The 72,089-nt window shown below is 37.2% G+C and overlaps 1 long non-coding RNA gene and 1 pseudogene across 1 annotated transcript; both read right to left on the bottom strand.

Annotated features, from left to right (window-relative positions):
* Window positions 1–7,049: 7,049 nt before the first annotated feature.
* On the bottom strand, window positions 7,050–54,787 carry LOC138804740 (uncharacterized). The gene is made up of 2 exons (XR_011365333.1): window positions 54,502–54,787; window positions 7,050–7,192 (listed from the first exon to the last, which is right to left on the bottom strand). It is a non-coding gene; the product is annotated as an uncharacterized lncRNA (long non-coding RNA).
* LOC138804747 (U6 spliceosomal RNA) lies at window positions 37,035–37,134 on the bottom strand (annotated as a pseudogene).
* Window positions 54,788–72,089: the final 17,302 nt, after the last annotated feature.

The raw sequence follows: 72,089 nt of genomic DNA on the forward strand, positions 1-72,089 counted from the left end.
TCAAGCCTGAAAAAAACCATAGCATACTGCATACAAAACTTGGGTTAAATACAGGTCTGCCCTACACTGTTAACAGAACCCCAAACTAGACTAAGGCATCTAATAGCTATCTAATTTTTGTTGTCTTTTGTCAATACTGCTTTCTTATCATATTGATTAGTATGAATTCTGTGACCATTATAAAATCACATTTGTAATAAAAGTTCCTAGGTGGGAACTTCAAGGATGAGGTGGTGTGGGGTTTCTGGTGGAGCCGTGTCTGGTTCAAGGGAGGAGTTGGTATTGGCACAGCCTCTGTGGTAAAGCAGGGCGGGGCTTTGAGGGTGAAAGCCAGTCTGTGTAAGGCTTTGAGACAGCAGGGAGGGGACAGGAAAGACTAGACTTGTTAGGAGCAGGGTCTCTTGTGGAGTAGGTGGGACTTTAGGATGGAGACTGGCAGGTGGATGGGTTTTCAGTGGAAGAAGGCATGGTCACTGGGGAAGAGGCTGTTTGAGGCAGAGCTTTGAAAAGGAAGAACAAGGCTACAGAGGAAGAGGTTACTTAGAGGAGGGGTTGTGGTGTAGCACTGTGAGCCCTGGTGGGATATGTAGGGTGAGGTTTCCCATAAGACAGGGAAGATAATGAAGGCAAGAGGCTGACAAAAGGTGGGGATTCTGGTGCAGGAATGCAGAGCTATGAGGGAGAGGCTTTTCAAGGTCTGTGAGAGGGCAGAGTGGTGCTAGAAAGAAGTGGGCTAGTAGGGGGCGGGCCTTTGGGAAGTGTGTTAGGGTGGAGGTGGGGTTTCTGGCAGAGCAGGATGTAGTAACAATGTATGGAGGAATTTTTCAGGACCAGAGCTTTGTGAGAGCAGAGATAGGATCCAGTGGACTAGATTAGTTAGGACAGGGTTTCTGGTGTAGCCAGTTACCACTTCGAAAAGAGCAGTGAGTTTGGGTGGGGATTTCAGTGTTGCAAGGCAGGACATTAGACTTGGACAGGGTTTCCAGTGGGGCAAGGTAAACTTCAAAAAGGGATTATGAAGGGACAGGGATTTACAGTTGAGCCTGGTGAGGCTTCCAGAGGGAGGCCAACAGATGCAGTAGTTTGCAGTGGAGCAATGTGGGTGTCGAGAGATGGGATAGTGTGGTGGGGGTTTTCTAGAGCAGGTCAGGGCTTGGAGCCATGGGGTTAATTGGAAGAGGGACTTTGAGAAGGAGTGGAAGGTCTACAAAGGTGTAGAGTAATTATGGGCAGGGTTGAGTAGGATGTGGATCTGTGGGAGGAGCCAATAAGGGGAGGATTCATCACGGGAACAATGAAGCCATTGAGAGAGTAGATATGGGAGGTAGAGAGGCCCATGGTGGAGCAGGGCTGGCTTTCTAAGCAGGAGATGGGCTGTGTGAGAAGCTTCTGGTCAACTAAGGGGGGGCTACAAGGGCAGTTATAGAGAGGTGGAGGGTTTTTGGTGTAGCATGAAGGGAATTGTGGGAAGAGGTAGGTTCAGGGCTGTGCTTGAAAAGTTCGACTACTTAGACTAGTTATGGATCGAGTTTCTGATGAAACCAGGAGGGGTCGAGGGAGAAGTTTGGTTGGGAGTGGGGTATGAAAGGGACGGGAGGAGCTTGGAAGTAATAGAATATGGGAGTAATGGGACTCTGAGGGAATAGAGTAGTTAGGGACAGGGTATCTGGTGGATGAAGTTAGGAGTAGAGGGAGGAGCCCAATGTAGGCGGGGTTCTTGGTGCAGCAAGGTGGATCTTAGGAGGAGATATGGATGTGGCTTGGTTTCTGGTGGTGCAGAGCAGGGATTCCAGGAAGTGGTGGAGTGGAAGAAGGATTTCCCTGTAGCAGAGGAGGACTTTCAGGAAGGATTCTGGTTGCAGTCAGGCCTTTGAAAATTTATAGCAGGACTATCAGGGGGTAGGTTAGTTAAGGTTTGGCTTTTTAAGTACCAGGCTGACTGGAAGTGGGTTTCCAGTGGTTCCAGTCAAGTTTTATGGGAAGGGGAGATAGGAAAGGGACAAGACTTAGTGAAGAGTGGGGCTACAAAAAATAAACAATTACTCTAATAGGAACACCATTTTCAGTCAGTGTAGAATTATATTACTTTTATGTATGCGAGAGATATTGGAGAAAGTAAGCAAGTAATAATTCTTTCCTATTAAATTTTTTTTTAAATTCCTGTTGAGTGAAAATAAAACCACAGGTCACATCAGGCTCAGAGGCCCACAGTAGACCAAGAAATATGAAGCACTGGGCTGTATTCCCCAGCACAACCTTTAAGGACTACAAAAAAATTTAAAATATCTCACTTGGTCATAATGGATATTCTATTATCTTAAAATTGTGAATGAAGGGCTGAGAAGGTGGCTCAGTGGTAGAGCGCTTGCCTTGCATGCTCGAGGCCCTGGGTTCAATTCCTCAGCACCACATAAGCAAAAAGAAAAAAAAAGCCGGAAGTGTTGCTGTGGCTCAAGTGATAGAGCGCTAGCCTTGAGCTGAAGAGCTGAGGGACAACGCCCAGGCCCAGAGTTCAGGCCCCACGACCGGACCCCAAAAAAAAAAATTGTGAATGAATAGAACTTTTACTCTGACCGTTTTAGAAATCCTAAAACTAAGTAAGTGATAATGTTTTAACTTTATATAATATGGGAAGTATATTAAAATAATTAGGAAAATATAAAATTGTACACAGAATATTTGTTGTCCAGCATCAATTTTAATCTAAAAGAATTTAAAACCAGAAAATTGCCATATAGTGAGATTGCAGCATGGTTTCTTTTCAGTCATCAAAATGGTGACTTAAGGAATGTGTCTTCATCATTGGATGCATCGATGTTAAAACATATTTAAAAATGTGAAGCACTATACAGACCCTGAAGAAACTCAGAGGGATCTGTGAAATGAGGTTGGAATAAAATTTATGAATAGTTACAGTAAGAATTGATCTTCACTAGGCACATAAATATTTTCCAGAAGAAAAGACTACATTGAAAAATAAACAAAACAGTGAAAAGGAAGCAGGCAGGCAGACCTTGAAATACACATTATCCAATGAAGAATATCTAGTGAAGCATGATTGCAATAATCTTTTACCTAAGTTACAGTACTGATCTATGTTCTTCCCTAATGCCAAGTAACAAAGCCATGAAAATGCAGTAATAATTTTAAGACATTAGACTTTACAGAAGGAATTCAATGAATGTATTTCTAGAAAGTAAAGATAGATGTCTGAGATAAAGAGTAAAGCAAACATCCCCAATTCTTAGCCCTTCGAGGTCAGAGGGGTACAAGCCGAAGCACAAGGAGAATGGACAGAAGTATAGTAATGCATACCAGTAGTTCCCAAGATGCAATGATGAATATAATAGGGGAGAAAATCAACATGACCATCACAAGACTTAGCACTGGAGAATAGAGAAAAGAACAGTGAAAATCCATGGAGAATCAGAAAGAATGCCCTTGCATATTTGACAGAAGTGTGCATTGTATGGAATTGAGGTCTAAAATATGTGTAGGTATTATAGGAAACTATTTGTGCTCATATGGTGCCTCAAGTAGTGATAAACTTATGATTTACTGGACATTGAGTAATAATAAAGGTCCTGTTTCAGTAGTTTAGAGTTAAACCTTGATAAATTCTGTTTTTAAACACCTAACACCCTATAAAACCAAGACAAGAAGAGTTCAAAAAATCAAATCACATAATGTGTATGCAAAAGGATTACATTATTAAGGTAATCTTTAAACAACACACAATTTTATGTGACTAGTCCTGATTATAAATGATTTGTTTTCCATACAGATTTTGGATGCACAAAAACAAAAAACAAAACAAAACAAAACGAAGAAATGACACTTGGCAATAGAGCTAGATGCCAGTATCTCATCTCATGAGGCTGAGATTGTAAGACCATGGTTCACAGATGGCTGGGGTAGCAATCCACGAGACATTTATGTTCAATTGTTCAATCAAACACATAGTGAAACCTTGGTTAAAATAGTACAGATTCAGTCAGACATGAGTGAAAAAAACCAAGCAAGATTTTGAGGCTCTGAGTCAGTTTCATTACTGCACACACGTGCACACACGTGCACACACACACGTGCACACACACACACACACACACAAACACACACAGCGAATATTAAGAGTGTAAAAAATGAACCTATCTTACAGGACTATCCTAAGCATATATTAATTAATAAAAATGAGGGAAACCATAGAGCCTATGTTTCTTTGAGTCTGGCTTCCTTCACATAATGATTTTTTTCCAAGTCTTTCCATTTTCTTAAGAAAGGAGCTATGTCATTCTTTCTCATACAAGCATGAAATTCCATTGTTTATATATCACATTTTCCTGATCCATTCATCTACTGAGGGGCATCTGGACTGGTTCCATATCTTAGATATGGTAATAATGCTGCCAAAAACATACTTGTGCTGGTAGTTTTAGTGTTTTATTTTTTGGAGTCCGGTCGTGGGTCTTGAACTATGGACATGGACGCTGTCCTTCAGCTCTTCAGCTCAAGTTTAGCACTCTACCACTTGAGCCACAGCGCCACTTCCGGGTTTTTTCTTTTTGCTTATGTGGTACTGAAGAATTGAACCAGGGACTCTTGCATGCCAACACTACCACTGAGCCACCTTCCCTGCCTGAGAGAAGATATTTTAACTTATTTTCTACACGTAAATTAATATTAAGCAAAGCTAATTAAAATAATTACTTTTTTACTCTTTAGAGGATGAGTATATTACTCTTGGATATCTTTGAGGAAAAGACTTTAGACTCATTTCAACTGATGCTTTGCATTGAAATTACAGGCTAAACTGTCTTCTTCATTAAACAAAAGCTTCAGTTCTTTCATATTAGAATTATAAAATCATAATACCTGAATGGTGATTTGTTTTCCTTTGCTATTTTCAATTCTATTTTTCATCCATTAGCTATCTAGAGATAATTTCGACAAATGCCCATGAATGGGAATGCTGGCTCTAGAGCTATGTACATTTGACCATACAAAATGATGCTAATTGAAATGGACTCCAAGACATGGAAACAACAATTACTTTTTTTTTTCAGATATCAACCTTGATGTCGGTAAAGAAGTGTAACTAGATGTTATTTTATTTCATTTGTCTTTGATTTATCTCTGGACATCTCTGTCTTGATTCTGGTACCTTCTATCTTGTATATACATTATCTGATTTGGAGAAGGAAAGGGAAATAACATAATGATGAAAGAAGTGACCCATTGCAACAATGATATTCACAAGACAATATACCGGCAATGAACTTTACAACTTTGGGGTGGGGGGTATGGTTGAGGTGGGAAAGGATAGGAGAACAACAATGGAGTGGGTAACAATATACATCAAGGAATGTACCTTACTCATGTAACTGTAACCACTCTGTACAGTACCTTTAAATAAAATAAAATTTAAAAAAGTGAACCTACCCTAGAAAAAAATATCCCTTTCAAAATAACCCATCTGTAATAGTACTTGTGAGGGATTCTAGAGTCAAACTGTTATACCTGGAAAGGGATATATTGGGAAGCCATCTCAAACAGTAATCAAAAGGCTGAGAGCTGTGCTCTGGAAAGGTCAAACAGTTAAGGGAAGACAGGGGTATGGGTTATTACCTCAAAAGTATTTAAGTTAGAGCTGTTGGACACTAAAAGTTTAAGACTTTGGAAACAAGATGGATGTCTGTGCTATGGTTGTAATGATTATTGCTCCCTTCTGCTCCTTAATAATAAGGGATTCAATTATCACTATGTATACAAACAATACCTCAGTTAATAATTGTAACCACCAACTAGATTGATGCCTCAGTTTGCGGACATACCTGTAGTCACTCATTACCCCACCCCTGTAGTAGAATGAATATAAAGCATTTAAAACAGGATTTGGGGATCCAGAAGCTGGCAATGAGGCTTTGGGTCCTCTGGTATCTTCTTTCCTATCACTTCCTGTGATTTCTCAGTTCTTTGGCCAGGTATCCCATCATCTTTGCTGTTTCATGGCTGTGGTTAGTGACAGTACTGATATTCGGAACACCTCAAAACAAACTATGGAAAACACTTCCTCAGAGAAGATTCACAAATGTATAGGAGCACCTGGAAAGAAACCTAAAATCAGCAGTCATTCTGTGATCCTCTAACAAGAAAGTATAATTCTGGTGTACCTTTACTTCGGATATATATAAGAGATGGACAATTGTCCCTTTTGTACATTTGGTATTTGGTATTGCATAAATTTTCAGAAACACATATACATTGTGAAATAATGTTATTTATTTCATAGGTCACAAACCTGGTCACTGGAGTGATGACCCAAATGTCTTATCTCAGTTGCCTGATTCAGACTTAGATGAGTGTGAATTGCATAATTGTGAACATTTTTCCATGAAACTTAACAACACAGGTCACTCCATACCTCTAAAGATTTTACATATATTATAGTAATACACACCTAAACTGGTCAGCACTCACAGCACATCGGTGTGTTATAATTGTCTTCAGATCAGAAATATTCTAGAGTTTAAAGTAGAATGATGGGCTGTACATTTTCAATGGAAGAGTGATGATCACCCCCTGCAATTATTCTCAGTGGAAAATCCTTCCTATACATTTTACTGACTTAGCTTCTACTCTGTGCTTTACCATTATCAGGGAGGGTCACATTGTATAGAGCTACAATACTGCAGCAACCTTAGCTGTCTTTGAATTTTACCTCTAATCTTAATACCAAGGTCAACTCCGAAACTCTAATCACATCATTAGTGGACACCTGAACTTTCCAAGCTTGGTGAAAAATTCAGATATCATTGCTCATTGCCAGTGTTAAAGATCTCACTCTATAAGATTTATTGTGTTTCTTCTTGTATTTCCAACACTGCCTTAGATGTTGGTTTTTGATATAGAGCTTTTAGTTTGCATTTGATTTATGGAAGTGTTAGTAATGCCAGTTGAACTGCATATATTATAATGTAAGTAATTTGATGTTTTGACATATGAATTTAATTTTGGCAATTGAGGAAGTCAATGCACATCACTCACAAAAGTTTCTTTATATGTACTGGTATTGCTTTATTGTGAACTTCCTAAAAGCCAGTCATAGGAGCACATGTCCTAATCCCATCACTTCTGTCACTGAGATGAGTCTTGAAATGTCCAGACAACTTGGCACTTCATAGTGAGAAAGTTTCTACAATGAAGGGTGAGAGAATAGAAAAAAGAACAAATGAATCTTCCAACTGTTTTGTTACATGTTCTTTACACTTAGCCATTAAGACACCATAATAGTATTTTTATAACTTCTTACCTACTTTTTTCCTGTTCTGAGATGTTTTATTTATGGATCTCTAAGAAATCATATAAGAATCATAAAATAAATCTATAAATCATATAAGAAATGTTAAAAAATAGTTTGTTAGGGATATATAACCTAAAAGGAATAATTTCAGGAAAGTATTAAGCACATAAAATGTAATGCACACCTAAAATTGTCTCTTTATTTAAAACTTCAGCAGTTTTAGTTTATTTATTCTAATAACAAAGATTATAAATTGTTACAATAGTATTCCAAATGGAACACAGAACTAGAAAAATGAAGGGTAGCACTAAAGAATGCTACTGCTACTACTAATCGTGTAAGAATAAAATTTAGGCAAAACTCCTTCAGACTAAAAGCCACAGGACAGCCCCAACATTACTTTGTTTCATATGAAGACAAGACCTTTTTTTGTAAAGATAAGTTTTCACAGATATTAACAGCAGTTGGGTATATATTTCTTAAGGCCTTCAGGAAGGATTCTCTGACAATGTTGATGGAAGCTGACTTCTTTGGGACCTACTACACAGTGTGCAGTCACCATTCCAAGCACTGCACCTGCATTAGGGTAATTTTCGTGCTCAAGATAGTTCTTCCAGTTAGGAAATGAATTAACTATTTTATTAAAAACAGAAGTAGGCAACAAGGCCAAACAAATTTCCCAAGTACCAAATACGGATCAGCTGCAGAACCATAATTCAAATCCAGGTTTCCACCAGGCATATCTGAGGATATTCTGTAGGTTTCACATTCATTACCTTTCAAGATGTATGGAGCAGATGAACCCACAATATCTTCCTAATTATGGTTATAATGGCAATAACATTGCTACAGAATATACACATTTTTAAATTAAAAGGGTGTGGGTAATGACATTGTAGGTGATCTTTATACCAAATAAAGACTGAACCAAAAAGAAAAGTAAGGGGCTGGGAAGGTGGCTCAGTGATAGAGCGCTTGCCTTGAATGCATGAGGTCCTGGGATCAATTCCTCAGCACCACATAAGCAAAAAGAACAAAGTTGAAAGTGGTGCTGTGGCTCAAGTGGTAGAGCACTATCCTGGAGCTGAAGAGCTGAGGGAGAGCACCCATGCCCAGAGTTCAGGCCCCACGACCGGACCCCCCCCAAACAAAATAAAAATAAAAGAACCTAGGCCGCAAATTTTAGTCATAGTACTAGCACTCATATAACATATATATATATATATGTGTGTGTGTGTGTGTGTGTGTGTGTGTGTGTGTGTGTTTGTGTGTGTGTGTGTGTGTGTGTGTGTGTGTGTGTGTGTGTGTGTGTGTGTATACACATATATATGCTTCCTAAAATATACAGTGAGTTAATTTGTCGAACCTGGTCATAGATTAAACATGAGGTGTGAAAAAGTATGTAAGTCTGAAATGACTCCAAGGTATTTTGAGAAGACAGCTGGAAGAGTTATCACTTAATCAAATAGTAATGAGGGATTGGTTTGTAGATAGAGATCAAAGCTCACTTTGGGATATTTTGAGTTTGTTAAAATCAGTTGTTAGGAGTTGTCAGTAGACAGGATGCTATTAAGGACTTGAATTAAAGTAAACAGAGATGGAGAAAAACTACAGAAATAATTACTGTACTCAGTGGTAAAAAAAAAACATGAGAAGGAATATTACAGAGCTAAGCCCAGGGATACCCAAATATGTAAAACATGACAAATGAAGAAAAACAGTAATAAGTATGTAATGCAGACTTATATGGGTAGGTATTTTTAATGTTTAAGGGCTATGAAGTGATTGTGTGATGACCTAAAATTTAAGAAATTCGTAAGTTCAACTATCCTTTGGGCCAACCATAGCTGATAGTTTAAGTAAAACGGAGCCACAATAGTGTGTCTTGATTTACCAAAGTGAAAATAGGTCAATATTTGGAAAGCCAATTTTTGGACATGTCGTTGGAGTGGCAATTACTGCAGTTTGTTCAACTGTCAGTAGAAAGCTACAGGTTTAGCACAATGATAGAAATCTTTCAGAGATCTGGTAGATTTTCCCTCTGACTTCAATTTCCCTTTTTTTCTGAGAGCTAAAATATCACTACTGGAAACCTGTCCAAATTGTGCCTTTGGCAAGTTAACAGATAGTCAGTCTATCACATGCCCAAATAAAAGAGAATTGAAACAGGTTTACATTGAGCACTCACAGTAGACGGGTCTCTGGACTTTCTCAGGAAAAGCCTTCTGCCATTGTGGGATGGATAGGGCTGGATAACATGCAAAATAGACACCATAGATTGAAAGTATTCTGCTAAGTTACCACGTGAGATAACGGAAGGTTTAACTGCATTGTATTGACTTTTATGAATCAGTTAATCAGATTCTTCATGCCATATGATTTTACTAGACTGTAAAATGCATGCTTATTGCATTTCCTTTGTATAACATCTAGTATGTTTTGAAATTTGGTATAAAACATTTGTCTTTTCATTTATTTATTTTTAATATGTATTACTCTAGTTTTCAAGAGTAGGGAAATGTCCTGGAACTTTGTAATTTGATGTCATATGTAATTTATTTTTTTTAATTCTTATTTATTGTCTATTGTAGCCCCCGGCTAAATGTAATTTAAACTGTAGTTTTCTTCAAGTGTATCATCCTATGCTGAAGTTTTTTTTCTTACAAGCTTTCTAATAAATATGTAGTCTATTCAATTTTGAAAAGTACTGCTGTACCTCCCGCTTATTTGTGGCATTTCTGAAATCCAAGTTCCTCTGTGTGTCAGGGTGGATACTTTTGCTTGTAACAGTTTTGTTATTGAATACATAGCATCTGACTACTTAGGGAACAAAAGATGTGAAGTTACAGTATCCCAATAAAGAACTTCCAGGACAATTCAAGGGCAACTCATGTACTCTCTATGTAGGTGAATAAGAGCAAAGAAAAAAAGTCTTATACATGAAAGTGACTGGGAGTGTGTGCACATAGTTATTCACTTATTTATCTGTTGTTATAGTTTTATATATTCAATATTATTCATTTATATATATATATATATATATATATATATATATATATATATATATATATATATATATATACATATGATCACAATTTCCAAAATCCAGAGAACCACATCCATGGGCATAGCTTTCCTATGTTGCTCTTTGGGTAATAAGAATGAAACCTGGGGGGAAGATGGCAGAGGAGAAGCTGGAATCTGAAGAAGCTCTAGCATAGAAAGCAGTTTTAGAGTTCCAGTGAACAGTCTTAAGCCAGAGAATCACACCAAGTGTGCCATCACAGGACAGAGAGTTAGACAAGAGAGGGGAAGCCAAGGCAAAAAGACACATCTGAGCGCCTGCCAGCCACCGCGGCGGCGGCGGCGGCAGGGTCGCGGCACAGCTGGGGCCATAACTGAGCGCTCACACAGAGAGTCCAGGACAAAGGAGCCAGACACAGCAGGCGAGCGGATTCTACTCAAGACCAGCAAGAAATGACAAGGAGTGGACAACTTCATCCTGCAGTTCCCAGACCAGAGACGACCCAGGATCCAAGACTCGACGTGAGTAGAAGCCCGACATCCTCACTCCTTCTCAGGGAGCGGAGGAGGGAAGGCCACCCCTCCCCCCCCAGCACCGGAGATCTCCATCTTGGATACCGACAAAGCTCGGAGGAGCTGCCAGCTCCAACCCAGGCCTTGGAATAAAACGAGTCATTTAGCAGATCACAAGAACTTAACGGCGGCGAAGTGACCTGCCAGACTCGGCTCCATCCAGGGAAAAGTCACCCAGCTCAGGCACCAGCCATTGGAGTGGCATTCCTCACTGGCTAACCAGAGCCAGAGGCTGCCTCTCCCTCTAGCAGCCTCAACAATCAATTGAAAAACAGAAACCCTGAGAACGGCTCCAGGCTGGGCTCTGTTAGTTTTTTTTTTTTTTTTTTTTTCACAAAATATCCCCAGGAAAAAGCTACTGATTGTTGAAAGACCTCAACTCTACCCAGAACCTAGCCTTACCACTACATCCCCCTCTTTTGTGATTCTCAAAGCAGATCACCCTTCCATTAAACTAATCGGGGAGGGGGATCTCAAAATCTTGGGTAAAGCAGAGCATTTTTCTGCCTGTTCGAACAAACTGACTTAAGAAACCAGTCAAGCCACATGACTTCAAGCTGACCAGAGACTCAAACAAGAGGCTGTTTACAGACAAAGGGGAGATACAGGATTCTTCCCACCCCTCCGAAAAAATCAAAAAAAAAATCAAAGAACTTTTTTTTTCTTCTCTTCCTCTTCTTTTCTTTTCTTTTTTTTTCTCTTTTTTTTCTTTTTTTTGGTACCTTTTATATATATAATTTTTTTTCCTTTTCTAAAAATTTTATTAATCTTTAATTTTTGCCTTTTTTTGAAAAAATAATTGTTTTCTGGTAACTTTTTTTTCCTCTTATAATTTTTATTTTAGGAATACATGAATGTGCGTTTTCCTTTCTTTTCTTGTCTTCTTTCTCTTTTTCTTTCTTTCTTAACTATCTTTTTGTTTGTTTGGCTAGCTCTACTGAACTTCTGATCTTTTTCTCTCCCTTTCTAATCCTTTTCACCTTTTCCTCTCTTTTGATCTTCTGTATGTGACTTAACTATTTTCCTGCACATCCTCAGATAAACCCATAGTTGACTATTACACCCTATCCCCCATTGTGTACACACTTAATCCACAAATTTATTACTCAATTCAAAACCTCTGAGACTTAAATTCCTTAATAGCAGTTCTACCTCTTTATACCTCTATAATATTTTAAGCATTTTCTTAAGTTTTGCACTTCTCCTCTATGTCCCTACCCTTCTATTAATATACTCACATTCCTCTCTAAATAGATGGTCTTTTAATCTCCATAATAATATTAATTTTTACGTTTCTATTTTTTTCTGGTCTCTTTTCATTTCCCTTTCACTTTCTTCCTTTTCTCTCTCTCTCTACTTCCATCCTACCCAACCTATTTCCTGCATTGAAATTAGGACATAGTTAACTCTCCCTGTGCCTCCCCACACCAATCTATTCCTATTTTTTACCCACATCTCTCGCTAACCCTAAAAATTTTTGGTTTTCCAAATTCTTCTCTGCAGTTTGAAACCCATTAACATATAGTTGTTTGATGTTGAATAGATGTATCTGTTGAACTAGAATGTATCTGTAGACTATTGACTGTATAAATGCAAACGTTGGTTGATGGTTGCCTTAAGATAGTGTTCTAGAACAAAACTGGTGCTATTTTCATCTCAAATGGGCAGAGTAAGCCAGAAAAACAAGAAAAATGGCAAATCCCGGTATCTCAATTCCCAATTTTGATAATCAGGGGTCAGAACAGATAATGAACAACCCAGAGGAGAGTTCAAAAATAGCGCCACAAACACTGGTGGCAAACATGATAAATGAGAATTTTGACAACTTACAAAGGACCTTGTATGAGCGTGAAAAGGGAGAGAGAGGAGGCATCCCAAAAGTTTATACAGGAATATCATAAGCGTGAGGAAGCTACTCAAAAACTGATACAGGATTTGCGTAAACAACTTGAGAATACTCAAAGAGAAAGGGAGGAATGGCGTGAGCAGGCTGAGAACACTCAAAGAGAACTGCAGGAATCCCCCGAATGGGAAGAAAGAGAACTGCAGGAATCCCACAGACGGGAGGAAGCTAATCAAAGAGTAATTCAGGAATTGAGAGACCAGGTAGAGAATACACAAATATCACTAAAGACATTCATGGAATCCATTAACAAAGAGCTGAAGGAAGTCAGGGAGACCACAAAGGGAATGCTGAATGGAACCCAAGAGAAGGAATGGGAGTCCAAAGAAACCATAACCAATCAACTAAGTGATTTGAGAACAAACACTGAACACCAAATTAAGGAAGTAATGAAATTCCTACAAGACCTAAAACAGAGCTTCAACAAAGAACTTGAAGCCATCAAAGCTGACCAATTAGAAGGAAAAGAGATAAAAAACAAAGTAGAGAGTCTTGACAGCAGGTTAGACCATGCAGAAGATCGAATCTCAGGGATTGAAGACAGCCTAGATATTATAGAGAAAGAAAATACAACCATCCAAGACAAGTCCAAGAAATATAGATCTATCCAACACCTGGAAGACACCATCAGAAGGCCTAATCTAAGGATAATGTGTGTAGAGGAGCACCTAGAAACAGAAGTTAATTGTCTAGGAAATTTATTTAACAGGATCCTAGCAGAAAACTTCCCAAACATACAAAAATATAGCCCTATTCAGATACAAGAAGTTTTTAGAACCCCAAATAGACCAGACCAGAATAGGACATCACACAGTCACATTATAATCCACACAGGGTCAACTCAGACCAAGGAAAAGATCCTTAAAGCTGTCAAGGAGAAAAGGGTAATCACCTATAAAGGGAAACCAATTAGAATCACCTCAGATTTCTCAGCAGAGACAATCAAAGCAAGAAGAGCCTGGAATGACATATGCCATGCCCTAAAAACAAACAACTATCAACCAAGAATACTGTACCCAGCTAAACTCTCCTTCATAACTGAAGGCCAAATAAGAGCCTTACATAGCAAAGAAAAATTGAAACAATACATCTCCACCAAACCAGCCCTACAAAAGATTCTTAAAGATGTCCTACACATAGAAAACCAACAAGACCGCAACAAAGGCCAAGAAACTGCACCCAAACTGAGAATCCAAGAACATTAGGAAGAACCCAGTTTTCGCAGCCCCCAAGAAGGTGGATAACATGGCAGACACTCCCAAATAGCTCTCAGTCCTATCTCTTAACGTTAACGGACTGAACTCTCCAATTAAGCGACATAGACTGTCTAGTTGGATTAAAAAACAAGACCCTTCTATCTGCTGCCTGCAGGAGTCACATCTTGCCCGTAAAAACAAACACATTTTCAAAGTTAAAGGCTGAAACAAAATCTACCAAGCAAACGGCCCCCATTAACAGGCGGTAGTTGCAATCCTAATATCAGATAAAATAGACTTCAAATTAAAATTCGTGAGAAGAGATAAAGAAGGTCACTACATACTAATTAAAGGATCTCTCCTTCAGGAGGATATTACAATTCTAAATATCTATTCGCCAAACAATGGAGCACCCAAATTTATCAAAGAAACACTAGTTTCCCTCAAATCCCATATAGATCCAAAGACATTAATTGTTGGGGATTTTAACACACCATTCTCCCCACTAGATAGATCAACTCGGCAAAAACTCAACAGAGAAACCGCAGATCTAAACAGCTGCATAGATCAAATAGACTTAACAGACATCTACCGAACATTTCACCCAGCAGCATCAGAATACACGTTTTTCTCAGCAGCACATGGAACGTTTTCCAAAATACACCACAATTTAGGCCACAAACCAATCTTGTCTAAATTCAGAAACATTGAAGTTATACCTTGCATTCTCTCTGACCACAAGGGAATAAAATTAGAACTCAACACCAAAAGCCACCAAAGAAAGTCCGGTATAACATAGAGGCTGAACAACACCTTGCTGAATCAAGAGTGGGTCTTGGAAGAGATTAGAAAGGAAATTCAAATGTTTATGCTTTTCAACAAAAATGAACACACAAATTACCAGCTCCTCTGGGACATAGCAAAGGCAGTACTCAGAGGTAAGTTTATACCTCTGAGCTCCTACATCAACAAATTGGATAGATCTGAAACTAGCAATTTAATGACACAACTAAACCTCCTTGAACAAGAGCAGCAAGATAAACCTCAATCCAGTAGACAGAAAGAAATAATCAAAATTAAATCAGAATTAAATGAATTAGAATCCAAAAAAACTATAGAAACAATCAACAAAGAGTTCGTTCTTCGAAAAAATTAATAAAATTGACAGATCCTTAGCAAATCTTATCAGAAAAAGGAGAGAACACACTCAAATTATTAAACTCAGAGATGAGAATGGAAACATCACCACGGAAACAACCAAGTTTTAGAACATTATAAGGGAATACTTCTCAAAACTTTATGTTAATAAGTATGGGAACTTTACAGAAATGGAACTTTTCCTAGCAAATATTGACATGCCAAAACTAAACCAAGATGAGTTATACCAGCTCAACAGGCCCATATCAAGCATTGAAATAGAAACAGCAATAAGAGACCTCCCAGCTAAGAAAAGTCCAGGACCAGATGTTTTTATAGTGGAATTTTACAAGGCCTTCAAAGCAGAGCTCACACCAATACTCCTCCAACTCTTCAATGAAATTCAAAGAGAAAGCTCAATACCGAACACATTCTATGAAGCCATCATAACACTCATCCTAAAACCAGGCAGGGAATCATCAAAAAAAGAGAACTATAGACCCATTTCTTTGATGAACATTGATGCAAAACTTCTCAACAAAATTTTGTCCAATCGACTTCAACAATTCATCCAAAAAATCATACACCATGATCAAACAGGATTCATTTCAGGGATACAAAGCAGGTTCAATATACGCAAATCAATTAATATTATTCATCACATCAACAGGAGCAAGAATAAGAACCACATGGTTATTTCAATAGATGCAGAAAAAGCATTCGACAAGATCCAACACACCTTTATGATGAAGGTTTTGGAAAAATTAGGAATCCCTGGAACATTACTCAACACAATAAAGGCTCTATATGACAAACCTACAGCCAGCATTATACTCAATGGTGAAAAATTAAAGCCATTTCTTCTTAACTCAGGAACAAGACAAGGATGCCCACTCTCTCCACTTCTCTTCAATCTAATATTAGAATATCTAGCTACAGCAATAAGACAAGATGCAGACATAAAGGGGATCCAAATAGGGAAAGAAGAAATAAAACTCTCACTCTTTGCAGATGACATTATCTTGTATTTAAGAATCCCATAGACTCCACTCCCAAATTATTCAAGCTGATTCAAAACTTTGGCAAAGTAGCAGGTTATAAAATTAACCCCCCAAAATCAATGGCTTTTCTGTATGCCAACAATGAGAAAAGTGTGGCTGAATTTAGGAAAACATCCACATTCATAATAGCCCCACAAAAAATAAAATATCTAGCAATTAACTTAACTAAAGAAGTGAAGGACCTCTATGATGAAAACTTTAAAATCTTAAAAAAGGAAATCAACACAGAACTTAAAAAATGGCAAAATCTCCCATGCCCCTGGATTGGAAAGATTAACATTGTGAAAATGGCAATTCTTCCCAAGGGTATCTACAAATTCAACGTGTGACCTATCAAAATTCCACCCTCATTCTTCAAGGAAATAGAAGAGGCAATCCAAAAATTCATATGGAAAAATAAAAGACCCCGAATAGCCAAAACGCTCCTCAACGGAAAAACACTGCTGGAGGAATATCAATACCAAATTTCAAACTCTACTATAAAGCCATAGTAATCAAAACAGCTTGGTATTGGCATAAGAACAGACCTCAGGACCAATGGAATAGAATTGAAAACCCAGAAATGAACCTACAGACCTACAGCAATCTAATCTTCGATAAGGGAGCTAAAATAATAGAATGGAAGAAAGACAACCTCTTCAGTAAATGGTGCTGGCAAAATTGGTTAACTACATGTAGAAAACTTAAGCTAGATCCTTATATATCACCCTGCACCAGAATCAACTCCAAATGGATCAAAGACCTTGAAGTCATAGCAGACACTCTGAAAACATTACAGGATGGAATAGGAGAAACCCTAGGTCTCCTTGGCTCAGGCCGAAATTTTCTAAATAGAGACCCGGAAACACAACAAATCAAAGAAAGGTTGGACAAATGGGATTGCATAAGATTGCAGAGCTTCTGCAGGGCAAATGACATAGCTGGCAAGATCAATAGAAAACCCACGGATTGGGAGAAGATCTTTACTAGCCATACAACGGACAAGGGTCTCATATCTAAAATATACTTGGAATTCAAAATATTAAACCCCCAACAACAAATCCTCAAAGAAACAACTGCCCAATAAATAAGTGGGAGAAAGACTTGAAGAGAAACTTCTCTGAAGAAGAAAGAAGGATGGGCAATAGACACATGAAGAAATGTTCAACATTGCTAGCCATAAAAGAAATGCAAATCAAAACAACATTGAGATATCACCTCACTCCAGTTAGAAAGGCAAAAATCAAGAACTCTAACAACAACAGATGCTGGAGGGTATGTGGACAGAAAGGAACTTTACTTCATTGTTGGTGGGAATGTAAACTTGTTCAACCACTTTGGAAAGCAGGATGGAGGTTCCTCAAAAGACTTCACGTAGAACTCCCCTATGACCCAGCAATCCCACTTTTGGGCATTTACCGAAATGTTTACAAAGAAGACCACACTAAAGCTACCAGCACAAATATGTTTATTGCAGCTTTATTTAACATAGCTATGGTATGGAACCAACCCAGATGCCCCTCAGTAGATGAATGGATCAAGAAAATGTGGTATATATACACAATGGAATTCTATGCCTCCGTCAGAAAGAATGACATTGCACCATTTGTTAGGAAATGGAAAAAATTGGAAAACATTATATTAAGTGAAGTAAGCCAGGCCCAAAGAAACATTGGTCCCATGGTTTCCCTTATTTGTAATATCTAGTATATGTATGAGTCAAGCAGAAAAGGTCAGATAATGTGATGTCAGGAAAATGAACACTTAGATGTGTATTTTAATGTTTTTTTTCTTTTATGCATGTGTTTCTAATGCATTTATAAGATTATCTCTTTGCTATATTTGATGTCAGTATAACTTGTGGAGGAGATGGGGAAAAACCAGTTGTTTAAGCATGCAGGTGGACCTGTTGCAACAATGAGAAGTACAAGTTGTCATGTCCAAAATGAGCTTTACAAGGTTGGTGCAGGAGGGGAGGAGGGGGGAAAGCAGAAGGCTGGGAATTGGCGGGGAGGGGGGAGGCTGGGAAGTGATGTGAAGGGTAAACAAAGGAGGATGCTGCAGTGCTTGGTAAGAAATGTACGCATTATCCTGCCCATGCAATTGTAACCCCTCTGTACCGTATGTTCACAAATAAAATAAAATTAAATTAAAAAAAAAAAGAATGAAACCTGGTATTGTTCTCTGGTAGAGAAATAACTCGGAGATTAGAACATTTTTCTTTTAATATGTTGCCTGTTCCTACATCTAAAATGAGGAAGTCTGTTAATACATAATACATGTTATAATCTATTTAATATATTTTACAATGTATAATATATTCTATATTATAATATATATTATATATAATAACTGAGTATTATATATTAATAAGGAAAAATACAACAAAAGTATCTATGTCCACACTTTCCCAGCCATGATTAGGTTCAGTAGAGTTAGGTGCATTACATCTCAACAGGAAAGTTCTATTGAAGTTTTGATGACCTTGAGCTAGATAAGGAGAATTTCTGTAAAAACAGCCTCTCTTCAATTATGAGAAAAGATAAGTTTATAAGTTTTTTTGTTTTATTTTTTTGTTTTTATTTAGACCAGACAAGGAGCCTGAACTCTAGGCCTGAGTACTCTCTGTCACCTCTTCAATTCAAGGCTAGTTCCCTACCACGAAAGCCATAACAGCACTTCTGGCTTTTTTTGGCTTATGTGGCACTGAAGAATCGAACCCTAGGCATTGTCCCTGAGCTCAAGGCTCGTGCTCTACCACTTAAACCACAGCACCACTTCTGGCTTTTTCTGCCTGGGATTGCTTTGAATCATAATACTCAGATCTCAGCCTCCCGGGTAGCTAGGATTACAGTTGTGAGCCACCAGCGCCCAGCAATTCCCTCTCTTTTAGATATTATTCTAAAAGCCTCCTATCCAAGGTCACTCCTAAGATAATAAATGGACATATGCCAATAGTTCCTTCATACTCTTATCTCCTGTTATGGCTATTGTGTGTCTTTTCATTGTATTCTGAACCTACTTCACAGTTCTCTTCCTAATCCATGATTCTAGATGTATTACTAATAATTACCTAAATTTTGTGGCTATAAACCCTAAATTACTCAACTATTAATTTCATTTAATTTTTTTCAGTATGATCGTGGTTCTGTACAAATCTGAGATTATATTCACCTCTTGCATCTACCTCTTGGCATGAGCAGAGCCTGGGCCTAATCTACTTTAAATGCAAGAGGTTAGCCAAAGAACAGCCTACAGTATTCCTGCCTAGGAGTCAGTACAGGTAGTTGAGTGCCTGAAAGAAGCAATGCATTCCTGACATCAGAAGGGGTGAGAGAGACAACAGCCTACAGAGCAAACAGGCAGTCACAACATTTAACAACTTCTGCTTTGGGGAAACTGACTTCCTGCAAAATGGCAATGAGATAACATTAATTTTCTTATATGAAGGAAGTTGTCATGTCTCACTACATAACTCCCTTGTAATCAAAGAGAGGGTCATCCTTTTGTTTCCACCTTAGGCCCAGTCTAAGTTTATGTCAGACTTTGCTCAGACTCTATTCCTACTAGAAGGTCCCTGATGAGGAGGAAAGTGTGATCTCTTGGCTTCTGACTGGCCCTTTGGGACCTGAGGCCACTTTTAGTTTTCAACCTGTTCCTTCTGACAATGGGAAAGCTCATTCTCTTCATTGTGCCCTAGTATCGAATCTCTTCAAAGAATGTCAAGGAATGACAGATTCTGTCTGAGTGAGTGAGTTTCTCCATTTCCAAAGAGGTCAATTAATATCTGATTCTGAGACCCAGGTGAAAGTCCTTTACCAGATCCTCCAAGCTGGAGTGGATGTTAGCTCAGACTCCAAGCCATCCTCATATTTCTCTAGCTCTTTCTCATAAACCAAAAGATTACAGGAGTTTAGTTCAGAAACAAGGAGAAATGAGAGAAGCAGAAGAACCATTGGCAGGGTGAGGAATTTAGAGATTTTGGGTGAAAAATAGGGCTCAGAAAATCTAGAATCAAGGGGCTGGGAAGGTTGCTCAGTGGTAGAGAGCTTGCCTTGCATGCCTGAGGCCCTGGGTTCGATTCCTCAGCACCACATAAGCAAAAAGAAAAAAGCTGGAAGTGGCGCTGTGGCTCAAGTGGTAGAGCGCTAGCTTTGAGCTGAAAAGCTGAGGGACAGTGCCCAGGCTAGAGTTCAGGCCCCAGGACCGGACACCCCTCCCCCCAAAAAAGAAAATCTAAGATCACTCAGATCATTAGGGAATCACATCATAAGATTAGGGAATTAATGTAATAAATTACTACCGAAATTACTAATTCCACTACTCTACATTACAAGTGTTCTGTCAAAAGTTAGCTGTCCTAGCTCTATTTTGATCAGGAAAACAGAGCACATTCTTTCCTTACAAAGTTCTACTGAGTATCTTTATCCATACCCCAGGTTGTTCTTACTCTCTACTTCTCTGTTACTTTCCTTTGCTGCATGCAATCAATGACACTTGAATGTGTTATCATCTTCTAATCCATTTGCTATAAAGGAAAACAAATTATGGGGAAACGTATATCTATGGTACATTTTCTTCTATGGCATATTTATTTGATGTTATTAAGTATTATTTTAATAGTTTCATTGTTAATACTTGAGAAAAATATTTTACTATTACCAGTAATTAGTTGCACATTTTTTTGGTATTTTTCCATGTCTGTGTATTTTTTAAGCTTCTAACATCGTCTTTTCCCCCAACAGTTGCCTTCTTAAAATTGCTTCAAATTATAAACTATATATGATGGTCCTCTATGTGTTCATTGATATATTTAAATTTTGATCTAATATCTACATATTATAGGAAATCTCAACCTATTGTAATTGGTCTGAAAATCAATATGGATGTTCCTCATTAAAGCAAAAACACAATGCCACAAAACTTAGTGAAAGTAGGATTAGGTATATATTCAAAATATTTAGCAATGATACAGTAGAAACATTCACTTCTCATATACCAGAACATTTTTATAGCTATGAATAGCACATTTTCTTCATTCCCTCTTTCTGGTGCATCTAGGTTGATTACACAGCTTGGTTGCTATAGAATATTGCTGCCATGAACATGTATGTTCATGTTGATTTATATTCTTTCAATATGTATCCAATTGCAGTAAACGTCATCAACATATCTGTCTTTTTGGTATTGTGTAAACTTCCATTAAGATATCCCTATGGGTTGCACTAGTTTACAATGCCACAAAACCAAATATAGTTCCTGATTTATTTACCTCTCCAGCAGTTTATTTATTTGAGTGGTGGTAGCTATTCTGGTGTGTAAGATAGGATCTCAGTGACTTTCCTCTTTATTTTCCTTCGTATTTGCTATGTGGATATGAATCTCAAAAATTTCATTTATTTATTAAATACTTACATTTATACTTCATTCCTGAGTAGTGTCTTTCTTTTTCTTTGGTATTTGATCAATTTTTAAGATTTATAACATTTGATTTTTTCCCATTACAAATACTCATTTCAGTTAGTAAAATGATTTTTTTTCATTACAGTGGTGCACAATTAACTAAAAACAACAGATTGTACATTTATATCACTGGATGTTTTGTTTGTATTTACAGCCAGGAAATTGTTTCAATAAAGATGCTGAACTTCTTTCATTTATATACTGAAAGTATAGTATCTCATATTGGCCTAAACTAATCTCAGAATTAACAGTCAGAGCCTGGGCCACCACAGTCTGGCCTAAGTAAAACCACTAACAAAGTATAAACTGCATTTAAAGAGAGCAAAGAGCTTCATAAAAGATCGAAGAAAGGCATCCCCTTCATGAAGCAAATGTTGAAGTTCACAAGCATACCTTAGGAAACTGAATATCAAGAAGATGAAAGGATAAAAGTATTTAGAAGGACAACATTAGAACTCAAAATTGGGGAGGTGGGACAAACAATAGATATCAAAGCTCAATGCTGAAGGGAAGGAGAATTTTACCGCAAACCTCAGCTGTGTCTTACTCTCTCACACAACACACACAGACACACACACAGACACACACAGACACACAGGCACACACACACACAAACACACACACACACACACACACACACACACACACACACACACACACACACACACACCTAGTGAGAAATCTTTGCCAAAGGACAGGCATTCTGGACTTAGACACCGAATACTCTGAAACTATCCACTGTGAGGGCCTTTACTGAAAGTACCCATTGTAAGTAGACATTTACTGAAAGTTAGAACTCAGGTTCCTGGAAAAACCGTGAAATGTCACAATAAAGTTCTGCCTATAACTCCCCTAGCAACAGCCATCAGCGGATGACAGGAAGTACCTAAAGCTACAGATTATTTTTAATTTTTTAATGTTTTTTTTTTCACTTTTTTATTGTGAAAATACTGTACAGAGGAGCTACAGTTACATGGGCAAGATAATGAGTACATTTCTTATCAAGCATTGTAACCTCCTCCTTTGTTTCCCCCTCCCATCCCTTCCCATTGTCCCCCCCGCCCCCCCATCGAATCCTGCTCCCCACTTCCCCTCACCAAAGTTGTAAAGTTCGTTTTTCTCCATAAGAACTTGTACATCTCATTGTTGCAATGGGTCCACCTGTATCCTTATTTAAACGATTTGTTTTTTTTCCCCTTCTCCTCCACAAATTATTTCTTTTTGCTTAGCCTGCACTCGCTAGCCCATAAGATTTTTATATGATTACCCAGTTAACAGAAGGGTCGGGATCTCAACTCTGACCCACTGCAATGGTGACAGTTGTGAGTCCAGGCTCGACCTTGCAATAAATGACTCTAATGTGGTCACATGAGAACTGGATCCATGGTGGTCTTTGGGGATCCTTATCTAAGCACAAGGCTAGTGTACACAGAGAACCCCAGGGGCAGCTGTATCTGGAAAAATGAAGCTTTTTTCCTCTTCTTTTTAGATAATCAATCATGATGTTGCAGTTGGCTCCACAGTTGCTCCACACCTGAGCAGGAGGAAGGAAAGGATGCCTTAGACTGCAGGACAGCCTTGTGTACCCCTGGATTTATGTGTAAGAAAGCAGTTTGTGATCCTCTAGGCAGTGGTAGCCAAGCTGAAATGGTGGTAAACTTTGCCTGGAGGGTGGCACCCTGTGAGCCCTGCATGCATGGTGAAGCAGCATGGAAAGCCCTGTGAACATCTCCGGGATGGCCTCTCAGTGGCTTGGAGAAATTGACTCCTTTAGTTGCACATGGCAGGAGGCAGGAGGAGAGCAGGAATCCAGAAGATGTGAGAGGCACAGAAGCAAATGCACCTCTCCATTGAAACTCCTCGGTCATTCTAAGGAGGTTCACAACCCACACGTAGTGGCCACTGCACAGGTCCCCAGAGGCCCTACTTGTCTGGGGAGCAGTTCCTGGTCCTGATCCAGAGCTGGAACTTCCAAAGTGGCCCTGAGCTTGGCTGGGCTGGAGCGGAGCCTACCAGCCATGCTTCCTCTGCCCTGCTGAGTATAGCATCCTAGCAGCTGCCCAGGCTACAGCACCCACAACAGGCCACCTCCTTGGGGCAGGCTGAAGCTGTGCTGACAATTCCTGCCTGGTGCCTGCTTCAAGGCAAGAGCCAGGGCTAGCCCACAGCAGAGCTGGCCCTCACTTCCAAAGGCATCGAGAGAGGCATGACAACCACAGGCCCAGCCTTGCTGCCCTCACTGCCCCTAGAGGTTACCTATAAGTCCCTGCCTTTGTTCTTGAAATTCTTTAGCCATTGGTTGTCTCATTTTTCATTATCGGTTTGGGTGGGACTCGAGACTTCTTCCTCTCCTCACCAAGCTAACATGCCCTAGCAAAGCCACCCTAACTGCCAATCTACCATATATTATGTGATTTTTTGTTTCTCTTCTATTTTCTTCCTCCATGGTATAACCCGTTTCCACTGTATTTGAGGTCTGTGAGCTCCAACTTGCATATACAAATTTCTAATGTGGGGAGGGGAAGGGAAATAAAATGCTGAAAGAAGTACACAGTATGACCCATTGTTACAATGAGATGAACAAGACACTATGTTGAAAATGAACTTTACTAGTTGGGAATGAAAGGTGAGAGTTGGGGCGGTGGGGAGAAAAGGGATGGCAGGGAAAAACAAAAGAGAAGGTAACAATGTTCGTTAGATAATATACTCACTAACTTACTTATGTAACTCTAATCCCTCTGTCTACCATTTTCACAATTAAAAAAAACATGAAAAAAAATTATCCTGGAGTACATTAAGTTCAAATTTCCTAAATGCTCTGTAAATTAAGACCAATTTTAAGTGGGAAGTAGGTTCTCAGAAACATTTTTTTGTCAGTGTTGGTGTTGTGCATTATTACCCAAGTGTACATAAATTAACAGAAGGATAAACAATAGGAATAGGAGAAAGAGAAGTTCTATGTTTAAGTATAATGGTTCAATACACTGTAGAAGACTCTGCAAATAAGACAACTTTGAAACAATAAAGCCAAGGCCAGTATTTAGACCTATGGGAGGGACATAGAGAAAGCATTACTCCTAAATGGAACATGAAGGATGAGGCCACTCCCTTTCTTCTACTAGCTCTAAATCATGGTAGCTAATCATGCAAATTTGTAAAAACAAGAATGGAAGAATAATACTTAAGATTCGGAATTATTGTAGCATTCACATTGTAGCATTAACAAATATGTTCCCTCTATCTGTTGGATATGTTTCACTTCGGTTATAGTGTCCTTTGAATTATGAGTACAGTGTCCTTTGAATTATGAAATACTATCACTTGATATAATCCAGTATATTCTTGCCTTTCTTTAGCCACTAATGATTTCCATTAGAAACCTTTATTGATACAATGTCATGAATTTTTACGTTTATCTCTTATAGGTTTTTACATCTCACATTTAGTTTGATAATCTTTTTTTATTATAAATTTTTGTATAAGGATTGAGGTAGGCCAGCCACCTGTAGGTTACTCCTGTAATCCTAGCTAGGCAGGAGTCTGAGATCTAAGGACCACGGTTTAAAGCCAGCCTGGGCAGGAAAGTCCATGAGACTCTTATCTGTAATAAACCAATAGAAATCCAGAAGTGGTGCAGTGGCTCAAGTAGTAGGGTGCTCACATTGAGCTGAAGAGCACAAAGACAGCTCCTGATCCCAGAGTTCCAGCCCCATGAGTGACAAAAAAAAAAAAGAAACAAAAAAAAAAGGATTGAGGTAGTAGTCTAAGATCATTCTGTAAATCCCGAAAGACAATAGTGCCAATATACCCATTTAAGATTCTATTTTTATTTCATAAAGTCATAGGATAGTTTTCAAAATCTATTGACCATACAACTGAGAATTTATTTTTAACATATCTGTTACATTCTTCTATGTGTCTGCTGTTGTAGTAGAACTATGTTGCCTCCACTACTAAACATGATAAAAAGATTCAAAGCTAGTATGCAGGGTGAAGCTACACCATTTTACAAGATTGTTCTGACTGACCTGTATTCCTTGAATTTACATAGGAGTTTATTGAGCAGGTGGACCAATATTCTACAAAGATACCTAGATGTTTGATAGTCACTCATATTTTGTACCTTCAAAAAACACAAGATCCCAGATATTATATATAGAAAAATGTCTTCAGAGTATACTTGAAACAACTAAAATTAACTCAGGAATTAGTTAAGATTTAGATAACACTGTAGCATAACAAAGCTGAATGATAACAACTTGAGCTGTACAACAGAGGAAAGTGAGAGGAGAAAAAATGATGGACCACGTAGGAGCTATATGTGATTGCTATTGTGTTTCAAAAACCAGAAAGACTTCAGAGTAGAGAAGGAGAAAAATAAAGTGTCCTGAGACAAGTTTCTTTTCAATCCATCTAATAGCTTGTACTAAAATCAGTGGAAATGGGAAAAATTAAAATAGAAATTAAAGCATTGTATATACATGTTGTAATAGGAATATGATAATTTTCAAAGAAATAAGAGAGAATAGTTAAACTCTAAAGGGAGAAGGAATGAAGAGAGAAAAGAAGCAAAGTTAAACCTTTATCAATAACACACACAACAGTTTGGAAGTGGAAATATTCTAAATTACAAAAAAATTGCTAGCGTGGATAGAATATGGATGACATGTTATTATATATAATTTTGAAAAAGCATACTAGGAATGAAAGTCATGGTTTAAAACACTATTTGGATTATAACTAGACAGTATAGCTCAGTGGTAAACCATTGGCTTTGCATATGTGAAGCAACGGTGTGAACTCCCAAGCATTACAAAGTACACAGAAAGCACACACACAAACACACAAAAACCACATAAACACACACACACACACACCACCTACACATATTTGCAATATTGATATTATCATATTAAACGGAGGAAATTATCACAAACAGTAAAAGTATGTTAATATATGAAATAATAATATTGCTCGTAGTATTTAAAAGTTTGGTAGAAAGAAAATAGTCGCAATATACTTGGATTTTAATAGATTAAGTAAATTGAGAATTAATAGAAGACATGAGAACTTTTGCAAATAAGTTTTAAACAATAAACATTTGAAACATGTGTCCTTTTATTTTAACAAATGATTGATATTACTGGTGTTTTAACTCAAGATTTAGAATATGATAGCGAGGTGCTGTATATAACGCTAGGGATGGTTATATCCATAATTATTTCACTCTGAATATTTTTATTCTAAGGCCTCATAGTTTACCAGTCTCTCCCAAATTACAAACTCTATTTACACATCCCACCATAGCTGGAAAATGGATGTCACAAATCACCATGCCTAGCTCAAAGCTTTTTTTTTTTAATTCAAAGTAAACGTACTTCCAAAAAGTGACCAAGTAATGAAGCCTTTCTTAGTAAAGTATGTGCTTCTTGAAAATACTGTAAGTATTTGTTACCTGCACAAATATTTTTATACTATAAGAAAATAAATGTATTTAGATTCACTAACCATGTAAAATTAAGAAATTAATTTTTAAATAGCCACTTGTTAAATATTATAAAAGCAAAATATATGTGTCTGAATAATTTACATGGGTAAAAATCATGCAAAATTAAATTAACTGGTCCTAAACTTTGAAAAAAGAATTACTCTAAAGAAAGAAAAAGAAATATTTAAGCTCAAAATTTGAAATTTAGAAAATAAAATGAAGTAGGGGCTGGGAAGGTAGCTCAGTTGTAGAGCCCTTGCCTTGCAAGCATGAGGCCCTGGGTTCGATTCCTCAGCACCACAAAAGAAAAAAGAAAAAAGCCGGAAGTGGTGATGTGGCTCAAGTGGCTCAAGCGCTAGCCTTGAGCTGAAGAGCTGAGGGACAGGGCCCAGGCCCAGACTTCAGGCCCCACAACCGGACCCCGCCCCCCCCAAAAAAAGTAAAGAAAATGAAGTATACTCTTTAGTTGAATTAATTAAGTGTAAATTCTCTGTATATCAATTTTATAATAAAAAATGAACAAAAACAGCAAAAGTACCCATTGATCAATGGCAACAACAAAAGCATCAATAGTTCTTGTTTTGAGTGTAAAAAAATATCGTTGAAATATATAACAATGTTCCTTCCCGAAGAAATGTACTCATTACCTCATTTATGTAACTGTAACCACTGAGTACATTACCATTACAATAAAATTAATTTGAAATTAAAAATAAACCAAATAATATACCAATTAAGAATTCTTAGAAGCCATTGGTGAAAAACATTGTAAAAAATTTCCTAAATATCCAAGAAATATACTTTGATGATACTATTTAAACGCTTCAACTTCAGCAGAAAAGCAAAAAGTTTAAAAACTGTTACAAAGTAAAGTAATAAATCAGAATATATTACCATTAATAATAATCATATGATGAATTTATAGTGGTAGTCAAATATGTAAGAAATGAGGCAATTTGCCATTCATTTGCACTTAATAAGTGAAAAGAATTTTCTAGGTCTTTTAAAATTATCATAAGTTTAATGAAGAAATTATTCTGTCACATCATATGATAATCAAAGCTGATATTAGAACAAAGAACAGATTTATTAAGATTTTGGATGTTAATGTATATACTTATTTTGGTTGTGGAAAATGTGGGGATTTCAACTTGGGGTATATTGTTCTTGCAGGCCGGCATCATATCTGTGGTTAATTTTAGGATAGTAGTTCCCTTTCCACAAGAACATGCACCTGATCTGTCCTTTTAGCCTTCCCATCATCAATGGCATCAGAGTTGCACACCAACTTTTCTAGCTTGCTACTTTGCCTGGCCTGGATCCTCAGTCCTTCCAATCCTAGTTTCTAGATAGCGCAGGATGATGGAAATGATCCAATTCACCCAGCTATAGATTGAGAAATAAGTCCACTAAATTTTGGCCTGGGTTCTGTCCTCAAGCCACCTAAGTAGTTAAGAATATACATGTGATACCCTGGTGCCAAGCAGTAAGAATATTTTTAAAGCAAGTAAACATATATATGTATGACTTAGGCTTGTGAATACCTCAGGAAAAGAATAAAAGAGCAGTGAAGCACAGAGGATAGGTAGAATTTTAACTAGCTACTCAGAGGCTGAATAAGCTTAGCTACCTACTCGGGAGTCTGAGATCTGAAGACCACTGTTCAATCATGAAAATACAAGCGATTATCTAAAAAAAAAACACACAACAGAATTGTAGCAGTGGCTGAAGTAGTAGACCACTATCCTTGGGCACAAAAGGTGAGAAATAGTTCCCAGGGACTATCAAGCCTCAAGAATGATGAATGCAAGCATGAGCATATGCACATGTTCGTGTGCGTACTTGTACATGCATGCATACATATACAAACACAAATGAATATTTCAATGTGAAGTTATTTATTTTTTTACCTTGCTGTACTTTATTTCCCTGTATTAGTTCACAAATTAACAAAATCAGCTAAGGACCTATTTACATAAAATTCATCATGTTTCTCTAAAATCTACTCTCTTTTTGGAAGCCTGCTTTTATTTGTCCCAAAAGTAAATTATTCAGGAAGTCAATTCATCACTCTCAAGTCTATAGTATTAGTTGATTGTTTAGGTTCCTCCTAGCAATATGGTTTTTTGAAATTCTGCATCAAGCAATATATTTCTTTTACTAGAACAGAAACCTCTGTCAAACAATTAATAATAGCTTATTCTCCTCCTGGCATTCATCTGTAGTTTTATTTTCTTCATATATTTCATGATCTCTCTGTGTATGCCAAAGTCTGCGCTTAGCATGTGTATACCATTCATAGATACTGAAATTGCTTTGGAATAAATAATGTTCACCCTGACTATCTTGAAAAAGAAGCATTGGTTTCTTAGCACTTTAAGTAAGAACTTGAGGGAAAGAAACAAAAGGAAAAGTGAGGAACAACTCAACACATAGATTCAAATGAAACAAAACAACCCAAGAAAACAAAAATTAATTCAGTACTCAAGAACCTGCAGGAAATTAAAGATTTAAAAAAATCAGCTATGACAAGCTTATGAAATTCGTGACTACATGGGAGTGCAGTTGGGAGGATAGTGGCTAAAGCCCAGACTGAACAGAAAGTTCTGTACACAATGCCATGCACCTGTTATTCTGAATTCCAGGAAGAATAACATGAAGTGCACTGAGACCAAGTTCATACACAAGTAGGAAGCAAGTTTCTAGCTGAAAAATAATCAGGATAACTTAGGGCTGGGGGCATGACAAAGTGGTAAGAACATCCATTTAAGGGGCACAAAACACTCAATCAAACTCTAGTATTAGGGGTAAAAAAAAGCTATGATTTAAATAATTAGAACAATTGTAATACTTGAGTATTTGAGTGGAGAAAAATCCATTAGAGAGATAGAATGAACCCATGTTCCAATCTACTTTAGTGATAATATTTTGTGGTACTTGAGACAAAACAGAGTTACCTTGCAAATGAGCATGGATGTACATTTGGGTGATGGAAATACTCTACTTACAGAGGTGTAAATTAGAATTTTTGGGTAGATTGTAGTTCTTGAACTAAGAGCCTGGGTGATGTCCTTGAGCTTTTTCTCTCAAGGATACTTCTCTAATACTTTGAGCCACAGTTCCAATTCTGATTTTCTGTTGGTTGTTTTGAGATAAGAGGCTCATGGACTTTCCTGCCCAGGATGGCTTCAAACCATGATCTTAGCCTCCTGAGTAACCAGGATTCCAGGCATGAGCCGTTGACGTTTTTAATAATTCAGTAAATTGTATAGTTACAGAAGTTATAAATTATCATTGTAACCTGTGTAATATATGTGTATATATAGATCAATGCATACAGTTAGAAATACATTGACATATTTTTGCATCTACAGTAGATTTATGAAATCATCCTTCATTATAAAATAAAATGGAAACAAATTTAATAAGGAGCAAAACAAAGGGAATTTTTACACGTTACTACTTGTTGAATGGAAGATGAATTGTGAGAATCAGTTTGGGAAAACCATCTCTACTTTAACAAAATGGATAATTGCTATTAATTTCAATCAACTTTGGTGGGGGGGAGTATTGGATGAGGGGGCGGGGGGAGGCTGGGAACGGATGTGAAAGGTAAACAAAGGAGGAGGCTGCAATGCTTGATAAGAAATGTACTCCTTATCTTGCCCATGTAATTGTAACTCCTCTGTACAGTATGTTCACAAAAAAATAAAATAAAATAAAAAAGAAATAAAAAAGAAAAAAGTATAGGGAAAGGTTATATAAAGATCCATTACACTTAAATCATGATTTATTTAATGGAAATTCCCTTGTACAACTAGTTAACATAATGAAAATATAATTAAAAAGAATGGAGACATCTGATCTTAAACTGTGTTCTCTTAAACCATGAGTCAATATAATAGTTTCCTCCTCAGAAATTTTCTTTGCAGGTATTTTCCTCATAGTGACAGAAAAATGATCAATGCAATGAATATCAATACATCACATTGCACATCAGAAAGAGACACAATAAAAATCACAGTAAAAATGTTAGAATTCACCACATGATAAAATAACAGGTAGAATGTGCCAAATGCTAATTGATTATTTTTCCAAGTACTTTACCTATGGTATCTAATTTAATCCTCAGAATAATTCCATAAAGTGGAACTACTTACATTTTTAATTCTCTGATGATGATATTGAAGTCTTCAGAGTTGTAATTACTAGTACAACATTGCACACATGTAAGTGTTAGACTGAGGTCCATCCCCGACTGTATCAATTAACCTCATTCTATTTTATGACTAAAATTCTAGGAAAAATTCCTAGAATTTTTGTGTACACTCATAATATTACATTTTATCTTTGTTAGAAAATAGGGAACTGTAATATGAAAACTTGAAGTTCAGAATCAATGTATACCTCCCTGGTGAAAGGAACTGCTAAAATATAACATTCTTGATTTCTAGGTCAAAATAGCAGAAATCATATTCTATCCCTTCACTCAACACTGCACTGCCTGGGGAGCCTAACTTTGTTTAACACTGTCTTACTGAAAGAATGACCTCCCCAATTCCTGATGGAAACAGACTGCAGGTCTTCTGGACCAATCATTTCCACATTGTAGCTCAAGTAAGTTGTTTACCATTAGAAGTATTTTAATAGTTTTTTATACCCAACATTTTGAGACAAAGGTACTACTTTAAAATGCTATTAAAGCAACACTGATATAAAAATCACCTTTGGCCCCAGATAAATAATTTGCCTTTCATGTACCCAAAAATGCAGTCTGACCTATTATTAATGTTAGGAATGAGGGGATAAAAAATCATAGACAAGAAGGCCTAAGCATGAATTAAAGCCTCTCCAACTTGTGAATACAATTGGTTTAAAAAGACATTAAGGGCTGGGAAGGTGGCTCAGTGGTAGAGCGCTTGCCTTGCATGCATGAAGCCCTGGGTTCGATTCCGCAGCACCACATAAGCAAAAAGAAAAAAAAACGCAAGTGGTGCTGTGGCTCAAGTGGAAGACCACTAGCCTTGAACTGAAGAGCTGAGGAAAAGCGCCCAGGCCCAGAGTTCAGGCCCCACTACCAGACTCCCCCACCCCCCAAAAAAAGATATCAATACTACTATATTTGTTCAAAATTTCTTATGATACTGAAGATTCAATTGTAAACTGTTAACACTTGAAAATAATTCATTTTCTTGGGAGTAGGAAACAAAACACAAGGTTAATCCTAATCATATTCAAAGACATTTATTTATACTACAAATTCACTCTCGTAACTACAAAGATTCTAAAAATAACTGAAGCATAGTGTAACGAAGGACATAATTTAACTGCATCGTATACATTCAAAGGATTTTGCTAATAGAAAATAAATTTATACTAATAATTATCTCAGCCAATTCACTTCCATTCTTTTATTCTATATCTTTTATTTTCATAAAAACTGGCTTTTCATAAAATGATGCATAAAAAGCCTATATACCCACTTACATTTTCAGATTTTAACAATGTTTATTTCAGAAATGTCTTTAGCTGTATAGTCAATGAACTGAAATAACACTAAAATATTCAAAGGGTTTTCAGAAATTGCAAGACTCGCTCTGTGATGTTATTTAGATTGGAAAGGATATTCAAAAAGCCTTATTTGTTAAAGTTGTGATAGTTACTCCCACAAAAGTACTATTAATGAAGAAACCTTTGTATGTATAATACAACTTCAAATGCATCCACAATCTGGAGGTGACACATGCTTTTTGTTTGTTTTTGCAATGTATATCTAACAAACATATCCACAATACTGATTTTCAGTAAATATGATGGGATATTCAAACCTAAAAATACGGGGTTTATTATCTTAGTGTGAATAGATTCAAACTTACAAAGAAAGTTATTTTCAACAGAAATCCGGAAAGAGTTTATCCACCTTGAGTTTCACAGGAATAACTGGAGAGTAATAACTGTTTTGTCAAGTTGGTCAAAATTACTCTATGAGTATATCTTAAAAGTATATCCAATTTAAGAGGTCAAATACATATTTTGTACTGAGAGTCATATTACAGCAATGACTTACTACATAATTATATGTGTATTTTCTTTCCTAGCATATGCTAAGAGCTTAAAGTGATCTCTTTTATCTAACTTAATGGTGTAAATGCTTTGATTATGATGATGTTATTATTTTACAAATAAAATGTACAGAAGGGTGGTTCCACTGAAATGACAGGACGGAACACTGATAAATAACAATATTGCAACATAGCTCTTTTCAGCCTCACTGTCCACATTGGCAAGCAACATTCCAACCGCACACACACACACACACACACACACACACACACACACACACACACACACACATGTGCGCACATGTACACACACATATACATGAATGCCAAATTCAGGGTTTATTGTACATAAAAGTTCAATTAAAATATTAGTGATTAGAAAAATGATAATTTGACTTATTACAAAATAATACATAATCTAATCACCACGGTTGTTACATTTTACCTGTCTCTCCACATGTGACCACTTAATTTATTTTTAGTTCATTCATTTATTCATCATTCACTAGTTTGTTGCCAATACTGGAGCTTGAACTCAAGGCTTGGCTCTGTCCCAGAATTTGTTATGTTTTTGTTTTAGTTTTCTCAATGCTAGCATTTTACTGCTTATACTACAGGTCCATTTCTAGCTTTTGCTGGTTACTTTCAAACCAGAATCTAATGAACTTTTTTGTCTGGTTTCAAAGCACAGTCATCAGATTTCGTCTTTCTGATTAGGTAGGATTAAAGACCTGAACCACCCGTGTGGATCTTAATTTTTCCTGTACATATGTAATGCACATACTTAGATAGTAATTTAAAACTGAGAGCATAGAAGCAAGATGTACAGTGATGATATTGTCCTGTCAGAAATTCAAGTTAGTAATGTAAATTTCTTCTTAAGACCATACACAAAAAATACTTAAGAAGAAACCTGATGTTGTGTGTGTATATGTGCATGTGTGTGTGTGTGTGTGTGTGTGTGTTTGTGTGTGTGTGTGTGTGTGTGCTGTTGCAATATGTTCCACATATAAGCACTGTGCAGCGGTGTCCAGCCATTCAGTTATTGCATGAATATCTGCCTTGAGATACCAACTCATGGGCAATGTCTAGGTGTCCACTCTAGGCTTCATGATGAAGAGGGGTATACTCATCCTCATCCCTAGTATTCATATAAGTGGCCCTTTTGGAAAGTACTCTCCACACTGTAGTAAGCTGTAAGATAAGCACTCTACCACTGAGCCACCTTCCCAGCCCAAGGATTAAGGTTCTTGCCTGTAATTTGGTCAAAGCTATGTCTCTTTACATAGGCGACTAAAAATGTATTTACTAATTTCAAGTAAATACATAAATTCTATTTCCATCTCTTTTAAAAAATAAAAAAAAATTGTTTGCTCTGTAAATTGATTAGATGCATGGATTTTGTGGCTAGCTATGTCATTTCACATATGTATCTCTTTTCCTCTTTCTCTTTCATGGTTCTCATAGACAATATGGTTGCTCCATAATTATCCTAATTTATTTTGCTTTTATATTTTTAGTTTCATCATTTCACTTTCTGCTCTGCCATTTCCCAGAACAGCACCACATAAACAGAAAAATCCAGAAGTGGTTCTGTGGCTCAAGTTGTAGAGCGCTTGCCTTGATTTGAAGAGCTAAAGGAGAGTGCCCAGGCTGAGCTCAGGCCCCACAACTAATTTAAAAAAAGAATCTAAATACTTGATAATTCTACTAACAGATCTGACTGAAATCAGTTGAATCACATTTTTCCTGTACAATGAAGGAATAGGTCCAGGCTAGGAAAGCAGCTACAAAAGGCAGGCAGAATGTATCTGTGACAAAACTTTGTGGAAAATGGAATCGAGGACTACTTACTGGTGATTCACTTGCACTTGAAGCATGAATCAGAACTATTGCTTGCTGATTCTGAACTATTGCTTTGATCATTATATTTTCCAAGAAGAAAAAGTGAAATTTAATTGATAGTAAAGGACTATTAATACATTTTGACTTCTCATTAAGCATCTTCAATAATCAAAATAACTTGAATGCAATAGACAGGCCTATTTTTAGATGAAAACAACTGTCTTTTATAAGATTATTTCTTTGTTGCTTTGTATGTCCCTCCCCCACAGTGTAACCCCCGCTTTCACTATATTTGATGTCAGTATAACATGTGGAGGAGATGGGGACATACAAGTCGTTTAAGGATTCAGGTGGACCTGTTGCAACAATGAGAAGTACAAAATGTCATGTCAAAACCAAATTTACAATGTCGGTGTGGGGGGGAGGGGGGTATAATTGGGTGGGGGGAGGGGGGAGGCTGGGAAGGGAGGTGAAGGGTAAACAAAGCAGGAGGCTGCAATGCTTGGTAAGAAATGTATGCATTATCCTGCCCATGTAATTGTAGCCCCTCTGTACAGTATGTTCTCAAATAAAATAAAATTAAATTAAAAAAAATAAAAATAAAAAAACATAAAAAAAACAAGAATTTAGGTAGTCATACCAAGGACTTCTATTTTACTACTGCATTATACATTTTTTCTAATGTTGGATACCAACATTAGAAAGCTACTAGTAAGCTCTTAAAGCCCATATGTTGAATAGTGAGTTCTCTTACACTATAACATGATATTTCCCAAATCATTTACAAAGAAGGCATTGTTTCCTATTTTCTCATTCCTAGAATAAGCTGCACATGAAGACACCAAGGGTCCTCATGTTCAGACAAGGAACAAGATGAAAAAGTGAGGAATGGTATCAATTTCAAGAAAAAAATGGAGTAGGATCCAAGCAAATTTCTTACTATGGTGTGAAGACTACTTTCCAAAAAGGCCACCCAGATGAATACTAGGGATGAGGATGAGCATAGCCCTCTTCATATGGAAGCCTAGAGTGGACATTTAGACATTGTCCATGAGTTGGTAGCTCAAGGCAGATATTCATGCAATAACTCTGAATGGCTGACACCCCTGCACAGTGCTTATATGTGGAATAATACCAGAGTGGCAGATACCAATCCCCAAATTAAAGGCCTCTGGTCCTCCTTGCATGTTGCTGCTGGGAATATAAATCGAAATGATACTCTGTTGAACCATTATATCAAACCAGGTTTGAAGAACAGCTTGGAAGAAACTGCATTTAATATTGCCAAAAGGATAAGTATGTATCACTACCTCTTTGAAGTTGTGGAAGGCTGTACAAATTGTTCTCATAAGTCGTAATGGTTTGGTTAAGTTTATTAAATTTCAAAAATGCCAGTCCATCCTCTGTGGCCCTACACATTTTTTCACAATAAAAAGCAACAGCAATATCTTACTTTTAAAATTCATGGATTCCATGGTATTCTTCCAAGTGAATTGCCTGACTCTGATGTCAAAATGCATTCAAGAGTTTTTTGTATACATCTATAATGATTTCTGCAGAGTTTGTGATTTTTTTTATCAGAAATAATTTTAACTTATCTGTTGAAATGGTGCTTTTGGGAAACAAGTATATCTATGTTTGTACAATATCCATAATCTATTTCATTCGCTCCTAGATATAATACTTTGAATTCTACATTTTTATATAATGTATAGTTTCATTAATAAATGTGTCCTTTCAGATTGCATTCCATATAGAAGAAGTTTAAAATTCCTTTTTATCCTAGGTCCTTATATTATTTTATTTCTTTGGGATTACATGACAATGTTATCTAATTTCAGTTTTGTAATGGTTATGCTATGTAAAGGCCTTTCTAAGGTGAAGATTTAATATACTGATGTCAAACTAACCTTTAATTCTATGAATTACATGTATTGTTACACTTGTATTTTTGTAATCAACTTTTTAATAACTGTTTTTATATTTCTTGCATAAGAAGAATGACAAATATAGAATACTTCACAAATTTTCATATAATCCTTGTGCAAGTGCCATGTTCATCTCTGTGTTATTGTAATTTGGGTAGACCTGCTGCTGAAGCATGAAGTACCCTCTAAATTTAAATACTTAATGATGCAATCTTTATACAGGCATATATCCATGGTTGCCTATTTGTAACAAGGAACACTTATTGTTCCTTAAATTGCGATTGATCTTATTTCTCTAAAATTCTGTGTATAGTGGAAAAGCTTATATCATTTGGTCGATTGCTCATATTTACAATTTTTTTGTCAATGACTATTTTGTCGTTTTCATTTTAAATTTGATCATACTTTGAAGCCTTTAAAGCTAAGTCCAAAGGTGATGGCTTTTCAAGTACTTGTTTATCAACTGAGTTAGCTTTGTAGAGCTAATTGATTCAAAGTAAGCCTTGCTTGAGAGCTACTTCTAAACTTCTGCAGCTTAAAATTTCCCAAATTAGGTCTTGCTGGGACAAATGTCTACCTGAACATTTACCCTTCTTCCTTGTAGGAACAGACCAACCAGAATATCTCACCCTGACACCATAGATTGTCTTACTGGAACAAAATTAATCTTAGTTACAAGGGATCATAGAGAGATGAACAGTTCAGACAGAATTGTTCAGAATAGAAGGTATTTTATCAAAATATAATTGTTTATTATACTTATCATTTCAAAAGTAGCTAAAGCCAAGAAGGTGAAAAAATTTTCATATGCATGATTACCTACTGTCCTGGCCTGTCTATCATCCAACCAGGCAGGAACTTACACTACTGACTCTCTATCACCAAATATTTCCATAGCTCCTGGAAAAGTCCATATGTTTCTCCTCGAAATTAGCCCTTAAATTGGTAATGTTTTAATCACAGTGTTTCCTCTTGCCTCTAGGCTGTAAATCTACAAATGGTAAAGCTTTAAGTCTAACTCTACCAAACACTGAGGTGGAGATAATGGAAGAAAACTTTAAAATAGAGTTGCCTTTGATTCCCTAACCACAACACAACAATGCAAAACAATTTTTATATTATATATACTTATATATTTTATATTTATAAATATAAAGTATGTGCTGATTTTAAATTTCACACAATGAATATTACTAGAATTGATAATTTGACAAATATATTGACACTTATTCTGATAAATAGAATGGAATATAAATAATTAGATTTAGGATATATATTAGAATATAAAAAGTATCAATGCAATATCTTCAGTATAAACTTGTGATACGTTCTATGTGTTCGTGATCTTCTGAAATCACATGGTAAAATAACAATATTGTTTTCTGCTAATCTATAACGGATTTTACTCTGATGCTCTGTTTATTGTTTTAACTCGCTGGTCCCAAAGTGTTTTTCTCCATATTTCTGAAGCATTCTTACAGATTATACCCAAATTTTGCTGATATGATGTCTAAAATCTATTATTTTTCTGAAGGACCCACGGATCCGAGGATACCAGTTCCTAGTTATCTGTATCATCAGATAACAAGGGCAAGACTTCTCACATAGGCCCATGCAACATGCCAACAGAAAATAATTGAAGACATCTCAATTTCTCATTTCCTATAATATTTCAGGACCCCACTTCCTTACAAGAATTAGCAGAATTCAATTGTGAAATGCAAGGCAAGTTAAAATGAAAGATGAGATCACAAAATCTGAGAGAAAGTACTATAATTCAAACTTTCAATTTACAGATGATCAGCCCATATGAGTCAACAAAATTACAAATGAACAAGATTATTTTTAATACCCCTCTCCTAATGATTAATGAAAGATTTTAGTGCAGCCAAAAAATAGATTCTGTAATGATAGATCCATAAGTGGCCTAACAAGGCTAGGAATACTTGATTTAGAGGTCAAATATAATTTAGAAAAACATTAATTGAGAAGATCCTTAGTGCTTCAAAACACTGGTACTTCAGTAAAATGAGGTTCTGTAGTATAAAAAAATGTTGTCATTCTCAAACCAAAGATAACCTATATTTAATCTCCTGAAAGTATATTCATTTTCAAATAAACTATTTAAAATCACATTTGCCAAAATAGCACTTGACAAGTAGATGATAGTGACATTACCAGGATTTCAAGTGTAGGGAGCTAGTTACAATAGAGTTGATTTACATACCCAGCACCAATAGCAAACAAGTTCAACCATTCATCAAAGTGTAGAAATAGTACTCCCCACCATTTGTGTTGTTCAGTAGGTGCCTTCCAGAAATGTGTTAAATAGATCAGCCTCCCATATTTCAAACCCAAATATTAGCTAATAAAGTAAATTTTATCACATAAGAAGGTACATTTTAAAAAGTCACTAATAGTTGCCTTATCATGTGTTGTTTTATATTTTCCCTATCTGTCTAACATAGTAAGAAATATGACTTTAAGTTTTGAATATGGGTACTAATGAGAAATGTGACAAAAATAAAATCTGTCATTTATTTGTATCATATTCCTCTAAGTAGTAAATTTTAGTTTTCTTCTTTTTCCAAAACTTATAGGTAGTAGAAAAAATTATCCTATGTAAAATAAAATAATCATACACCATTTTACAAAGCAATTTATAAAAACTGGTAGTTAGAAATAAATTCTAAGCCATTTTTAAATTTTCTTGTTGACTAAAGATATAAAATCATGTCTAAATGCTTCACATCTCCAGTCTTGCTAGTTGTTATTGCAGATGAATGAATTATGGAAATATAAGCTGACATCAGTTCAAGTATATGTGGGAGTGAAACTCCATGGAATGTATATAAACGTTTCAAAGTATTAACAGGCAGTTTAACAGAATGACTATCAGGAAATTGAAACCAGAGAGGAACAATAATAAAGAAATAGAATGAATGAAAAATGGAACACGGGGCAAGTACAGCTAGAATACTCAATGTACATATGTAATGAAGGAAGTGCTAAATCTGAATTCAATCTTGGAGAAAGAGTTGGTTGACATTGATAGAAGGAGTGACTCTGATCCAGGAGCATTAGACAATCAGATGGACATATTTAATTGTAAACACTTGTACAACCTTTTGAAATTCAGTTAAAAAAACAACAAACAAAAACACACAAAAATGACAACCAAACAGCAATCTCTAGAGAGTATGAATATGACCTCTCAAAATTTTAAGCAGTTAATGAAGGGCAGTCTTTGGAAAAGCAAACAATCTGTTCAAAGAGGGCAGTTTGGGGTAGGGGAGAATTTTGACCAGATTTAGAAAGATTGTCTAAGGTTATAAATCACCTATATCTTCTGCAAATATTTTCTTCTGCGAGTGCTCTTTGTCTGAACTGGATACTCCAGTCCTGAGTCACACTTGATAGCTTGTGAAGACAGAATGGAAGAAACAAGATCAAGAACCTATTTCTCCACTGGAGAGAAAACAGTCCTCTCTGTTTTCTCTCAATCTCCTCACTACTCCATTTTCATACTTTTAACAACGTCAAGTAATTTTGAATTATATCTTTCCTTCTTTGTTCTCACAAAGTAATTGTTCAAAATAATTCATTAAATATTATTTGCCATTATTTTCTATCATGCTGTTTACTTGTTCAAGCGAGTCCATTAAACTTCCCCTTTTCATTTGGTTGCCACGAAAATCCAACAACTATGTTAATGCGGACCAACGCTAATGCAAAACTTTGTCTCCAAAAATCCAGTCCAAGAACCTATAATCACAAATATTTAGCTATAATTTTTCTTTTTTTTTACCTTGAAATCTTCTTGTGTCTAAAGTGCCCGCAAAAATAAGTATTCCACCACTTTTTGGTTCAATCACTTCTAACCTCAAAGATATTTTGCTAACAAGATGCTTAGAGGAATCCTAAGAATACTCCACTTTTATCTTCTCTCTTAAAACTTTTATCTTCTCTCGTAAGAATCTCCTTAGATACCATATCAGGAACAGTGAAGTTATTCTTTGCAAAATTATTTCAATAGGTTATTTTCCTCTTGGTCTTGTATTTGCTCAACAAGATGTATGAGAAGAATAGAGTTAAATCACCAATTCCTTGGATGATATTGTCTGTTACAAAGGACAATACTTCTATGTCCTACTTCTATGTCCTCTTCTTAGCTCTTGCCTGATTTCCAATTAATCACAGGTTCTTGGCTTCAATTCTAGAGAAGCTGAAGCACCATAAGGCTTCCCCCACTGCTACATCTTCATGGTTTCTCTTTGAAAACTCTTTTATTTGGAGGTGGAATTTATTTTCATGTCTTCATTCAATTTATTCTGCATTATACTGAACCAAATAAGCTCTGTAAAATTACTTTAGGTAGCAAAAAGATTAACACAATCTATATCACTATATAGAATAGTTTTGGCCCCCTCCATTGCTGAAACCAAAACGCTTAGCTAGGTCTTCTAATATCGTGTTTTCTTACCTTTTCTATTTGCTCTAATCTTTTCTGATCCCCGATCTTTTGGGCTTATGAAATAGGAGAAGTTTTCACTATCTCATGTTAATAAGGATATTATATTTTTGAGCTACTTAGAAATGTGAAATCATTAAAGTATCCAATCAGATTTTTTTCTGTGTTTCAGTGCTTCACGTGCAAAGACATTGTGGAAAGTATTAAAACAGAGAAGTGTAAACTCAATACGTTCTTTCATTGTGCAGGACACTTTCTCCCTAAATATTTTGACCCAAATAAGCTTTTTAAGAGAATTACTGTTTAGTAATTAAAGGTCAATTCACAAATTTTGATGTCTTATTTTAAAAAAAAACTTTGAATTTAAATTCCACTACAACCTTGTTTCACACAGTAAGAGTATATTTCCTGGGTAAGGACAATTCTCATGGGAACCTATACAGGATTTACAGCAAGGTTTGAGAGGTTTGTTTGTTTACTGTGAAAATGAGCCACCTTACCCACATTGCTCCCTCTCAGCTAAGTCTCCATGGATTTCTTTGCATGAAAGCCTATTTTCCCAGGAAATTTTAAATTTTCTGAATAGGCTAAGTTAAAAGTTAGAACAATTAAAATTTACCTGTCATAATTTTAAAACACTTTTGAAATTCCTTTATCAGAATCTCAAATTTACCAATCCTAATTCCACGTTTATCATCAAAAACAGTTAACATGTTGTTTTCATGATATAGTATCCATGAAACTATTATTTTCCAGTGGCTTTGTTACTCATATATATGAAGGTATAAGCTGATGCGGAGCAAAATGAACTCCAAGATATGTAAAGAGATATTTATTTGCAGTTGTTGTTTTTAATGTACTATGTGATTTCTATTTTCCTTGGGTTTTTCCCCTATGGTATAACTCCTACTGTGTTTGATTTTGGTACCCTGTGTATTGTGTATACATTTACCTTAATTAGGGAAGGGAAGAGAAACAACAAAATGGCGAGATAAAGGACAAAAAGCAAACCAATGCAATAGCAATACTCAGAAGACAATATGTTGGAAATGTACATTACAACCTGTGAGGGGTTTGGGTGTGAAGGAAAAACGTGAGAAAAAATGAGAGAGGGCATAACAAGTTTGAAAAGTTATGTATTCACTGCCTTACAATTGCTAACCCACATCACTTTCACATTAAAATTAAATTTAAAAAATAAGCTGCATGAAATAAAATTTCACTGTATTGGTATAGTAAATATTATTCTTTATGTAGTAACTTTTTAAAAATTCAGTGTTATTTGGCATATAATTTGAATTAATTACCCCTTCTTTATCAGAGGCCATCAACTTGAATGTTATCCAACTAGAAAATTTTTTCACAATATACTTGCCAATATTTTCAAAAAAGAATAAATTAGTACTTTCTCATACTAAAACCGGAAAACATTTAATTCTATGGAAACCCATAACTTTTAAAAGTAAATAAGTTGTTAAGAGGACAGAATATGTGTGTTCTTCAAAATTCCTATGACTAATAACTACTCACTTTCAAATTCTCAACATTCCATACCTGAGAGATTCAAAATAGTTGCTGTTTCCATGTTATGTAATTCTGCAATAGATGCATTTTCCAATGGGGTGTTACAGATTGAGAAGTGAACAGAAAAATAGCCACATTCTGGTATAGGATAAAACTATAAAGCACCGGTTATAATTAATTCTTCAAGAGTAAGCAATTTTTTTTATCAGATTAAGCTATTATTTCTATGAACATCAATCCCAAAATTTATGCCATAAAGTCATCCTAGACCAACAGTTTCCAACTTGTAGGGTGCACCTCAAAATTCCCTTAATTCACATCACAAATAGATTATCTGTATTGGGAAAAATATTACACCTTGCTAATGTGGTGCCCTCCATGTTCCGGAAAGAACACCACAACATACTGGGTTGCATCATTTTTCCTCCACTGGTATTCTTGCAAATATTATTTATATTTATACTTTTTTACTATCATAGATATTCAGGATGCTAAAGATTGGAAGATTACAGTTCAAAGCCCACCCAGGCAGGAAGGTTCCCTAGATTCTTATCTCCAATAAACTTCTCAGCAAAAGCCAGACACAAGTGGTACTGAGGTTGAAGTGGTAGGGCACAAGCCTTGAGCTTAACAGGCGCAGACACAGTGTCCAGGTCCAGAGTTCAAGCCCTATGACAAAGCAATAAAACAAAAACAAAAATAAAAACAAACCCAAATCCTAGCATTTTTCTCACTGTATACAGAGGCACGTAATTAAGGAAATTGCTTCCTGGGTTACATACAGGTAGAAGAAAGAAGATATCACACAATTATTCTCTTCATACCATGTTATATTAAAGCCTCAAAAATTGCTTTTTCTAAATTTATAAATTAATATCATCAATTTCTTGGCAACTCTGTCTAAATTATTCACATTATCATTTTCTACATGAAGTTAGAATTATCTATTAACTGAGTTCTAATTATAACTCGCTTGAAACAATATGCTAGGTAAATAGAATGCAAGAAACATCTGTAAATTTGTCAATTAAACCCTCTACCTAAAAAGAATTTTGTAGTATCCTATAGAATATGAAATTACAAATGAAACCAAAGTATTTTTTGAAGTCTAAACTCCAATTTAGCAAGATCTATAAAGACCTACATTAGGTAATCTTTGCTATTCCTCCAGGCTTAAGCTTTTGTAATCCTTCATCCTTTCCTTGGAATCTAACAGAATGATGATTACTTCCTTTTTCAAATTTTGGATGGGAATCATGAACCACTTTGCATCTAGGAATGTTCTGTAATGAAGAGCGCATTTAAAACACAACTGAGGAGGGGCTGGGAAGGTGGCTTAGTGGTAGAGCACTTGCCTCGAATGCATGAAGCCCTGGGTTCAATTCCTCAGCACAACATAAGGAAAAAGGAAAAAAAGCTGGAAGTGGCGCTGTGGCTCAAGTGGTAGAGTGCTAGCCTTGAGCTCAAGAGATGAGGGACAGTGCCCAGGCCCAGAGTTCAGGCCCCACAACCGGAACCAAAAAAAAAAAAAAAAAAAAAAAGAGTAAAAAAATAAAAAATAAAATAAAACAAAACTGAGGATTAGTTGTATTTCAATAGAAAACTTGGCTTCTCAAAACATAATGAAAAAATTAGCCCAAATTTCCAACTGTGTATTCCTTTCTTGTTTTGTTTGTTTCATTAAGACAAAATTATACTACCTGGTCCAGCGAAGTTCTCAGTAGTAATTCCAGTCTCTAATCTCCTGTCAGTTTGGGTGCTAGAATTCAAGGCTTATATCACATTGCCCCACCATAGTTTCTTGGTTTATTTCTTTATCTGTTTGTTTGTTTGTTTATTTATTTTGGGGTCCAGTAATGGGGCCTGAAATTTGGGCCTGAATGCTGTCCCTCAGCTCTTCAGCTCAAGGCAAGTGCTCTACTACTTGAGCCACAGAGCCACTTCTGGCTTTTTTCTTTTTGCTTATGTGGTGCTGAGCAATCAAACCCAGGGCTTCATGCATGCAAGGCAAGCACTCTACCACTGAGCCACCTTCCCAGCCCCTTCTTGGTTTATTTAATCTAGATACAGACTATCAATTCTGAACTTTTCCAGTGATATTATCCACTAGACTTCTCAGACTGTTCATGCACTATTTTCAAAGATGTTCTAACATTTGACACAGGGTATGAACATTTTCAAATGCACCTGCCGGGTCTCTGATTCATTCCTCCATGGATCCTATCCCTTTAATATTGATTACTTGACTCTCTTACTATCTCTGGTCCCTACTTATGTAATATTCTCAAACTTTTTTGAAGAAAGTTCACTTTAGTATTTTAATTTTAAAAATTAATTTCTAATTTTAAAAATTACCACTTGATTCTAGTCTCACTCAGGACATACTTTCTATTATTTTCTAACTTTTCTACATATTCTGAGAGTTGCTTCATTTGTGTATATGTGTGTGCACATATAAGTGCCTCTGTGTGTATGTGTATGTTTATATGTATGTATGCAAAAGCCTCAAGCTCTTATTCATCATTCTTGCTCATGACTGTTATTCCATCACCTGAGCCATTCTTCCAATCTAGCTTTTGGCTGGTTAATTACAGATAGTGTCTCAAACACTGTTCCGCCCAGGCTGGATGCAATCTGAACTTCCCAGACTCCTTTACATACTTAGGTTTCATTTATCCAGTAGAAACAACTTTTAAACTACAAACATTTTTGTGAGTGTAAAGTCTAAGCTGTAACCCAGATTTTTAACTCAAGAATTCATATAAAGATAGATGAACATACACATTACATATGTTGAATGTACACGGTTAGAAATGTGATCTTAAGCTGGGTGGTGGTGAGATCTGAGGATTGGGGTTCAAAGCCAGCCCAGGTAGGAAAGTCCAGGAGACTCTTTTCTCCAATTTACTGCAAGAAAACTGGAAGCCGCACTGTGGATAAAGTGGTAGAGCATTAGCCTTGAGCGGAATAGCAGAGGGACAGTGCCCAGGCCCAGAATTCAAGTGCCAAGACCACCACCAACAAAAAATATATAAGTAAAGGAAAGAAAAAAATGTGATCTTATCCACCAGTTGATGGCTAGTATAATCCCTGCTCTCTCAAGATGGAATTTTTTCCTTATTAAATCCATATCTGACTTGCATTGGAAACAGAATTATTCTTCCATTCTAATTTCTACAAAGTTGTGTCATTAGCAAGCGTGATTAGGAAGGGAGTGGCCTCATACTTCGGGTTCCACGTAGGAGTAATGCTTTCTCTATATCACTCTCATAAATCTACATATTGGACTTGGCTTTATTGTTTCAATGTGGTCTTATTTGTAGAGTCTTCTATAGTGTATTGAACCTTTATACTTAAACACAGAATTTCTCTTTCTCTTATTATTGCTATAGTTAACACGAGTTAACAAATTCATGTACACTTGGGAAATAATGTGCAGCACATATACTCACAAAAAAAATGATCTAGGAACCTTCTTCCTCTTTAAAATTCGCCTTAATTTACAGAGAATTTACAAATTTTGAATTCAATATACTCATGAATAATGTATTTATAAGAAATATAAATTTCATATTTTCTCTTTACTAAGTTGTCTCTGAAATACGTGTTACATCAGGTCCAAATGTGTTCTTGTATTATTTCGGTGAAGCCAGAAATCATTCATTATACCTCAAGCAGCACCATAGATTGTTCCTGGAAGTAACTGTTACTGGATATGGAAACTGATCCCAGTAGAGGAATGGAACATAGAGTATTGACAAAGTTCAAGTTAACTTGTGCTTTCCTTTATACTGTAAATGAAGAGAATCTGAAAGCTTGAAGGAAACTTTGTCCCTGAATTTTTCTAGTGTGTTTTTACTTATATATAATTTTTCTGTAAACTTCTAGTTGAGAGTATTACAAAAAGATATAATGTGCCATTTGATGGCCAGCATAGAACAAAAAGAAATAACATTGTTTTAAATATGTTCTTCTTCAGGGGCTGGGAAGTTGGCTCTGTGTTAGTGCACTTGCCTTGCATGCCTGAGGCCCTGGGTAAACTTCCTCAGCACCACATAAGCAAAAATAAGCCAGAAGTGGTGCTGTGGCTCAAGTAGTAGAGCGCTAGCCTTGAGTTGAAGAGCTGAGGTAAAGCGCCCAGGCCCAGAGTTCAGGCCCAAGACTGGACCCACCCCCAAAAAAAATTCTACTGCAATGAAACAAAGACATGGATGTTTTATAGTGTTTTTTGGATGGATATTTCACCCCGAGATGATTCTTTTGTTGCAGAAGTCAGTTATCAATTACTTTAGTTTGGTCCTGAGTTCTCCAGAGCAATAAGGATTCCAAAAAAGCATCCAGTGAGTATGATCAGCAAAAGGAGCCATTTCTCAGACCAATACTCCTTTAAGGAGGGTCCAATGAAATATCTGTTTTTTTGTTTGCTTTTGTGTTTAGCTTGTGTTGGTTCTGAGGCTTGAAGCCAGAGGCTGAACCCTGTCCCTGAACAGTTTTCTTTCCTGCTCACCTACCCCCAAAGCTAGTACTCTACTGCTTGAACCAAAACTCCACTTCTGGCTTTTTTGCTGTGTAATTACAAATAAGAGTTTGACAGCCTCTCCTGCCTGGTTTGGCTTTAAACTAAGATAGTAAGAAAGCCAAGTGACATCAACTGTATAGACTTCTCTTTTCAAACGAGAAATATTAGATGAAGTTTATTGTAAAGCTAATATTTTACAAGTTTTTTTCTTTCTTTATTATTGTGAGCATAACGTATAGAGGAGTTACAATTACATGGGCAAGATAACGAGTACATTTCTTATCAATCATTGTTGCCTCCTCTTTGTTTCCTCTTCCCATCCCTTCCCATATTCCCCCCTCCCCAAACCCGATCCTCCCCCCCACCAATGTTGTAAAGTTCGTTTTTCGACATAATGACTTGTAAATCTCATTGTTGAAATGGGTCCACCTGTATCCCTAGTTAAATGATTTGTTTTTAGAGCATATGTCCAGAAAAGAATCCATAACATAACTCAGCAAAAGTAGGTGCACTGAATCATTTTGGAATTTTTTTGTTTGGGAAGATTATTGAACTTGTCATTCCTTTTGGGGAAACTTAAAGTCATATTTCACCTTTTTGTTGGTTGTGGGGCTTGAACTCTGATCCTGGGTGCTAAGCTAGAACATGACCTCCGGGTTTCTTGTGGTTAAGTGAAGGTTAGGGTCTCGTGGACTTTCCTGACCAGGCTGGCTTTGAACCACAATCCTCTGGTCTCAACCTCCTGAGTAGCTAGGATGACAGGAGTAAACCACCAGCACCTGGCTCATAGTTGCATTTATGTGCACTGAATGACACTGTGTAGAAAAAGAATGGAAATTTTAACCAAATGATATTGCAGCAATTCAGAAAAATTGAAGTAGCAATAAATATGTCCTCCTTTCCATTTTGTTACATTAATGACTGATGAGCTATGGGACCCTTACATTAGCATCCTGTGCCATCTGTATAGGTGTATTTAGTATCAGGAAATGTTCATAGAGAAATATAGACAGAATAAGATTTTTAGAAAGCAAAGGAGATAAGGTATGAAAGAATAGCTTAGAAGGAGATACATTTATCACACAGAGATTAAGAGCTAGCCTAAGAGATTTAGAATGCTAAAGGCAATGAGGAACAGCCTAGCTAACAATTAGTTCTACAATAACCAAAAATGGTTCTCAAGAACAGTTTCTGGTATACCTTAATTACTATCATTTATTCCTTCTATCTGGAGTTATTCCTTATTTTCTTTCACAACTATTAATTAACCTCTGCATTTTTGGTGCCATAACTGTCCAAAAAGATTTCAAAGTCACACATAGCCTACCATTCCCTTTGTGATTAACAGTGACGACACAAATCCTGGAATGGTTGAATTTCCAGAATTAAACGTTACCTGACATCTAAGCACATCCCTGGCATTAATTGCTGTGACTTAATGAACAAGATTTTTTCAACACAGTATCCTCATATAAGTAAAGGACATGAATTAGGAACTGTTGTCAGGGGTCAGTATGGAAGGAGCAATTATATATTCCAAGTGTGGGTTATTTATTTTGCATTTACTAACTGAATGTTTTTGTGTTCTTTTGATTTGATTTGTTTTTGTTCTTTTTGCCAGTAGAGGGGCATAAACTCAGGGGTAGGGAATTTTCCTGAGCTTTTTTTCTCTTGCTCAATGCTAGCTCTCTATCATTTGAGGCACAGCACCACTTCCAGTGGTTTTGTGTGTGTGTATGTGTTACTAAGGAATTGAACCCAGGGTTTCATGGATGCTAGGCAAACACCGTACCATGAAGCCACATTCCCGGAGCCCTAAATAACTTTCTTAAGATGGCATTACATTTTCATTCTGTAAATACATATCATAATTTTGGCCAGGTGCTAGAAAATGTTGTAGAAAGCAATGCAATACAATAAGTCTAGTAAGGCTGGATGGACAATGAATAACTGTTACCGTCTATCCAGGTAACAGAAGGGCTTATCTCATGGAGCTGTTTCAACAAGCTGAGGAGACAGCTCCTGACCCACAGCCAACCTCCAGAATGAGAGGGCCAACCTTGGGTTCCAGCCACATGGGGATGCTGGGCCCCCTCCTCCAGCACCCATTTGACCAGTTCTTGTGAAAGAGAGAGAGAAAAAAAGTCAGAATTACAATTAAGTCTGGTGCCAGTGGCTCAGAATTCTAATCCTAACTACACAGGACGCTGAGATATGAGGATCATGGTTCATAACCAGCCCAGGCAGGAACGTCTGTGAGACTCTTATCTCCAAAGAACCACCAGAAAATCAAAAGTAGTGTTGTGGGCACAAGTGGTAGAACACTAGCCTTTTGCTGAGGCTTTTGGGAACATCGCCCATGCCTAGAGTTCTAGCCCCACGACTGACAAGAAGTGGAATTCCTACCACAAGAAGCGGACTGAATAGCACCCATTGTCCTAGGGAGCATTTTAGCAAAGTCAGGCAGAGCTTCCTCTGAAGTTGAAGTCATAAGTAGGTCACCTGGCTTCTCTCTGCCTTGGTATCTCCAGCTGCAAAACTCAACACAGTGAAGGATCCTCTTCCTCATGGGGATAGGGTAATGATGAGAGAGAGCCATGTTTTGTTTCATAATCCCACATCTGTTGCACAATTAATAACAGGCCCTGCCTGAGCCCTTTCTGGCTATCTTCCTGTCATTTCCTCACAGAATTGCCGAGAACCTTATCTGAAGACTACTCCCTCTGTTCCTAGCCATGCTCCAGAGATCCCTCTGTATAAATCCCTTGTTTCCTCACAACTGTCCTGTGAGGAGAATGAGGTCTGATTGTTACGAACCGACCCAGACCTTCACCAGTGGTTCAAGAATCGTCTGCTGTGATTTTTCTGCTTGCTCAAACTGACTTAAGAAATCATTAAACCACAGGAAAATCAAACACAAGTAGACCAGAGTCTCCAACAAGAGACAGGTTAAGAACACAAGGGAGATACAGGATCTTCCCATCCCCCACAAAAAAATCAAAGAACTCTTTTTTTGTACCTTTTACAATTTTTTTCTAAAAGTTTTTTTTTTAATTTTTAATTTTTTACTTTAATTTTTTTCTATTAATTTTTTTCTTCCTCTCATAATTTTATCACTTTTCAGAAACATTGAAGTAATACCTTGCATTCTCTCAGGCCACAAGGGAAAAAAATTAAAACTCAAAAGGAAAAGCCACCAGAGAAAATCCTGTAACACACTGGAACAACACACTGCTGAATCACGAGTGGGTCATTGAAGAGATTAGAAAAGAAATTCAAATGTTGATGAAAACACAAATTACCAGCTCCTTTGGGACACAGCAAAGGCAGTACTCACAGGCAACTTTATAGCTGTGAGTTCATACATCAACGAATTGGAGAGATCTGAAACCAACCATTTAATATGACATCTGAGTCTCCTTGAAAAAGAGCAGCAAGATGATCCCCAATCCAGTAGATGGTAAGAAATAATTAAAATTAAATCATAATTAAATGAATTAGAATCCAAAAAAAATCATAGAAAGAATCAACAAAGATTTGTTACTTCCAAAAAATTAACAAAATTGAAAGACTCTTAGAAAATCTTATAAGAAAAAGAAGAGAACACACCCAAATAAATAAACTCAGAGATGAGAATGGAAACATTACCACAGAAACAACCAAGATTCTGAATATTATAAGGGAATACTTCTCAAAACTTTATGCTAATAAGTTTGAGAACTTGGCAGAAATGGACCTTTTCCTAGCAATATTGACATGCCAAAACTAAACCAAGATGAGTTATACCATCCTAACAGGCCCATATCAAGCATTGAAATAGAAACATCAATAACACACCTTCCATCTAAGAAAAGCCCAGGACCAGGTGGCTTTACAGCATAATTCTATAAGCCCTTGAAAACACAGCTCATACCAATACTCCTCCAAATCTTCAATGAAATTGAAAGAGAAAGTTCACTACTGAACTCATTCTATGAAGCCATAATAACCCTCATGCCCAAACCAGGCAGGGACACATCACAGAAAGATAACTATAGACCCATTTATTTGATGAACATTGATACAAAACTTCTCAACAAAATGTTGGCCAATCAAATTCAACAATTCATCCAAAAAATTCTACACCTTGATCAAACAGGATTCATTTCAGGGATGCAAAGCTGGGTCAATATACGCAAATCAATTAATATAATTCATCACATCAACAGGAGCAAAGATAACAACCACCTGGTTATCTCAATAGATGCAGGAAAAGCAATTGACAAGATCCAACGCCCCTTTATGATGATGGTTATGGAAAAATTAGGAATCCATGGAACTTTCCTCAATGCAATAAAGACTATATATGACAAACCTACAGCCAGCATTATACTTAATGGTGAAAAACTAAAGCCATTTCCTCTTAACTCAGGAATGAGACAAGAAGGTCCACTCTCACCACTTCTCTTCAATCTAATATTAGAATGCCTAGCTACAGGAATAAGACGAGATGCAAACATAAAGGGATCCAAATAGGGAAAGAAGAAGTGAAACTCTCCCTCTTTGCAGATGTCATGATCTTGTATTTAAAGAATCCAATATACTCCACTCCCAAATTACTCAAGCTGATTCAAAACTTTGGCAAAGTATCAGGGTATAAAATTAACCCCTCAAAATCAATGGCTTTTCTGTATACCAACAATGAGAAAAGTGTGGCTGAAATTAGGAAAGCATCTACATTCGTAATATCCCCACAAAAAATAAAATACCTGGGAATTAACTTAACCAAAGAAGTGAAGGAACTCTATGATGAAAATTTTAAAAACCTGAAAAAGGAAATCAAAAGAGATCTTAAAAAGTGGCAAAAACTCCCATGCTCATGGATTGGAAAGATAAACATCGTGAAAACTGCAATCCTTCCCAAGGCTCTCTACAAATTCAGTGCGATACCTATCAATATTCCAACCTCATTCTTCAAAGAAAGAGAAGAGGCAATCTAATAATTCATAGAGGATAATAAAAGACCCCGAATAGCAAAACGATCCTCAACAGAAAAAAACTGTGCTTGAGGAATATCATACCAAATTTCAAACTCTACTACAAAGCAATTGTAATCAAAACAGCTTGGTACTGACATAAGAACAGACCTCAGGACCAATGGAATACAATTGAAAACCCCGAAATGAACCTACAGACATATAGCCAACTACCCTTCAATAAGGGAGCTAAAATAATAGAATGGAGGAAAGACAGCCTCTTCAGTAAAGGGTGCTGGAAAATTTGGTTAACTACTTATAGAAAACTAAAGTTAGATCCGAATATATCACCCTGCACCAGAATCAACTCCAAATAGATCAAAAACCTCGGAGACAAATCAGACACTCTGAAAACATTGCAGGATGGAATAGGAGAAATCCTAGGTCTCCTTGGCACAGGTTGAATTTTTTTAATAGAGACCCAGAAACACAAGAAATCAAAGAAAGGTTGGACAAATGGGATTGCACAAAGTTGCAGAGCTTCTGCATGGCAAAGGACATAGTTAGCAAGATCAATAGAAAGCCCACGGATTGGGAGAAAATCTTCACTAGCCATACTAGAGACAAGGGTCTCATATCTAAAATATACTTGGAACTCAAAAAATTAAATCCCCCAACAACAAATCCTCAAAGAAACAACTGCCAATAAATAAGGCTAAAGCCTTAAATAGAAACTTCTCTGAAGAGGAAAGAAGGATGGTCAATAGACAAATGAAGAAATGCTCAACCTCTCTAGCCATAAAAGAAATGCAAATCAAAACAACATCGAGATACCACCTCACCCCAGTTAGAATGGCTATAATGAAGAACTCTGATAACAGATTCTAGAGGGGATGTGGACAGAAGGGAACCTTACTTCATTGTTGGTGAGAGTGTAAATTTGTTCAACCTCTTTTGAAAGCTCTATGGAGGTTCCTCAAAGCACTCAACATAGAGCTCCCCTATGATCCAGCAATCCCACTTTTGGGCACTTACCCAAATATTTACAAAGAAGACCACACTAAAGCTACCAGCACAACTATGTTTATTGCAGCCTTTTTTACCATAGCTAAGATATGGAAGCAACCCAGATGCCCTTCGGTAGATGAATGGATCAAAAAATTGGGTTATATATACACAATGGAATTCTAAGGCTCCATCAGAATGAATGACATTGCTCTATTTGTTAGGACATGGAAAGACTTGGAAAATATTATATTAAGTGAAGTAAGCCAGAACCACAGAAAGATAGGTCCCATGGTTTCCCTTATTTGCAATAACTAGTATATATCTGAGTCAAGCATAAAAGTTCAGATAAATACATATTAGTGAAAAGAACCCTAAGATATCTATTCAATTTTTTTTCTTTCATACGATTCTTTCTAGTACATTCATAAGATTTATTTATTTGTTGCTTTTTATATCCCTCCCCCACGGTATAATCCCTGCTTTCACTGTATTTGATGTTGTTATAATTTATGGAGGGGAAGGGAAAAAACAAATCGTTGAAATAGGGATTAAAGTTGGACCTATTGCAACAATGAGACATAGAAGTGGTATGTAGAAAATGAACTTGACAACTCTGGTAGGGGGAGGGGGAGGATCGGATAGGGGGTGGGGGAAGGATGGGATGGGAAGGGGAAACAAAGGAGGAGGCTACAATGCTTGATAAGATATGTCCTCATAACTTGCCCATGTAATTTGAACCCCTCTGGACAGTATTTTCACAATTAAAAAAAACACTCGGCTGCTGTGGAGTAAATGTTTGAGATAATCCATCTAAATTGATGACTGTGCATGTTGCTACATGTCTACCACCCCAACTACAGATGACCAGGCCCGGTGGAGCATACCTGTCACAGATAGGAGGACATCAATCCAGCCCAGCCAGAGCATATAGAGGCTCTGTTTTAGAAATGCCCAAAACAGAAAGGTGGCTCCTCAGAGCCAGGGAGAGGAAACAAATAGCGGGTCTTGGTGCCCTCAGAGGGGTGTCTGACCCAGTGTAGGGGTGGTTTTGGGGCAGCCACTCACATGTGCTCCTGGGGGAAGTTGCTTGAGGCTGCTCCAGGTGGGGCGAATGGGAATGGCAGTGGCATTGCAGACACATGTCCTCAGAGAACCAAGGCCTTTGACCAAGTTGGGGCTTTACACAGCCTGGCAGGGTGCCATTGCCTGGTTTGAAATTCTGAACCTTGGGAAGGCGGGGGGCGGGGGGCTGGGGACTAGGCAGGCATCTCAATTTCCTTCTCTATTCCAGTCGCCTTGAGGCTCTTCTCACCACTCAACCATCTATACCTTCCTCAACTGCTGGTAGTGTTGTAAACTAACAGAGGGAATCCTGGTGCTACCAGGCAGCATGGAATGTGGGCGTGGCCGCCATTCTTGTATCTCATTGGTCAGAAAGAACAATGAAAGAATGGGGGTGTGGCCAGAATCCTGTGATGCAAACAGCATGGGCGGAGTCAATAAGATAGCAGCTCCCCCAGCCCTTTTCCCAGGGAACAATGTCCAATTCAGTTGGAGACAATAGGGTGACCTGCTTTAGCCGCATGGCTGCACAGATCATTGTGTATGGCTGTTTGTTCCCAGTCCCAGACCATGAACTGAGGATATGGGCACAGTCTGTGAGCTGCTTTTGCTCAAGGCTGGCCATCCACACTAGAGCCACAGGGATTCTGGCTTTATTGGCACTGAAGTTGGACTTTCCTGCCTAGTGTGACTTCGACCATGATCCACCCATCACAGCCTTGTAAGTATCAAGGAAGACTGTTGAGGGCCACTGGTGCCTGCCTAATCATTGATCTTACTGATGTTCTTGGACAGACTGATAAGTTCCCTATCCTCCTGTTTAAGTGGCAGGAGCTATAGCCCACAGTTGGAATCCTGGTCCAGCCACCTCAAAATGGAAGGAGATCCTAAGAAACTTATTCTTGTCCATATGATTACCAATAGAATATGATGTATGTCATGATTGAAAGAGCAGTCCTTGAATGATTCTAGGATAAATTTATATAGAATTATTTTATAGGACACTGATCGATGTTAGTTAATGCTTTATGAAGCATTTAAACAATCACATTCATAAAATGGAGGCATAATGAAATACCTAAGAATTACTATACTATTACATAATATAAAGGTGACATTTTTCTGCCAGGACTGGGATTGGAACCTATGGTCTTGGTAACTCTCTTGCACTGTGTGGGAAGGGGAAGCTGGCCTCCTTGAAGTCAAGAAATACAAGTCGGTTCTTTAGGCCTGAAATAGATCCCCACCACTAGAAAACATCCTATTCATGTACAATTTACATATATGATTCATATTTACATACATATGTTGACTCCATATTGCATTCAGTGCAATTATTTTATTTGTTTTATTCATGTATTGACCATTTATTTTGATTATTATGGCACATAAAACATTGATTACATAAGATATAGGTCTGCATATGTATTCCACTTCATACCCGACACTCAGGACTTTCACAGAAAAGGAAAACATGCGTCGCCATCAACTTCTTACTCCACAATTCATTTTTAGGGAATGCTGGCAACTGATCTCACAGCCACAAGCCAATTAGGCCCAATTCATGAATGGGTGAGTGTCAGTACGCCATCCTGGGGCAAATTGAGCTGAAAGGCTATAACCAGGACCTGAGATCAAGCCCCAGGTGTTAGCAAAATAAGAACAGATTGACCTGCAGATGGAAGTATTTATATGTATTTATATATATTTCTATGTATTTATATAGAGTGTTAAAGATGTCTATATATTACTCAGTTATATAGAATACATTCCTACCAATTCCTGGGTATTAATAATGCGTCCATGTCATTAATGTTATTGTTTTCATCCTTATACTATTAATGAAATGAAACAGTGTCCTGAAATTATTGCATTCCTGTAAGTAATAATATTCTTTTTATGCTTCATAAATACTAAATAAAAATCAATTAGCCTCCTGAAATGATGCTGCCTAAATTTATAGTAGCATCATTCATGATCAACTCATTGAACATTGACATTGATAACATTCCATTGTTCTTCCTATGGTTGGGAACAATTTTCTTAGTATATCCTGCCATTGGTTGGTGTTAGGAGGGGGATTCGAAATCAGGGCCTATGTTGCCAAGTGGGCCTATGGGTTCCCAGATAGTCTGGCAGCCTTCAGCAATGCAAGGTAAAGTACCCTTTGCAACAGTGTCATTCAGACCCATGAGGGTCACCTTGCAAAGGAAGGAAACATAAAAACGCCACATTTTTCTGTGCATTGCTTTCCCTGCAAGACCTGAGGGTCTAGGATCCCAGAAGCAGCTGTAGGTCTAGTCGCTGCACCCCAGCCTAGGGTGATCCAAGTTGAGGCAGAGTTGCCACAAACTGACTTCAAGCCCATACTGAGAAAAGTAAAATAAAAAATTAACTCACTGGCTTGCAATTCGTGATGTTTAATCTTCCAAGCTTTAAATTTGTACTCAGGATCTGGGTAAATATGCAGCAATGTGGATGAAGGAGAAGATCACTGTACTTGAATATAAGAAAGTCAGACCTGGGAAGATGGTGGAGAAGCTGGAGTCTAAACGAGCTCTCACATAGAAAGCACTTTTAGAGTTCCAGTGAACAGTCCTAAGCCAGAGAATCACACCAAGTGTGCCATCACAGGACAGAGAGTCAGGCTAGAGAGGGAAAATCCAGGCAAGGAGACAGATCTGAGCTCTTGTGAGCAGCTGCCGCAGTGGCAGCTGCAACTGCAGGCGCCATACCTGAGCCATACAAAGTCCGGGACAAAGGAGCCAGATGCAGCAGGTGAGCGGATTCTACTCAAAACCAGCAAGAACCGACAAGGAGCAGATATCTTCATCCTGCAGGTCACAGACCAGAGACGACCCAGGAACCAAGACTCAGCGTGAGTAGAAGCCTGATGTCCTCACTCCTTCTCAGGGAGAAGAGGAGGGAATGCCACCCCTCCCCCCCTACTGGAGATCTCCATCTTGGATACTGACAAAGAGCTCCAACTCAAGCCTTGGAATAAAATGAATCATTTAGCAGGTCACAAGAACTTAACGGCATTGTGACCTGCCAGACTCAGCTCCACCCAGGGAAAAGTCACCCAGCTTGGGTGCCAGCCCTAGTAGTGGCATTCTTCACTGGGTAATCAGAGCCAGAGGCTGGCCCTCCCTACAGAAGCCTCGACAATCAATTGAAATTCAGTAAACAGAAACCCGAGAATGGCTCCAGGCTGGGCTTTGTGAGTCTTTCACAAACTAGCCACCAGGAAAAAGCTACTGCTTGTTGAAAGGCCTCAACTCTACCCAGAACCTAGCCTCATCACTGCATCTCCCACTTTTGTGATACTCAAAGCAGATCTGACTCCCATTGAACTAGCCTGGGAGGAGGATCACAAAATCCTGGGTAAAGCAGAGCATTTTTCTGACTGTTAGAATAAACTGACTTAAGAAACCAACCAAGCCAAAGGACCAAAAGCAGACAAGAGACTCCAACAAGAGGCTGGTTATGGACACAAGGGAGATCCAGGATTTTTTCCCACCCCTCTGCAAAAAATCAAAGATTTTTTTTTCTTCTTCTTCTTCCTTTTTTTTTTTTTTTTTGGTACCTTATATTAAAAAATTTTTCATTTCTTAAACTTTTTTAAATCATTAATTTTTGTCTTGATTGAAAAAAAAATGTTTTCCAGTAACTTTTTTTTCCCTCTTACAATTTTTATTTTAGGGATACATGTGTGCATTTTTCCTTCTTTTTTGATGTCTTTCTCTTTTTTACTTATCTTTTTGTTTTTTGTTTAGCTCTACTGAACTTCGGATCTTTTTTTCTTCCTTTCTTATCCTTTTCATCTTTTCCTCTCTTTCGTTCTTCTTTATGGAATGTACCTCTTGTCCTGCACATCCTCAGATAAACCTGGAGTTGAATATTAGACCCTATCCTCCATTGTGTACACACTTAATCCACAAATTTATTACTCAATTCAATACCTCTGAGACATAAATTCCTTAATAGCAGTAATACTTCTTTATACCTATATAATATTTTAAGCATTTTATTTTTAAGTTTTCATATCTCCTTTATATCCGTCCCCTTCTCTCATTATATTCACAGTCTTCTTTAAATAGATTCTTGTCGAATTCCTGCATAATATTATTAATTTTTATTTTTCTATTTTTTCTGGTTTCTTTTCTTTTCCATTTCCCTTTCTTCATTTTTACTCTCTCTCCACTTTCATCCTACCCAACCTATTTCCTGCTTTGAGATTAGGACTTAGTTAACACTCCCTGTGATTTCCGACATCAATCTATTCCTATTTTTTACCCACATCGCTCCCTAACCCTAATAATTTCTGGTTTTCCAAATTCTTCTTTGCGGTTCATAGCCCATTAACATATAGTTGTTTGATATTGAATAGATTTATCTGTTGAACTAGATTGTATCTGTTGAACTATTGTATCTGTAGACTATTGACTGTGCAAATTCAGAATTTGGTTGATGCTTGCCTTAAGAGAGTGTTCTAGCACAAAACTGGTGCTATTTTCATCTCAAATGGGCAGAGTAAGCCAGAAAAACACAAGAAAAATGGCAAGTCCGGGTATCTCAATTCCCAATCTTGATAATGAGGGGATAGAACAGGTAATGAATAATCAAGAGGAGAGTTCCCAAATAGCTCTACAAACACTGTTGGCAAACATGATAAATGAAAAGATTGAAAACTTACAAAGGACTCTGTATGAGCATGATAAGGAGAGAGAGGAGGCAATCCAAAAGTTTATACAGGAATATCATAAGTGTGAGGAAGCTACTCAAAAACTGATACAGGATTTGTCTGAGCAGCTTGAGAATACTCAAAGAGAAAGGGAGGAATGGCGTGAGCAGGCTGAGAACACTCAAAGAGAACTACAGGAATCCCACGAATGGGAGGAAGCTAATCAAAGAGTAATACAGGAATTGAGAGAGCAGAAAAAGAATAAAAAAGATCACTAAAGGCATTCATGGAATGCATTAACAATACACTGCTGAATCACGAGTGGGTCATGGAAGAGATTAGAAAGGAAATTCAAATGCTCATACTATTCAACAAAAATGAACACACAAATTACCAGCTCCACTGAGACATAGCAAAGGTAGTACTCAGAGTCAAGTTTATACCTCTGAGCTCCTACATCAACAAATTGGAGAGATCTGAAACCAACAATTTAATGACACATCTAAACCTCCTTGGAAAGAGCAGTTAGATAAACCCCAATCCAGTAGACAGAAAGAAATGATTAAAATTAAATCAGAAGCCGGGCGCTGGTGGCTCACGCCTGTAATCCTAGCTACTCAGGAGGCTGAGATCTGAGGATCGAGGTTCAAAGCCAGCCCGGGCAGGAGAGACCGTGAGACTCCTATCTCCAATAAACCACCAGAAAACCGGAAGTGGCGCTGTGGCTCAAGTGGTAGAGCGCTCGCCTTGAGCTGAAGAGCTGAGGGACAGCACCCAGGCCCAGAGTTCAAGCCCCACGACCGACAAAAAAAAAAAAAAAAAAAAAAAAATTAAATCAGAATTAAATGAATTAGAATCCAAAAAAACTATAAAAAGAATCAACAAAACAAAGAGTTGGTTCATCGAGAAAATTAACAAAATTGACAGACCCCTACCAAATCTTATCAGAAAAAGAAGAGAACACACTGAAATTAATAAACTCAGAGATGAGAATGGAAACATCACCACGGAAACAACCAAGATTCAGAACATTATAAGGGAATACTTCTCAAAACTTTATGCTCATTAGTTTGAGAACTTGACAGAAATGGACCTTTTCCTAGCAAATATTGATATGCCAAAACTAAACCAAGATGAGTTAAACTATCTTAACAAGCCCATATCAAGCATTGAAATACAAAAAGCAATAAGAGGCCTCCCAGCTAAGAAAAGTCCAGGACCAGATGGTTTTACAGCGGAATTTTACAAGGCCTACAAAGCAGAGCACACACCAATATTCCTCCAACTGTTCAATGAAATTGAAAGAGAAATTTCACTACCGAACACATTCTGTGAAGCCATCATAACCCTCATCCCAAAACCAGGCAGGGACTCATCCAAGAAAGAGAACTATAAACCCATTTCTTTGATGAACACTGATGCAAAACTTCTCAACAAAATTTTGGCCAATCGACTTCAACAATTCATCCAAAAAATCATACACCACGATCAAACAGGATTCATTTCAGGGATGCAAAGCTGGTCCAATATATGCAAATCAATTAATATAATTCATCACATCAAGGGCAGCAAGAATAAGAAGCACATGGTTATCTCAATAGATGCAGAAAAAGCATTCGACAAGATCCAACACCCCTTTATGATGAAGGTTTTGGAAAAATTAGGAATCCATGGAACATTTCTCAATACAATAAAGGCCTTATATGACAAACCTACAGCCAGCATTATATTAATGGTGAAAAACTAAAGCCATTTCATCTTAACTCAGGAACAAGACAAGGATGTCCACTCTCTCCACTTCTCTTCAATCTAGTATTAGAAAGCCTTGCTACAGCAATAAGACAAGATGCAAACATAAAGGGGATCCAAATAGGGAAAGAAGAAATAAAACTCTCCCTCTTTGCAGATGACATGATCTTGTATTTAAAGAATCCAATAGACTCCACTCCCAAATTACTCAAGCTGATTCAAAACTTTGGCAAAGTAGCAGGGTATAAAATAAACCCTCAAAAATCCATGGCTTTTCTGTATGCCAACAATGAAAAAAGTGTGGCTGAAATTAGGAAAGTAACTCCATTTGTAATAGCCCCTCAAAAAATAAAATACCTCGGAATTAACTTAACCAAAGAAGTGAAGGACCTCTATGATGAAAACGTTAAAATCTTGAAAAAGGAAATCAAAACAGAACTTAGAAAATGGCAAAACCTTTCATGCTCCTGGATTGGAAAGATAAACATCGTGAAAATGGCAATACTTCCCAAGGCTATCTACAAATTCAACGTGAGACCTATCAAAATTCCACCCTCATTCTTCAAGGAAATAGAAGAGGCAATCCAAGAATTCATATGGAACAATAAAAGACCCCGAATAGCAAAACAATGCTCAACAGAAAAAACTGTGCTGGAGGAATATCAATACCAAATTTCAAACTCTACTATAAAGCCATAGTATTCAAAACAGCTTGGTACTGGCATAAGAACAGACCTCAGGACCAATGGAATAGAATTGAAAACCCAGAAATGAACGTACAGACCTCTAGCCAACTAATCTTCGATAAGGGAGATAAAATAATAGAATGGAAGAAAGACAGCCTCTTCAGTAAATGGTGCTGGAAAATTGGTTAACTACTTATAGAAAACTAAAACTAGATCCTTATATATCACCCCACACCGAAATTAACTCCAAAAGGATCAAAGACCTCGGAGTCAAAGCAGACAGTCTGAAAACTTTACAGGATGGAAGAGGAGAAACCCCAGGCCTCGTTGGCTGAGGATGAAAATTTCTTAATAGAGAGCCAGAAACACAAGAAATCAAAGAAAGGTTTGACAAATGGAATTGCATGATATTTCAGAACTTCTGCATGACAAAGGACATAGCTAGCAATATCAATAGAAAGCTCACAGAATGGGAAAAGATCTTCACTAGCCATACAACGAACAAGGGTCTCATATCTAAAATATACTTGGAGCTCAAAAAATTAAATCCCCCAACAACAAATCCTCAAAGAAACAACTGCCCAATAAATAAGTGGGCTAAAGACTTGAAGAGAAACTTCTTTGAAGAAGAAAGAAGGATATCCAACAGACACATGAAGAATTGCTCGACCTCGCTAGCCATAAAAGAAATGCAAATCAAAACAACCTTGAGGTACCACCTCACCCTAGCTAGAATGTCTATAATCAAGAACTCTAACAACAACAGATGCTGGAGGTGATGTGGACAGAAGAGAACCTTACTTCATTGTTGGTGGGAGTGTAAACTTGTTCAACCACTTTGTAAAGCAGTATGGAGTTTCCTGAAAAGACTTCACATCGAGCTGTCCTAATGACCCTGCAATCCCACTTTTGGGCATTTACCCAAATGTTTTCAAACAAGACCACACTAAAGCTACCAGCACAACTATGTTTATTGCAGCATTATTTACCATAGCTAAGATCTGGAACCAACCCTGATGCCCCTCAGTATATGAATGGATAAAGAAAATGTGGTATATATACACAATGGAATTCTATGCCTCCATCAGTAAGAATGACATTTCCCCACTTGTTAGGAAATGGAAAGGCTTGGAAAAAGTTATATTAAATGAAGTAAGCCAAGCCTAAAGAAACAAAGCTCCATGGTTTCCCTTATTTGCAATATCTAGTATATGTATCAGTCAAGCAGAAAAGGTCAGATAATGTGATGTTTGGAAAATGAACTCTTATATAAGTATTTAAATGTTTTTTTTCATGCATTTGTTTCTAACTGATTTATAAGATTATTTCCTGGTAGCTTTGTATGTCCCACCCCACAGTACAACCCCTGCTTTCACTATTTTTGATGTCGGTATAATTTGTGGAGGAGATGGGGAAAAACAAGTCGTTTAAGGATACAGGTGAACCCGATGCAGGTATAAGTACAAGTTGTCATGCCAAAAACGAACTTTACAACTTTTTTTTTGGGGGGGGGCGGATTGGGTGGGGTGTGGGGAGAGGTTGGGAAGGGATGTGACGGGTAAACAAAGGAGGAGGCTGCAATGCTTGATACGAAATGTACTCATTATCTTGCCCATGTATTTGTAACCCCTCTGTACAATATGTTGACAAAAAATAAATATTAAAATTAATTTTTAAAAATGTCATATGTGAAATTTAATGAGGTCAACAAAAGATTATGGGGACAAAATGGCCTTAGAATTACAATTGCAGCATAACACAAAGTTATGATGACAGGATAGGTTTGTGATATCACGGGGTGTTATGTGATATTGTGATATGTGGTTATTGTGATATTACAGTGGCAACGTGATGTAAAAAGGGATTGTAATGTCACAATGGTTATGAGTTTACTATTTCTTTATGATATCAACCTACAGGCCGCATTTTAAATAGTATGAAATTACAGAAAAGGCATTCATAATGTGTCTATGATGTCACAGGGACGATGTGAAGTTCTAAATCTATCATATCATTTTAGTTTTGTGATTCCCCAATGAGCAGATGTTGTCAAAATGACAAAGTGATGTCACAATTGTGATGAACTCACAAACTGTTTTTGATGTTAAAATGTCTTGTCTGATTCTCAATTGTCAATATTTCACAGTGGGGATTTGAGTACACAAAGGGAATGTGATGTCACAAAGCTATGTATTTTATCAAAGGATAAAGGAGGTCATAATAGATTTGAGATGACACAATGTGATCCTGGTGTCAAAGCAGCAATGTGATGACACAATGGGTTTGTGATGTCACACTGGTGATGAGATCATAATGGATTACTTATGCCACGACTTTTAATATCACAATTATTTGTCCAATTTCAATTGCTACTAGACCACCATGAGGACACGGTAAAAACCAGCAGTGTCCTTATAATCCACGGGAACAGATATTCATCATGGCCTCTTGGTCTCGACCACCAGAGAGGGTGGCTTCATGCCACTGGAGGGGGCAGGACATGCTGCTAAAGGAGATAGGATGTCAAGCCCCACATGGTGAGCTACCAAGAAGTCATTGGGCATCAACATTTGGGAAGTGATGATTGAAAACTGTTATGCAGAAAACATCACACTGGGGGAAGGGCCCAGCCTATATATAGGCTGCAGGTTCAGAGCAACAGAAGGGGAGAGAAAAAGGGGAAAGGACTGGAAGGAAAGAAGTGATGAGCCAGTAGGAAGGTAAAGACCTGGGAGTAGAGGAAATTGAGGGAGAGCAGGAGGTGAAGGATGGCAGCTGGCCACCTGGATATGGCAGGGCAGGACTGTCAAGAGTAGAGCAGCCTGAGGAGAAGAAGGGAATGGTGGAAGGAGAAAATGAAAAGACCTGAAATGTAGGACAAGTCTGGAGAGAAGGAGGATGAAGAGCACGGAAAAAGCCTTGTCCTTTGAAGTGTGGAGTTTTGGAGATCATTATTTTGGGGGATGGTTGTTTGCAGACCAGTTAACAAATGGCGGGGCTTCTGTTTGGAGTTCTGAGGTTTCATGGTTGAGGCTGAATTTAGCTCTGTGCATCCAGCCCAGGTCAAGGTAGTCGCTTGTTACAAAATTTATGAGGACAAGGCAGGTTTGTGATGTTACATTGCATTAATGATATCACAATGTCAATATGAGGTCTCAAAGGGATTGTATTGTCACAATGGTGATGTGGTCGCAATGGGTTTCTGAAATCAAACTATATGCCACATTTGAGATAGAATGAAATCACAGAACAGGCAAGCACATTGTCTCTATGACCTCACAATGAAAATGTGATGTCATAATGTTATGATGTCATTGTCATTTCGGGATATCACAATGGGCTGATGTTATCCTAACAACAATGTGATCTCACTCTGGAGATGATGTCACAAAGCATTTGTAATGGTAAAACGGCCTGTCTGATATCAGTTGTCCTTTGCTCGCAATGAGGATATAATTACCCAAAGGGACTGTGATGTCACAGACAGTATTTGCTTTTTCAAAGGTGCTAATAGGTCACAACAGGTTTGGTATATCACAAGGTGATCGTGATATCACTGTGGAACTATGATGCCACAATGGGTTTGTGATGTCACAGTGGGGATAAGGTCACACTTCGATAGTGATGTCACTATGAATTTGTAATATCACCATTACATGGTGATATTACTAGATCACAATGAAGATAGTTGTTCACATAAGGAGCTAGAAGTCAGAAAGGCCATGAATTTTGTAAAATATTATGAGTACATAATAGATTGGTGGAAATGCGTTGGGACAGAGATATCCCATTGGCAATATAAAGTTACCATTACATGAGATAGTATTGTTTTGAAGTCACAAATAGTTGGTAATGCCATATAGGTGATGAGGTCATATAGATTTGTGATTTCACAATGGGATGGTGATGTCACAATCTCATGCTAGGTCTCTAATTGACAATGAATATATAAGTTCACAAGGGATAATGATGTATTCGAAGGCATATGTTGGCACAAGTGTAATGAGTCTTAACAGGTTTATGATGTCACAATGTGACTCAATGTTCATGACATCTGGCAATGTGTTGTCACAGTAGTTGTGATGTCACACTGGATTTCTGATATCACATGTCATACCTGATATATTATGAATTAAACAATTATTAGCTCAGGGAGGCCAGAGATCACACTGGCAGCATGTCAAAACATTTATGAGGATAGGACAGTTTTGTGATGTCACAGTGGGTTAGTGATATCATAATGGCAATGTGGTGTCATCAAGGTATTGTGATGTCATAATGGTTAGGTTGTCACAATCTATTTCTGATATCAACCCACCTGCCACATTTGCAATAGAATGAAATCACAGAATAGGCATTCCAATGTATCTGTGACATCACAATGAGTATGTGATGTCATAATGCTATGAAGTCATTGTTGTTTTATGATGTCACAATGGTCTGATGGTGTCATAATGACAATGTAATGTTACACTGGTGATGATGTCACAAAAGTTTTGCGATGTTAAAATGGCATGTCTGATCTCAGCTCAAAATGAGGATATGGCCTGTGATGACACAAAGGCCATGTTTTCAAAGATTCTGAGGTCATAATAGGTTTGGGATGTCACAATATGATCATGGTGGCACAATGGCAATGTGATATCACAATGAGTTTGTGATGTCACCGCTGTGATGAGGTCACAATGCATTAGTGATATCTCAAAGTTTTAATATAACAATGACATATACAACTTCAATTTCTTCTAATTCATTATTAGGATACTGTAATAACCAGTGTTGCCAGAATTATCTGTGGGAGCCTATAATCATTGTAAATTCTTGGCCTGGACCACAGGAGAATGTGGTGAATGCCGCCAAAGGTGGAGGTGTCAGGCCTCACATGGTGAGCTGTCAAGAAGTGATTGAGCATTGGGCAGATTGGGAAGAGACGATTAAAAATTGTTAGGCAGGAGACCCGTTAGAGTGAGGAGGGGTACAAGCTATATATAGGTTGCATTTTCAGAGCATTGGAAGTGGGGATAAAATAGGAGCTACCTGGATGGAAGAAAGTGATGAGACAACAGGAAGGAAAAAACCTGAGAAGAGAGGAAGATGAAGGAGAGCAGAAGTTTGGCAAGTGGTCACTGGGTCAGAGTAGAGCAGGCCTGTGGAGACTGGAGAGACCTAAAGAGAATAAGGAAATGGTGGAAGGGAAAAAGGGAACGACCAGGAAGGAAGGACAGGTCTGTAGTGAAGGAGGAAGGAATGAAAAAGTAAAAAGCCTTGCCCATTGAGGTTTGGAGATTCGGAGATCATAATTTTTTGGCCGGTGGTTTGCAGACCAATTAAGAAAGGGTGGGGCTGCCCATTGGAGGTCTCAGGTTTGGTGGTCAAGGCTGCTTTTGGACCTGGCTATCCAGGCCAGCATAAGGTAATCACAGTCCTCTTGCTATTGTAAATTGTTTTATTATATTAAATGTGACTACATGGTTTTTCTCCTTGTCTTAGAGGTCATAAGTACACGAGTTCACAGAAAGAGCTTGAAGTCTCAAAGGCCATGAATATTCTAAGATGTGATGTGGCCATATAGGTTTGTAAAAACACAATGGGACAGTGATATCACAACGACAATACAATGTCAAAATAATGCTTTGATACTAGAATTATTTCTTGATGCCATTCTCGTGATGAGGTCACAATAAGTTTGTGATGCCACATTGGGTTCATGATGTCAGATGGCAGATCTCAATGGTCATTATTTGGAAATGAATATATGAGTTCAAAAAGGGACTGTAATGTCTCCAAAGGCATGTGTTGTCACAAATGTGATGCCGTTCTCACAGGTTTGTGATGTCACAATGTGACACAATGGCCATGATATCTGGCAGTATGATGTCACAGGGGATTTCTGATATCACATGTCCTATTAGAAATATGAGATTGAAAACAGGTTATGAGCTCACAAAGGGTCTAACATATGACAATGTCACAAAACTTATAAGGACAGGACTGGTTTGTGATGGCACAGCAGGTTAATGATGTCACAATGGCAATGTGATGTCACAAAGGATTGTGATATCACAATGGTTATATCGTCAAATGGGTTTCTGAAATAGAATGAATTCACAGAATAAGCCTTCACACTGTTATGTCTATGACATAACGATGTCACTGTGATTTATCATGCTATGATGCCATTGTCATTTGGTGATGTCACAATGAGCTGATGGTGTCATAATGACAATTTGATGTCACTGCTGATTTATGATGCTACAACGGTTATGAGGTCACATTATGTTTCTGCTATCAACACACATGTCAAATTTTAAATAGAATGCAAAGCCTGGCACGGGTGGCTCATGCCTGTAATCCCAGCTACTCAGGAGGCTGAGATCTGAGGATTGCAGTTCAAAGTCACCTCAGGCTGGAAAGTCCATGAGCCTCTTATCTCCAATAAATCCACTAGAAAATGAGAAGTGGTGCTGTGGCTTGAGTGATAGTGTGCTCGCCTAGAGCTGTAGAGTAGGGACAGCACCCAAGCCCAGAGTTCAAGTCCCATGACCAACTACAACAACAAAAAAGAATAAAAACAGGCATTCACAATCTGTTTATAACATCACAATGACAATGTGATCTCATAATACTATCTTGACATAGTTTTCTGATGTCAAAAGTAGTTGATGTTGTTATAATGAGAATGTTATGTCACACTGGTGCTGTCACAAAGTGTTCATGATGTTAAAATGGCATGTCTGATATCAATTGTCAGTTCATAATGAGGGTATAGTTACACAAAGGGACTGTGATGTCAAAAAGGCCATTTGTTTTTCAAAGGTGCTAAGAGGTCCTAATAAGTTTGGGATTCTACAATGTGATAGTGATGTCAAATATCTATGAAAGCTCACAATGGGTTTGTGATGTCACACTGGTGATGAAATCAAAGTTTTGTGAAGTCACATCTCACAATCACATGCTCCATTTCAGTTGCTACTATTTCACAATGAGGATAAGAGTTCACAGAAGAAGACAAATATAAAAGGCCCTGAATTTTCTAAAATGCTATGAAGACATACTAGGTTATTGAAAACACAATGAAACAGTGATATCACTATGGCAATGTGATGTTGCAATATGATGACTAAAAAATATTTTGATACCACAATTGGTGATGCCACACTAGTAATGAGTTTATAAGAGGTGATGTCACAATGGGTTGGTGACATCAAAATGACAAATATGTGATCTCAATTGTCAACTCACAATGAGTATATGTGCTCACAAAGGGACTGTGATGTCTCCAAAGGCATGCGTTGTCTCAAAAGTGATGAAGTCCTAATGTGCGTGTTATCAGAATGTGACAAATGCTCATATCATCTATCAGTGTGATGTCACCATGATCTAAATGTCACACTGGATTCGGGTATCACATTTCATACCTGGATTGAGTATGAGAGAATTGGAATTTCACAGTGGATTAGTGATATTACTATGGAAATGTAGGGTCACAAAGAGATTGTGCTACCACAATGGCTAATAGATCACAATGTGTTTCTACTCTAATAGGTTTGTTCTGTCACAATTGGTTGGAAATGTCACAATGGCATGTCGATTCTCAAATATCATTAATTCACAATGAGGATATGAGTTCACAAAGGGACTGTGTAGTCACCAAAGTCATGTGTTGGCACAAATGTGATGAAATCCTAACAGATTTGTGAGTTCACAATGTGACACCATGGTCTGGATGTCTATCAATGGGATGTCACAATATTCATAATTTCAGAGTCAATTTCTGATATCATATATCATACCTGAATTATTATGAGTTTGAAAACAGAATATAAGCTTACTAATGGCCTAAAATATCCTAAGGGCAGCATATCACACAAGTTATGACTAAAAACTCATGGTCTTTGGATCTTTTCTTACTTTGAAATTGTATCCTCATTGTGAACTAGTAGAAATTGAAATTGGACATGTCTTTGTAATAATACAAACTCATAGTGACATCACAAACTCATTGTGATCTCATCACCACTGTTACATCACGAACACATTGTGACATCACATTATTGTTGTGCCTTCACAATCACATTGTGACATCACAAAGCAATTGTGAAGTCTTAGCACATTTAAAAAAACACATGACCTCTGTGGCCTCACAGACCCTTTGTGTACCCATATTCTCATAGTGAAAATTTTGATCACACATAGCATTGTATCATCACAAATACTTTGTGCAATAATTACAGCTGTGAAATCACATTGTCATCATGACACCATCATCTCATTGTGATAACACCAAACCCCAATGACACTATACCATTTGTTTCTTTTCTTTTCTTCTGTATGTTTTTATTGTAAATATATTGTACAGAGGGATTAGAGTTACATGAGTAAGGTAATGAGTACATATCTTATCAAACATTGCTGCCTTGTCATTACATTGTCACTTTGATGTCATAGACCCATTGTGAATGCCATTCTTTGATTTCAATCTATTTCAAATGTGCCATGTGGGTTGATATCAGGAAACCATTGTGAACTCATTACCTTTGTGACATCAAAATCTCTTTGTCATACCACATTACCTTTGTTATATCACTAACCCACTGTGAAATCAAATACTTCTCCTGTCCTCACAACATTTGTGACCTGTCATTGTGATATTTTAGGCCCTTTGTGAGTTGAAAATCTGTGTTTGACTTCATATTTCAGATATGACATGAGATATCTAAAATCCAGTGTAACATCATGATATTACACCACTGGACATCATAACAATTGTGTCACTTTGTGACATCTCAGAACTGTTAGTTCTTCACCTTTTTGACTACATATACTTTGGGGACATCAGAATCCCTTCCCAAACCCATATACTCATGGTGTAGGACAACTGAGGTCCCACATGCCATTGTGACATCACCAACTCCTTGGGACATCTCAAATCTATTGAGACCTCCTCATCAGTATGGTGTCACCAATTGTGACATCAAAACATTATTATAACATGATGTTGAGATATCACATTGTCATTGTGAAATCAGTGTCCCATTGGGTTTTCAAATAGTATGACCTCATACTATGAAGCTTCTTTTATCACCTGGTATCCTCATATTGAATTAAGAGTAATTGAAATTGGATATATCATTCTGATATTATAAACTGTGACATCACAAAACCATTGTGACTTCATCAAAAACCCAATGGGACATCTCATTTCCATTGTGATATTATGAATCACAGTGTGCCATCCAAAGCTATTATGATCTCTTACCACCTTTGAAAACACACATGGCTTCTATGACATCACAGAACATTTTTTGTATCCATATCCTCATGGAGAACTAATGACAACTGACATCAGACATACCATTAAAATACAAAAAAATTCTTTCTGACATCATCATAATTGTGACATCATGTTGCCATAATGACAACATCAGCTCATTTTGACATGTAAAACTACAATGACATCATAGCACTGTAACATTATATTGTCATTCTGATATCATAGACACGTTGTGTTTGTCCTTTATGTTATTTGATTCTATATCTAATGTGGCATGTTGGTTGATATCAGAAACCCATTGTGAGTTCATCACCATTGTGATATCATGGTGCCTTAGTAGCATCACATTGCCATTGTGATGTCACATTGCCAAATTGATGTCACAAAGGGATATTAATGTCACAAAGGTTATGACATCACAATGAGTTTCTGATATCCACCCACATGCCACATTTCAAATACAATGAAATCACAGATTAGGCATTCATAATGTGACTATGATGTCACAATGACATAATGGCAAATGCTATAATGTCATTGTCATTTTGTGATGTCACCATAAGCTAAAGATATCATAACAACAATGTGATATCATACTGGTTATGACGCCACACATGGTTTATAATGTTACAATGGTTATGAGGTCACAATATGTTTCTGATATCAACTGATATGCCACATTTAAAATAGAATGAAATCATAGGATATACATTCTCAATGTGGCTATGACAGCAAATGGCAATGCAATGTCATAATGCCATGATGTCAGTGTAGCTTGGTGATATCACCATGAGCTGAAGGTGTCATAACCACAGTCTGATGTCACATTGATGATGATGTCACAAAGGGTTTGTGATGTCACAGTGGCAAGTCAGATCTTAATTGCCATGAGTTTATAGTGTGGATATGAGAATTAAATCACAATGACATATGCAAATGAACTGTGATGACACAAAGGCTATTTTTTTTCAAAAGTGCTAAAGTTCCTAACAGGTTTCAGTTGTCAAAATGTTAATGATATAAAAATGCTCTCAGCAGTCCTCCTTGATAGTTCCAAGGCTGTGATAGGAGGATCATGGTCAAAGTCACCCTAGGCAGGAAAGTCCTTGAGACTCCTTTCCAAATTGTGCCAACAAAACCAGAAGTAAAGCCATGTAGCTCCATTGGTAGAGGGCTAGCCTGGATCAAAAGCAGCTCA

Source organism: Dipodomys merriami, unplaced genomic scaffold (assembly GCF_024711535.1).
Source record: "Dipodomys merriami isolate MVZ:Mamm:240054 unplaced genomic scaffold, mDipMer1.0.p SCAF_370, whole genome shotgun sequence".
Lineage (NCBI taxonomy): Eukaryota > Metazoa > Chordata > Mammalia > Rodentia > Heteromyidae > Dipodomys > Dipodomys merriami.